The 72,089-nt window shown below is 45.9% G+C and overlaps 1 protein-coding gene across 2 annotated transcripts; it reads right to left on the reverse strand.

The window, feature by feature from the left end:
- Positions 1-30,690: 30,690 nt before the first annotated feature.
- Positions 30,691-40,650, reverse strand: TMEM114 (transmembrane protein 114; the record flags this gene model as incomplete). 2 transcript variants are annotated; one of them, XM_082358757.1, is made up of 4 exons in its annotated part: positions 30,691-30,923; positions 32,352-32,489; positions 40,026-40,106; positions 40,431-40,650. In XM_082358757.1, 4 exons carry the CDS (start codon positions 40,648-40,650, stop codon positions 30,691-30,693), a joined length of 672 nt encoding a protein of 223 aa, XP_082214883.1. The 2 variants fall into 2 exon arrangements, with proteins under 2 accessions (XP_082214883.1, XP_082214884.1); XM_082358758.1 differs by lacking the exon at positions 32,352-32,489.
- Between the last annotated feature and the right edge of the window lie 31,439 nt (positions 40,651-72,089).

Raw genomic sequence — 72,089 nt, forward strand, 5'->3', positions numbered from 1 at the left:
TGAATTTGGGAGGGCCAGGGGCAGAATGCTACAGACTAAACGTTTGTAGCCCGCTAAAAATCCACCCAATTCTTACTGACCTCTCAATGTATAAAAATATATCATTTTATATGACACAAATGAACATATCTACAAGACAGAAACAGACTCACAGACATAGTAAACAGACTTGTGGATGCCAAGGCAGAGGGTAGGGGGGTGGTTAATGGATTGGGAGTTTGGGATTAGCAGATACAAACTATTACATATAGGATGGGTAAACAACAAGGTCCTACTGTATAGCACAGGGAACTACATTCAATATCCTGTAATAAACCATAATGGAAAAGAAAAATAAATTAATTTTTAAACTTTTTTTCTATTTCTACCTATTCTCCATGTTAATCCTCATCAACTTCTACCATCTTCAAAAGAAGATGATCGTGTTGTTGACTATAATTATTCAAAATAAATATTTTAAAAGTAGCAAAATATATATATCATTTTAACATAATAGAGAAATTTGTGTTATATTTAAATTATATCATTTATACTGTATATATTTGACTTTAAAAAATATTTCATCACTGTATCCCCAGTTCCCAGCCAAGTACCTAGAATATAATGAAGGGCTCAATAAATATTTATCGAATAATTTAGTGCCTGAATAGATAAATATGTTGATTATTAAAACACCATATTTGTGAGTTGAGTTTTTTTTTTGTAGTTACTTCCATTCTCTTTCAATTTGGAGGTTTTTGTCACGATCTGGGTGTCACTATGTGAACAAATATATGGGAGTGAACAAAAGTTTGAGACTCCCTGAGCCAATTTTGCTCAGGATCCTTCTGGCTGATATGATCCAGAATTCCGAGATAGGATCTGGAACACACGAGAATCAGGAATCGGTTTCCTCTGGGAAGGGAATCAAGGAGTGGGCGGCTGGGAGAAGAGGATGGGGTGAGGTTGGTGTGGGGCAGCTCTGCCCAGTGCCCGAGCCTCCCGAAGTCTGTGAGATGGAGAGCGAAGAAGCCCTTACAGGGATGAAGCATCCACAGGGGGCCTTGGGCAGATGTTCTGGGTAAATACATCTCATGTTGGAACTCTGCTTCCAGATTCTCCGTCTCGCTAGGAGGAAGAGAACATACTCAGTGGGAAGCGGGAGCCCTGGGGTCCAATCACCTCTGCAGAGATCCCAGTCTCATCACACGCCTGCTGGGTATTGTTACCTTAGTCTCAGTCTCCTGGTCGGTAAAATGGGGGTGATAATGAATGCATCGAACTCACCAGATTGCTATAAATCTTGAAGGAGATCGTGCAAGTCAAATGGGGCTTTTAAAAAATCTCAGCTATCGTTCCTGTTATAGTGACATCCATTTCATGCAACGTTAGGGGACCCTTAGGAGTAGCAGGAGTGGAAGAGCCAAGAGCAGTGAGATTCAATTCATTCATTCACTCAATTTTGTTTTTAATTGAAGTATAGTTGATTTACAGTGTTGTGTTACTTTCAGGTGTACAGCAAAGTGATTGGGTTATATATATATATATGTTTTTTAAGATTCTTTTCCCATATAGTTTATTACAAAATATTGAGTATAGTTCCCTGTGCTATACAGTAGGACCTTGTCGGTTATCTGTTTTATATATAATAGTGTGTATCTGTTAATCCCAAACTCTTCATTTATCCCTCCCCCCACCTTTCCCCTTTGGTAACCGTAAGTTTGTTTTCTATGTCTGTGGGTCTATTTCTGTTTTGTATATAAATTCATTTGTGTCCTTTTTTTAGATTCCACATATAAGTGATATCATATGGTATTTGTCTTTCTTTCTGGATTACTTCACTTGGTATGATAATCTCTAGGTCCATCCATGTTGCTGCAAATGGCGTTGTTTCATTCCTTTTTATGGCTGAGTAATATTCCATTGTATAATATTCACCCAGTTCTTACTGACCATTCACAATGCCTCAGCATTGCACTAGGTACTGGGAACAAGTGACAAGCGAAGGTGGACAGAGTTCCCGCCCCCTTGGTGCTTACAGTCTGGCGAGAGAGATGGGCATGAACCAAAGGATAAGCAAAATCAATGGAAAAGTGCTACAGTGACAAGTGCTACAGGAGAGAGGTGTACGATGCCACAGGAGCTGATATTGGGAGATTTGATCTTGCAGGAGGAGTCAGGGAAGGCTTCCCTGCGAGTGATGTTTAAACCAAGATCTGAAGGATGACTAAGGATTATTTAAGTGGAAAAGGGGAGCAGCAGGTGCAAGGTCCCTGTGGCTGGAGGATGCACGAGGAACTGAAAGAAGTCCAAAGTTGCTGGAGAGAAGATACAAAGAGGATTGTTGGGGGAGGTGAGGCCAGGAGCTAAGTATGGGCCAGGCCATTGCAGAGTCTAATGACCTCAAATATGATGGCAGCAATCATATATTAATCACTTGCTGTATGCCAAGCACCATGCCAGTCATGTCACATTATCTCATCTAAACTCATAATAATAACATAAAAGTGATGTTGCTATTATCTCCTCTCTACCAACGAGGAAACAGGCTAAAGAAAGGTGCTGTGGGGGACTTCCCTGGTGGCACAGTGGTTAAGAATCTGCCTGCCAGTGCAGGGGACATGGGTTCTGGGCCGGGAAGTTCCCACATGCTGCGGAGCAACTAAGCCCGTGTGCCACAGCTACTGAGCCTGTGCTCTAGAGCCCACGAGCCACAACTACTGAGCCTGTGCGCCTAGAGACTGTGCTCCGCAACAAGAGAAGCCACCACAATAAGCGTGCGCACTGCAACGAAGAGAAGCCCCCGCTCACAGCAACTAGAGAAAGCCGGAGCGCAGCAATGAAGACGCAGGGCAGCCAATAAATAAATAAATGTTTTTTTTTTTTTCAAAAAAAGGCTTTAAAAAAAAAAGGTGCTGTGGTTACCAAGAACTTGAACCAGTTATGTCTAGTGCCAAAGCCCTTGCAGCCTTGGACTCAGAAGGCCATACAATTTGTCACCCAAACAAGAACAGCGATCATTATCAATAATGCCAAGAATGCAGGCATAAACCAGGACTGTCCCAGGCCGTACTAGATAACAACTCAAGATAAAGAACGTGAAAGGACTTTGTAAACAATGACGTCCATTAAAAGACCAGAGACCATTAAGCTGAGCGTGGGCTTCAGGGAGGGAAAAGTTCTCAGTGTAACCAGAAGATGGCTTTCTTTTTTTTTTTTTTTTATTTATTTATGGCTGTGTTGGGTCTTCATTTCTGTGTGAGGGCTTTCCCCAGCTGCAGCAAGTGGGTGCCACTCTTCATCGCGGTGCGCGGGCCTCTCACCATCGCGGCCTCTCTCGCTGCGGAGCACAGGCTCCAGACGCGCAGGCTCAGCAACTGTGGCTCACGGGCCCAGTTGCTCCGCGGCATGTGGGATCTTCCCAGACCAGGGCTCGAACCCGTGTCCCCTGCATCGGCAGGCGGACTCTCAACCACTGCGCCACCAGGGAAGCCCAAGATGGCTTTCTTGAACCAATTCTTCCCTCTGCTACAACAGGAAACCCCGTTCTACCCCAGTCCCACATCTGAAATATATTTGACATTTCAAAAAATAATTGTCACTTTTATTAATGTTTTAACATATAAATTTTAAACGTGACAGGTGAGTGAGAAGCAGCAGTCTGTTTCAATGAAAAGTTCATACTCTCCAGCAATAAATCGTAGACCAAAGAGAATCCGACATGGGTCACAGTATTTCTTGCCTGTCTGTGTAGGGGTTACTGGAGTTTGCCAACGTTAACTTAGCAGAAGGATTCCACTTGGGAACTGAGAATCCCTTGTCCGAGGAGGATGGGAAGTCGGCCCCCTCTCACCCCCTCCACCGGGGTGCCCCTGCTCCAGACTCTGTTCCAACTTTAGGGCCCATTCCCAAACTTTTCATCCAGAATCTCTACTGATATTTTGTTTTCTCTCTTGTGAAGTCTTGCAAGACAGGCTTTATCCTATCCTTGATTGACCACAAACCAATTCCATCTATTCTATATTTTTTAAGAAACCCGGAGAAGGAGCTGCTAGGGTCTCCCCTGGTCATCCAAGCTAGCTTTTAATCCCAAGGTCGGTTCCTTCCTTCAACACCATCTTAGGAAACCTTCAAATCTGGTTTGCGGTTTACAAAGAATTGAGTCAATTCACTGTAATCTGGATTCGTTCTTGGAAAACTTTAAGTATACAAGAATAATTTGGAGGTAGTGGGGTGGTTGAAAATGCAGATTCCTGGGCCAGGATCTTATAAATGCTGATCCCACGGGTTGGGGGAGCGGGGACCAGGAGTGTGCTTTGGACACAAGCATCCCAGGTGAATCTAACAAAGGCAGTTTGAAGACCACGCTTTCAGAAGCACCAGGCTGAACAAGCCTTGGTGGGAGCATGAAGCACGAAGCCTGGGGTGGGTGGGTGCTTCGGGGAAACGGGGATATTTCCAGCCAGAACCACCTCGGTGTCAGCCCTCCGGTCCTCCTGGCTCTTGCCCACATCCTCCTTCTACACTGGAGTTTAGCAAACCTCGTCTTCTGAGGCCAGATTGAAATGCCAGAATGTATGGAGATTAATCACAGAATAATACAAACTGCAGCTTATCATCTCCCATATATTTGACATAATTACCCTACAAGCAACATGAAAATGTTATACTGTAATAACTCCCAGCCAGAAGAAAAAGCAGTGTTGCTGATAACATGAAAATAGAGAAGACAGAATAGAGCCCTTCGAAAACTTTTAATTAATTTTTCCCCCTTTCAGCATAATTGATGTCAATTCGGGCTTCAGTGTTTTCAAAGCGCCTGGCCTCAGAGCAAAGGAATTTAGGGCTGGTGCGGGTTGACTGCAGAGCAAAGCTGGGCCCTCCTGCATTTCTGCATCTTTTTTTTTTAATGTTTTTGAAGTACAGTTGATTTACAATGTTGTGTTAATTTCTGCTGTACAGCAAAGTAATTCAGTTATGTATATATATATATATATATATATATATATATATATATATATATATATATATACATACATACATATTCTTTTTCATGTTCTTTTCCATTCTGGTTTAACACAGGATATTGAATATACTGCCCTGTGCTGTACAGTAGGACCTTGTTTTTTATCCATCCTTTATATAATAGTTTGCATCTGCTAATCCCAAACTCCCAATCCATCCCTCCCCTACTCCCTCCCCCTTGGCAACCACAAGTCTGTTCTCTCTATGTGAGACTGTTTCTGTTTCGTAGATAAGTTCATTTGTGTCCTATTTTAGATTCCACATATAAGTGATACCATATGGTATTTGTCTTTCTCTGTCTGACTTACTTCACTTAGTATGATAATCTCTAGGTCCATCCATGTTGCTGCAAATAGCATTATTTCATTCTTTTTTATGGCTGAGCGATACGCCGTTGTATATATATGTACCACATCTTCTCTATCCATTCATCTGTCAATGGACATTTAGGTTGTTTCCACATCTTGGCTACTGTAAATAATGTTACTGTGAACATAGGGGTCTACATCTTTTGAACATGTAACAGACTGCATCACTTCCCTGTTTAAAATGCTTTCACAGCTCCCATTTCCTGCCCGACAGAACACAAAGACCCAGGTTCTTTGGAGTCCTTCAGGAGCCTTCATGGTCAGGCACTTGCTTGCTACCTTGCCAGTTTCACCTCTTGCCCCTCCCCCACATGCCCCAGTCTTCCCAAATCACTTGCAATTTATTTCTCCAATGTACCGTTCTTAGTCCATTTGAGCCGCTATAACAAAGTACAATAGAATAGGTGGCTTATAAACAACAGAAATTTATTTCTCACCGTTCTGGAGGCTGGATGTACAAGACCAGGGCACCAACCTGGTTGGGTTCTCGTGAGAGTTCCCTTCTGGGCTGCAGATGGCTGTCTTCTCGTTGTGTGCTCACATGGCAGAAGGAGTGTAAGAGAGCTTCCTGGGGTGTCCTTATAAAGGCACTAATCCCATTCATAAAGGCTCCACCTCCATGATCTAATTACCCCCAAAGCCCCACCTCCTCATACCGCCACATTGGGGTCAGGATTTCAACATATGAATTTGAGGGGAGGGGGGGACACTGCACCTTCATTCCTCCAAACATTTGCACTGGACATCCATCCCCACACCCTCCCCACCCACTTCTTCATCTGGCCAACCCAACTCATCCTTCAAAGCTCAGATAGCATCTCCTTCCGAAAGCCTTCCCTCCTCACCGGCAGCTGAGATTTCCGCCTTGGGTTCCCAAAGCCTCCAGTTGTCTCCTCTAACCCAGAGCTTATCACACTCGCACTGTTCTATGAATCACTTTCTCTCTCTCCTCAACTGGAAAGTGAATGTATCTTATTCAACTCTGTAACCCAGCATCTACAGTGCCTAGGATAGAAGATGCCTCAGAGAATATTGGAAGAATGAATGAATAAATTATTTATGACTACTAATCTCACACACTGTTGATGCCCATTGTATAGGAAACTATACAGTAAATTCCTGGCAAGAAACCACTCATGTCTCATGATGAACTACTTTGAAGCATTGCTCAAACCAACTTATAGCGCTCACTTCAGCAGCACATATACTAAAATTGGAACGATACAGAGAAGATTAGCATGGGAAATGAAATTGAGTTATTTGTAGTGAGGTGGATGGACCTAGAGTCTGTCATACAGAGTGAAGTAAGTCAGAAAGAGAAAAACAAATACCATATGCTAACACATATATATGAAATCTAAAAAAAAAAAAAGAAAAATTGGTTCTGAAGAACCTAGGGGCAGGACAGGAATAAAGACACAGACATAGAGAATGGACTTGAGGACACGGGGAGGGGGAAGGGTAAGCTGGGACGAAGTGAGAGAGTGGCATGGACATATATACACTACCAAATGTAAAATAGATAGCTAGTGGGAAGCAGCCGCATAGCACCCAGAGATCAGCTCGGTGCTTTGTGACCACCTAGAGGGGTGAGATAGGGAGGGTGGGAGGGAGAGGCAAGAGGGAAGAGATATGGGGATATATGTATATGTATAGCTAATTCACTTTGCTATAAAGCAGAAACTAACACACCATTGTAAAGCAATCATACTCCAATAAAGATGTTAAAAAAAAAAAGCCAACACAAATAAAAGCCAAAGTCTTAACAGTGGAAAAAAAAACCAACTTATATAACCCATTATTTCCCTTTTTTATTGAAGTATAGTTGATTTACAATATTGCGTTAGTTTCAGGTGTACAGCAAAGTGATTCAGTTATAAATAAATTTTTTTTCAGATTCTTTTCCACCATAGGTCATTACAAGATATTGAACAGAGTTCCCTGTGTTACACAGTAAATCCTTGTTGTTTATCTATTTTATATACAGTGGTGTGTATCTGTTAATCCCATACTCCTAATTTATCCCTCCCCCCCATTATTTCCCTTTTTGCCTAGACTGCCAGGAAGCTCAAAGTTAAATGCCATACTTAATCATCACAATGGTGCTAGTCTAGATTTTGCTGATTAATTTTCTCTTTTCCTCTCTGTGATTTTATTATTGTTACTCTTTTCTACTTCCAATATCCTAGCCCTATTTTCTCATTTTATTCATCATTGGTATTGCAAACATCTTCATATAGTTGGGCTGCAAAGAATAAGTAAAGGAAATACCCTCTGATGCATGCTTTATGTCTGACTTAACAGATAAGCACACCTTTTAGATAAATAACAAGCATAATTTGTCTAAGCAGTAACCAAATAGCAAATGTCTGTTAAGCATTAACTGTTGCACAGGCAGTAAGCTAAGCCCTATGCATCCAAAGAAGAAAAACACATGGTCCCCTCACTGAAGGAGTTCATTGTCTACTGGGAAGCAGATGTGATTACAGCCCAGTAAGGGTACCTGCCATGATGGAAGTTTGTCCTGGGTGCCATAGGAGTAGGGAAAGCAAAGCATGAGGCTTCCTGGGGAAGTTGGGGAGAGGTTTTCTAGAGAAAGTAATGTTGAGTAGGGTCTTAACAGATACATAGGAGTACATCAGTTTGCTTCAAGAAAGTGAAGTGATATTGTTGGAGGACCACATATGGAATGGTGGTGGGAGGTCAGTAGGTGACCAGCCTGTTAAGACAAGGAAGGCTAGATCATGAAACACACAGAGGCAGACCTTGCTGCCAAGTTTAGATTTTATCCTACAGGCCACTGGCCTATAATAACTGTTTTGCATATGGGGACCCCATTTCAGTGTTCAGAAATTTCATGGCAGTAGTTTCAGTGCAAATTATTGTCTGAGAAAACACATCACAGCAAAAGTTATGGTAAGTTCAGTGATGCATTTAAATTAATTTGTACTTTGTTCAGCCCAATCAAATCTATAGACGTTTGAAAAATAGCTGCACCCAGCAAAACATAAGCTGTTCTCCTCGTAGCTATAAATAAACTGTGACTGTGTCTATTGCACGTGGTTACCCTTCTCCCCAGCACCTTACGTTGTGATGCTCAGCACTGAAGTACTATAGTCTCTGCATTATGTCTTTCCACTGTGGTACCAACTCATGGGCTGTTTTTATCAGATGCTTCTCTCTTTTATTTAATTAGGCCCGTTCTGCACCTTTTCTCTTCTCTATAATTGTTTTTCACTTTCTTCAATATTCTTTAGTGATAATCTGTTGTTGTCAAGTTACACTCTGATGCGTTCGTCTAAATTGGTGGCCCTCAAACTTTCATGCTCATCAGCATCACCCAGAGGTTAAAACACAGATTGCTGGGCCCCACCCCAGAGTTGCTAATTCAGTGGACTGGGGCCTGAGGATGGCATTCTAACAAATTCCCAGGTGATACTGATGCGGCTGGTCCAGGGACCGTTGATTTACATTATCTCTCTTCTACTTTATTAGCAGTCTGTCTATGGTTTCATGGATTTCTTACATATTTTTACCTTCTTAAAATTTTCAAACCTTTGATTTCATAAACCAGTGGTCCACAACCTTTTTGGCACCAGGGACCGGTTTCGTGGAAGACAATTTTTCCACCGACGGGGGGTGGGGGGAATGGTTCAGGCAGTAATGCGAGTGATGGGGAGCGATGGGGAGGGGCAGGTGAAGCTTCACTCACTTGCCTGCCCCTCACCTCCTGTTGCTCAGCCCTGGTCCTAACAGGCCACAGACCGGTAGGTCCGCGGCCCAGGTGTGGGGACCCCTGTCATAAACAAATGCTCAAAAAATATGAAATAATTAGCTTAAGAAATAAATGTCAGGCAATGCGTACAATCCCTATAACAGTTTTACATCTGCTTGATGTCTACGATGGATGGTACACATTCCTAAAAATTATAGGAATTCGTAACTCATTTCAAACTAAGTAAATAAATGCCTCTAATTTGCATTACCTCTGTCACCTGTCAGTATATGTAAACACTTATCAATTAAGAGCCAAACCTTTTGTGTGATCACTCTGTGTTTATATATTCATTATGAGAAACTGAATACACAAACAGACAATGGCCAGAGCATATTAAAATAGATTTCTAACCCACAATCTGCAGCAACCAGCCCAGGAAGGCTGGTGATCTACACTAACCAGGCCAGGAAGCCAGCCTGCTCTCTATAGCTACATATATTCCATAGGTCAGACTGTAGGAAGTTAGACCATTATCTCTTAACAACCAGTCCAGGAAGCCAAAATTGGCCCCAAATGGTCAGGACTTGATTAATAACTGACAGCTTCCCTAATTGTTGTCCATTCTGCCAGCATGGGACTAACCAGAGAATGTCTCATATATACCCCTAACCAACCACATGAGATGCCCCACTTCTAAGTAGCTCATCCCCAACTCCCCACGCCAGCAGCCTCCAATCCGGGCACATCTGAAGACTCCCCCTTTTTCTCCTGCAAAGCTTTTCCTCTCCTCTGCCTGCCTTTGAGCCTCTGCCGAAACACAAGGGAGTCAGCCACCATCACTCGCGTCTCGGCCAGCTCTGAATAAATAGCCTTTGCTTGTGCTCGTTTGGTCGGTCTTTGTTTATTTCATCAGTTAGCTGGAGGAGCCAGAGGAAAGCCTCAGCCAACTGAACCTTGGGGAGGGGTCTCTAAGCATTTCATAAAAAGATTTACACATGTAAGACCCATTAGGATATTATATACAATGGTTGCTGTGCGTATGTGCTCTCGGGCCCTTCTCCGTAATTATGTTGAAGGACTATGTGACCCTGGTGATGGCAGCCATGGCTGTAGGCAAGTGGGAGCCCTCTAGGAATTTCTGAGCTGAGACATGTATGATCTGTGCATTAAAATCATCATCCCAGCAGCAGTGCAGAGGATGAGGAATAAGGAAGGGCAGGAAGAGTCAATCAGGGTTTCTTTAAGGAGATTGAACAAGAACTCTAGACCAGATCCTGTCTCCATGCACCTTTCCTGGTCCTGAAGTGAATTCCCATTGCCCTTGGAGAGCCAAGGTTCCGTTCCTGATCACAGAGGATGGTGTCATTGTCTTCCCAGGCAGGGCCTTGTGTGGCCTCCGTGTGAAGCTGCGTGCAGTCCCAGGCCACAGTCATGGTTTGTTTATTTTTTCTCCTGGCCGCAATGCGTGACGTGCAGGATCTTAGTTCCCACACCAGGGATTGAACCCAGGCCCTGGAAGTGATGGCACTGAGTCCTAACCATTGGACCGCAGGGGAATTCCCAAGGTCATGGTTATTTAATTAGCACAGTAGATTTTCATCAGGAAGCCAGGAGGCACATTCGCTGCTGAGAATCCCCTCTTAATTGCTGGGTGTGGGAGGCCCATCATTCCTTTGATGGGCCCGTGGCTTGCTCTTTTGCCCTCCAACATCTGGCCTTGCTGGGGCTATGGAAATGATTCCAGGCTAGGTGATAGGCATCCCAGGAATGAGACTCTGGACAGAATATTTGGCCAAACTTCTTAAATTTCATGAGGATGGGAAATGCACATTCCACACTCTCGGAGCTGCTGCAAGCAAGAACCCCAGAAAACCCTGATCTTCCAATAAATTAAGTCGGACGCCCCGAGTTTGATCCAAGCCTCGGTGCTTAGCAACGGTGGGCAACTGACGGCACAAGTGCCTTACCCTCTCCATCCCTCCACTTCCCTGTTTGTAAAACGGGTGCAATGTGAACATCTGCCTCTCAGAGCAAAACGGTGCAAGTGAAGGGCTTGGTGGCCTGACCCACAACAAACACCAACAATTATGACACATGCATCTCGAGCTCCAGGTGGCACTTTACAGCGTCCCGCGGTGGAGGTCAGCAATTTCCACATGCAAGCCCCTTGGGCCCATGCAGATCTATAGCAGCACCTCATGACCTTTTATTCATCACCACCTCCCCAAAGAGTCTTTTAGACTTTTTTTTCTTAATTGCCACCCCACCCACGAAATTTTAATAGCACAGATTCACTGTATATCCATTTATGGACTATGGTCCTTTGGAGAGCCAAAAAAACTTGAATTATTTTCATCTCCAAGAGCCAATTTTCTCAACAGGGGTGAAATCTTATATGCATCTTTTATTCTCTTCCCTGCCCAGAGGGAAGTGACCTAAGATTCACTGTGTATATACGTGTACAAAGCATATACACACATATATTGATGATGGTAGCTTTACATTAATTGATTGGTATGACAATGTGAAATATTTACATTTTACATACAGGAGGAACTAGTGTTAAAAGAAATAAAGCACCTCCTAATTTTTTTTAAAAAAGAGCCAATTTTCACTCACGTTAAGAATGCATGATCTCAGGGCTTCCCTGGTGGCGCAGTGGTTAAGAATCCACCTGCCAATGCAGGGAACACGGGTTCGAGCCCTGGTCCGGGAAGATCCCACATGCCACAGAGCAACTAAGCCCATGTGCCACAACTACTGAGCCCGTGTGCCACAACTACTGAAGCCCTCGCGCCTAGAGCCCGTGCACCGCAACGAAGAGTAGCCCCCGCTCACCGCAGCTAGAGAAAGCCCACAATGCAGCCACGAAGACCCAACACAGCCAAAAATAAATAAATAAGTAAGTAAATTTATGAAACAAACAAACAAAATGCATGATCTCAAAGAGAGTGAACTGAGAAAAGTAAGACACTCCACACCTATTCAGTTTAAAGTACAACCTCTGATTCCAAAATATTTCCCTTCCAGTGCATGCATTGCATACATGCACGCGCGCGTGTGTGTGTGTGTGTGTGTGTGTGTGTGTGTGTGTGTGTGTTAGTGAGGGAGACATGGTCGTGACGGGAAATGGTAGTGATTGTCTTTTTGTATGTGGTTTTGTGTGTGTGTGTGTGTTTGGGGGGTTGTTTAATTGATGGGCTGACTTGGCAAGATAAAAAATGGGTAGGAAACAACCTTAGTCCTCCAAATTTTTTTCCTATTCAGTGAGATCTGAAGTCTGGGCCCCTCTCGTCACTCTACCTGTCAGGGCTCTGAAGGCTCACCTTCCTCCTATCCTCCACAGTCACACGTGCTCAGGGCCTGTTCATCGCCCTGTAGTCCTGGCTGGATCCACGGGAGAGAGCGCTCCCTGCACCCCGGGGAGGGAACCACAGGAGAAGAAGCCGGACTCAGCATCCCTGGGCTCAGCTGTTCTCCATCCTACCTTGTGCTTGGCATAGGGAGGTACAAAGATGGACAGTTCACGGCTCTGACACTCAAGGTGGCCACAGTTGAGCAAAGGTACTGATCTCTCCCACCTTCCTGCTCCCTCACTCTTTTGTTGGCCCCCAAGCTCATCTTCCCGGTGGCCAAAGCAAAGAGAGAAACTCCATAAGTGACAAGATTCCCAGTTTCCTTGGATAAAAACCTACTAACGGTTGAAGAAAAACCTTGCCTTTTTGTCTCTGAGGCATGAGAGAAATTCTTCTTGCAGAAGTTGTAAAGGATAGCCCAGCTGACATTACGGGGGCATTTAAATCAACACCCTTAAGTCATATTTAACATCCTTAGGCTATATCCTGTGATAAACCATAATGGAAAAGAATATGAAAAAGAATATATATATATATATATATGTATAACTGAGTCACTTTGCTGTACAGAAGAAATTAACACAACATTGTAAATCAACTCTACTTCAATAAATTTTTTTTAAAAAAGCATCTTTAGGGATGCTTTGGAGAGGAGCCTCCCCATTCAAGCCCATGTGCCATTCAGTGAAAACAATGGTCCCAATTGCCAAAAGCTGGAAAGCCCTCTCATGTCCTTCAGTGATTGACTGGATCAGTGAACTGTACCACATCAATGCTGTGGAAAACTACTCAGGGACAGAAAGGACGGAGCTATGGACGCAGGCCACACCCTGGGTGCATCTCATAGGCACTATGCTGAGAGAAGATGGGCCAATCTCAAGAAGTTACATACTGGAGAATTCCCTGGTGGCACAATGGTTAAGAATCTGCCTGCCAGTGCAGGGGACACGGGTTCAAGCCCTGGTCCAGGAAGATCCCACATGCCGCGGAGCAACTAAGCCCATGCGCCACAACTACTGAGCCTGTGCTCTAGAGCCCGTGAGCCACAACTACTGAGCTCATGTGCCACAACTACTGGAGCCCACGTGCCTAAAGCCCATGCTCCGCAACAATAGAAGCCACTGCAATGAGAAGCCCACGCACCGCAACAAAGGGTAGCCCCTGCTCGCCACAACTAGGGAAAGCCCACGCACAGCAGCAAAGACCCAACACAGCCCAGAATAAATAAATACATTTATTAAAAAAAGAAAAAGAATAACAACTCTGAACTACTCAACAGCAATGCTAGAATCCAGAATACAAGAGAAAAAAAAAGAAGAAGAAGTTATGTACTTTATGATTCCACTCACGTCATAGTCCCTAAATGACAAAACTCTGGCGATGGAAAACGGGATCCGACACGGGGTGGAAGGGGTGGGGAGTGCAATTCTAAGCAGGTAGCACGAGGGTCCTGTTTAGGGTGATGGTAAAGTTCTGCATCTTAATTATAGTGGTGGAAACAGGAATCTGTATGTAGGAGGAAACTGCATAGAACTACACGCACGCACACACACACACACACACACACACACACACAGACACACACACACACACACACACACAGACACACACACACACACACACACAGACACACACACACACACACACACACACACACACAGACACACACACACACAGACACACACACACACACAGACACACACACACACACACACAGACACACAGACACACACACACACACACACACAGACACACACACACACAGACACACACACACACACACAGACACACACACACACACACACACACACACAGACACACACACACACACACACACACAGACACACACACACACACACACACACACAGACACACACACACACACACAGACACACACACACACACAGACACACACACACACACACACAGACACACAGACACACACACACACACACACACACAGACACACACACACACACACACACAGACACACACACACACACACACACACAGACACACACACACACACACACACACACAGACACACACACACACACACAGACACACACACACACACACACACACACACACACACACACACACACACACACACACACACACAGACATGAGGTCTGTCCTCACCTTAGCATTGCACCAATTTCCTGATATTAACATTGTACTACAGTTACATAGGGTGTCACCACTGGGGTTCACGGGACTCTGTGTACTAGTTTTGCAATTTCCTGTGAGTCTATAATTATGTCAAAATACCAAGTAAAAACAACAACAACTAAAGACGATGGCCGTTATCTAGGCGTTCTCCCGAGTTCTCCAACCCCGAGACTTCTGCCTCCAACTTAAAGGTGAATCCTCATTGGGTCAGCACAACCCCCCTGCCATTCCTGCAGCCCCCCAAGTCAAGGCTGACGCAACTCTCAGCTCTCAGGCGGCTGTGCTGTGATTCCAATGCGTCTTTGATCCCTCACTTTTGGCCTCTTACCACTTAAGCTGCCTGTGTTTCATGCTCCCTGAGTGATCTCCATCCTTTCATCCAGGCCCTTTGATGACTCAGTTCTGGTCAGTCACTAATCCGGCCGAGCTTCCTGCTTCCCACCAGGTTTTCTTCCGCCTTCTCATCATTTCCTTTGTTGCAGGCCCTTTGCTGGGCTGAGAGGCCACGATGAAAATGCCAGGGGAGTGCAGGACCTCCGACCACCGCTGTTGCATCCCTCTGGTCTAAGAAACACTAAGCTGACCCCAGGGCTTTGGCTCAGCGATCCTGCTTTCCAAACCATGACCTGTGATTTAATCCGTATCATTTCATACTTTGAAATTGGAGTCCTAGAAAAATCTGGCAAGAGGTAGTCCCTACTGCAGGTACCTGCGGCCAGAGAACTCATTCAGGAGAATGAAAAAGTCCACGGAGTTTAAAGAATCAGGAGGTGGGGATTCAAGTAGCTGCATCACCATTTGCCAACAAGGATTTACCTCTCCTGGAGACAGAAATGACTGTACTGTAGCTACAGTTGTGCTCCAAGCATCTGATGAGATAAAGGCAGGAAAGGGATCGGCAAACAGGACAGCACTTTGCAAATAAAATTTAAAAGTTACTACCTTAGTTTCATCTTCTTCCTCTCCCAAGAACACTTTTTTGCTGTTGCCTCATTGGCCATTCCAGTGATGTCATCTGTCGTTAGACAAACTGAAGATTGTCCCACCTGAAGGCAAGGGAGCTGGAGTATCTACAGGCTCCACCCACTGTAGGTTAAGAGATGCTCCCAGGCCTCCTAGCAACTAAGCTACTAAGCAACTGAGCCCGTGCGCCACAACTACTGAGCCTGCGCTCTAGAGCCCATGAGCCACAACTGCTGAAGCCTGTGCACCTGGAGCCCGTGCTCCACAACGGGAGAAGCCACTGCAATGAGAGGCCCGCGCACCGCAACGAAGAGAACCCCCGCTCCTCGCAACTAGAGAAAACCCACGCGCAGCAACAAAGACCCAAGTCAGCCAAAAATAAATAAATAAAATAAATAAATTTATTAAATAAATAAAAAGTAGACTGTACCTGTCCAGCTGTCCAGGGAATGGAGCAGAAAAATCCCCCTGAACTTGGATCTGACCCTAGTTCCCATACTTGGTAGTTTGGTTTGTGAACCTAAACAAGCTATTTCCTTTCTCTGGACCTCAGTTTCTTTATCTGTGAATGGGTGACCAACACCTGCAGCCTGGGTGTTTTCTGGGGCATTCAAAGGCTCGAAAGAGATCCCAGAAGTGAACAAGCTTTGGAAGCTCTAAGATGTTCTGCACATAGGAAGGACATTTTCAACCCAAATACCCCCAAGATAAAGGGTGGGTCCAGCAGGAGGCCCACGTGTATCAGAACCAGGGTAAGGCCCTGGGTGCAAAATGTAGGGCGGCCCCAAATGACTCACTCATCCGGATAGATAACACTGCAGTGCACTGCTTTTTTTAAAATCAAAAGTAATCCTCCAAATACCCATGATGAACAGAATATCAACATCTTTAAATGAAGACGGTATCTGACCCTGCAGCTCTGCCAAGCCTCGCTCTCCTCACCCTGGTCTTGACCCCGAGACCTGGACTCCAGTGCGGGAGTGATTGAAAGGTTAACGTCCAGGAGGGGAATTCCCTGAGCGCAAGGTCATCCTATGGGTTTGGAGGTCGAGCCTGGACCAGGGTCCGAATCTCCTAGCCTCTAACCAGGAGTTCTTTCTATCCCACTGGGTGGCATCTGCCCTGCCAGGAAGATGCTTCAGGGAGGGTGTGTGCATGTGTGTCCCCTGCCCCCACCATCAATATTAAAGTCAACCCGTACGAGCAGGTGGTTTTCTCCAGAAAAGCCAGGAAGCATAAGAAACATCTTTAACACTGCCCCTGATTTTCTACGTTGTTATCCACATTTTGAGTCCTTGGTGTTTCCATCCAAAGCTGAACTTGAAGGGACTGAACCCCCTTTCAGTAGAAATAGCAGGTCCTAAGACTGCTTCCCAGGAATCCTTCCTCCAGGATGATAAGAGATGCACTGGAGAGGGTTTCCACTCCTGAATCTTTCCCTTGGTGGAGCGTTGGGGCCACGCAAACAGATGAGGTGGTGTTTTCTGCAGAGCTGCTCCAGAGCTGGGCAGAGAGGGTGCCTGCATCTTGGCTTTTCGTAGTTTCATGCCCTTCCTCACATGTCTCTGTTGGTAATTACGTGTGTGACACCTGATTAATATCTGCCTCCCTCGCCCCTCCCCAAACCAGGCTTTGTGTGGGGCGGGGTCTGCCTCCACCCTGCTCACTGCTCCACCCCCAGGGGTAGCGCAGAGTACGTATCCCATACAGATTTGTTGAAAGTATGAACCATGGAGTTAATTAAATCCATGGAGTGAGGCAAGGTCCGAGGTCTGGAAATGAGCAGAATACTGAGAAGAGCAACCCTGGTTTACACTTAACAAATGAGAAGCCCCATTCTAAGCTCTGTGCAGCGTGGACGCGTGTAATCTCCGAGACTATCCCGCAGGCAGGTACCGCTAGGAGCCCTGTCTTAATGGCTGAGGAAGTGAAGGCACGGGAAGCTTCAGCCATTTGCCCATCACGCTCTGCAGGCCCTCCCTCGACACAAAGTCCAAGCAGAAACATGATGCTCGTGGTGGGTGCACGGAGGGAGGTGCAGGCAGCAGGTGTCACCACCATCTGCCCGTTTCTGGGACTCTCCGTCCTTCCTCCCCGCTGGTCCCTCCTTCTTAGTAAGCCTTGTGGTCTCCACTGGTTTTGCCCCATTGGGGCCTGTGTTCATCACAGACACATAGAGGCCTCTCCTCTCTCACACCACACTGACCCTCTGAGCATCTCAAGGATCCCAAAGGCTTACACTGCCATCTAGATACAGACTCTCCAAAGCATTAGCCCGAGTGGTTCTCAACTGGGGCCAGCTTCCCCAGCCACCCCCCCCCCCGCCAGGGGACATCTGGCAATGTCTGGAGACATTTGTGATAGTCATGCCTGGGAAGGGGGTGGACTTGGCATCTACTGGGTAGCGGTCAGAGATTGGGCACCCATCCACTGCACAGGGTGACCCCTACAACGCAGAGTGACCTGGCCTCAGACGTCACGAGGGCTGAGGTTGGGAAGTCCCAGTTGATCCCACTCTCTGTGCCAAGAAGTATTCCCAGCTGCCTCCTGGGCGTGTCCACTTGGCTGTCCCCCAGGGTCTCAAACTCAATATCCTCCAGAAGGAACTCATTGTCTGCACCCCTCCCCCAATACTTCCATTCGGCTTGCCTTCCAGCATTTTCCACCTCTGGAAATCTGGTTCCACTCACATTACTATTCCAGCTGCAACCGGCATCATCTGTGCACATCACACACCCACCAAATTCAGCAACCCCACCGCCTAAATGCCAGCTGAGAATTCTTCTTGCCCTCCCATCACCTCCGCCCTGCTTGGGCCACCACGTTCTCTCCTCTACACTAGTAACAGCCTCTTTGCTGGCCTTTATCCCTGAAGATGCACCAGCCACCCCCTCCAACCCATCACCCAAGCAATGGGCAGAGAGATCCTTCTAGAGCAAGAAAGTGTCACCTCCTCCAGAAAAAATCCCCATTTAGTACTGAATTTGGTGGTGGTGCTTGCATAACATTGTGAAGGTGCTAAATGCCACTGGATTGTGCATTTAAAAATGTTTAAATTTCACTCTGTATATATTTTACCACAATTTCTTAAAAACCTCCCCATTGGCCTCTGGGCTCCTCTCTGCGGCTTCCACCATCTGGCCCCTGCCTATCCCCCCCAGGCTTCTTTCTTGCTAAGGACTCGATCATTGGACTTTGCTGGGGACCGGAGCAGGGGGCAGGGGGGTGGGGGCAGGTGGCTGAGACCTTGCAGGTGGGAACAGTGAGGCAGTGAGATTAAGAAAGCAGGTTACTCTTGTAGAGGGTGGCAGGTGGTGTTTTCTGAAGATGCCGCCAATGCTACCTCCAACACCCCAGGCTCTTCTTAGCACGTGACTCTGATACTCTTCCCAGGGAGGCTGCGGTCTGTGTTCCCTCCCCGTGAATCAGGACAGGCTGGTGATGGTGGCAGAGGGGATATGGCTTCTGAGGCTAAGTTACAAAAGGCAGTGCAGCTGGCACCTTGCTCCTTGGAGCACCTGCACTGGATCCCGAGCCTCTGACTGCCCTGCTGCCGCCATGTTGTCAGGAAGCCCAATCTAGCCCACGTGGAGAGATTGTTACCAACCCAGGTTCTTGGCCTCCTTAATCAACAGACATTGATCAGAGGCCAGACAAGAAATTCAGGCAAGGCTTTACTGGGGCCCCTGCTGCAGCAAGGGTGGGGAGTGAGAACAAGTAAGAGGTTCCCTTGCTCACTCGCTCCCCGGCGTGGGGGGCAAGCTAGTTCTTCATATGGGGTGAGGGTAGGGGTGGGTCCAGGGGTGAGGTCAGAGGGGCGGCTTAGGTAGTTTGCCCACCCCTTTGGTGGTGTTGAGTGCAGGGGGCATGCACAGTAGCCTGCTTTTGCTCCCAACACCCTGTTTTTGCTCCTGGCTTTTCAGAAGTGGCAGTTAGGCTTTTTGGTCTTTTTGTATCTTGTTGTCCATAATTTGCCCCAACTGCGCATGCATGCAGTTATTTTTAGTGCCTTACAGTTTCTTTGTATTTTCTTGCTCAAGGAGACCTTTGTGCAGGTGCAAGCACTGCAGCAAAGGGTCCCAGGTCCCAGGTCCCAGCCTGTCTCAGGATGTATGGAAAGGCTTTGAGGAGACACAGAGGAGTGCTCAGCCTGCTCGGCTGTACCCCCTGTTGCTCCAATTCCAGCCCCTGCATGAGAGAGACCAAACCAGAACCAGCGGCTGAGCGCTTTCTGAATTCTTGACCCTCAAAGACCACAAAGGATAAAAAATGATCGTTGCTGGTTTTAGCCACTGCTTTTCTGGTGACTTGTTATGAAGCAACAAAGGAGACAGGCAGGGATGGTGCTCAAGAGCACAGATGCCGATCAACCAGCCTCCACCCATTACCCCCCACCTCTTACCAGGGGTGCAGCTTGGGCAATTATCTCCCCTCCCTAAGCCTCAGTCTCCTCGTTGTGGAAGAGATAATAACAGCACCTGCCTCACAGGTATCTTAAGACTGAAGATGATAAAGTGTACTCAGCAGGTGGTAAGCACTTGATAGTGTAGCTGTGGTTATTATTCTGATGTTTAAAACAATCCTGTTACAGTGCCTGTATTAATCTCCCAGGACCACCATGACAAAGTACCCCAAACTGGGCAGCTAAAAACAACAGAAATTTATTCTCTCAAAGTTCTGGAGGCCAGAAGTCCAAGGTCAAGATGTCGGGAGGGCCATGCTCCCTCTGAAGACTCCAGGGTAGGATCCTTCCAGCCTCTTCTCATTTCTGGGGGCTCCGGATGTTCCTTGGCTTAGGGCAGCGTCACTCCATTCTATGCCTGCCTTCCCCTGGCCTCCTCGCTGTGTGTCTGTGTCTCCCAGTGGCCTCCGTGTAAAGACACCTGTCACTGGGTTTAGAGTCCCCCCTAACCCAGTGTGATCGCATCTTAATTTAACTAATTACATCTGCAAAGACCCTCTTTCTTTTTTTTTTTAATATTTATTTATTTAGCTGCACCGGGTCTTAGTTGCGGCAGGCATGTGGGATCAAGTTCCCCGACCAGGGATCGAACCCAGGCCCCCCGCATTGGGAGCACAGAGTCTCAGCCACTGGACCACCAGGGAGGTCCAAAGATCCTCTTTCCAATTAAGGTCACAGGTACTGGAATCACGACTCCAATATATCTTTTGGAGTATACCCTTGAACCCACAGCAGGCCCATTTTTAGGTAGGCAAGTACAGCGCCCTTAGCACACACCTCACCTCAAACGGCCTCATGGGTAAAAGGTGAAGATCAGATGCGGATATCAGACCATCCAGGTCTGACACCAGCTGGTTCCGTGGTGCAGATTCAGGACCAAGTCCCAGGCAAAGAGAAAAACAAACAGCTGGTTCCGGGAATTACAGGTGAGGCCTCAGCTCACCTCTCGGGCTCTCCGAGGCTGCTGCTTCCAGGCAAGGACTCAACAACCCAGAGAGGTGCAGGAGGGAGCAAACCCCACAAGGAAGCAAGGAGGCAGGGGAGATGGGGGAGTCAGCCCTCCCAGCGCATAAATATTTTATTAGTCATCACAGCCTTGTTCCTCCTCTGGGGCTCCGAGTATTCCGTTAAATTAAGCATTTCTAACTGCGGAAATAGAAATGAACATGGAACAAATGCCGATGTTCTGAGAGCACCCCCATGTCCTCCCAACAGGGAGAGGTCCCCCCGCCCTGCGGTTGCTGATGAAAGGGCAGGAATCCTCAGGTGCAGCAGCGCCAGCACCATGACCACGAGAGGTGCCACCAGGAGGTCCTCAGACCCCAAGGACGGTGGATGAGGAGGCAGAAGCACACAGCTCGGCTCAGTGATCAGAACCCCGGGTTTGGGTCTTGGTCCTGGCCCATGACCTTGGACGCATCCTTGGCCTCACTGAGCCTCTGCAGGAGCGTCCGTCGGTGGGAACCATGGTGGACGCCCCCTCCCTGCAGGACAGCAGCAAGGGTCAGATAGGAGCCAGGAGCTTGGGAAACTCTAAAGTGCTCCCAGGTGTAAGAAAGGCATGTGTGCCGGGTGGCCCACCCTAAATGGTGTTCCCAGGAGGCTTCCAGAAGAGGCCAAAGCAGATCACTCGTGGCTGAGCACAGGGGAGACGCCTCCTGGGGACAATCGGGGACATCTGAGCAGCGGTGAGGTGATGTCCTCCCTCTCCATCTGTCAGTCCTACCGTGACAAGCTCACACCTGCAGGTAGGTGAGAAACTGGGGCTCAAGCAGGAGAAGGAACTTTCCCAAGGCACACGTCTGGGAAGCAGAAGAGCGAGTGCCCTGGAGCACGGCTGCCTGAGCCCACCCACCTACCTCTCCCTGAACCACACTTCCTGCGCTGCCAGCCTCAGCCCCACTTACAGAGTCTCTTGTCCCCTGGGCTGGGCCCCTGCATTTGAGAGAGGGTGGTGGGATAGCTGTGCCACCAGAGAGCCTGCAGGACAGGGGATACCATTCCCCTAAGAGGGACTTCCTAGACCCAAAAATCACATCCACATCTGATATTTCATGGGACCTGGTGACAATCACTTTTGCTCACTGGTGCGTCCCCGGTACCTGGCAGAGGACTTGGCACAGAAAGGCTCTCAGGAGACATGTGTGGGATTTAATTGGATGAAACGGGCTTGGGGAGGACCATCCGTGGGCCCATTTTACAGACAAGAAGACTGAGGCCCAGAGGGAGACAGGAACGTCCCCAAAGCCACAACACTGAGCAGGAAGAGGTGCATCCGTCTGTTCCCCGCCTTCCTCAGACTCTCCGCCTCGATTTTGCACCACTCCCCAGTCTCAGCTGGGCCAAGGTGTGATCCTGGGGGTCTCGGAGCCCCTGCTGGAGAAGGGTCTCCTATCCTCCAGGGCAGAGGTTTGGGCAGCTGTGATGGTGAGAGACTGGGACGAGCATCTTCCCTTCCCAGACACCTTGGAGAAACACCTTCCTCCTGGGGCCTGACCCTGCCCGGCTCCTCCTGCAGGCGGGCCGAGCGGAAGGAGAGGGCAAAGTGCTTGCAAAGCCGGGTTCTGTCTGCAGCCTCTGAAAAGACCCACGGCACCCACGGCTGATTGTAACAAGATGCAGAATAAAATGTACGCCCCCACCCAAGAGAATCATAGAAGAGATCAGATCAGGTGGCAACGCACAGTGCAAAGATCAGAATTTCGGCATGGCTGACACTGGCTTTGAACCCTGACTCTGTGCGGAGGACTGCGCAGCCGCGGGTGTTCCCAGCCTCGGCCCAGGGCCCGTGGCGCTGGCCTCCTAGGGATGCTGTAAGAATCCAACCCCATGGCACGGGTGAGGAGCGCCTGGTGTGTAGTAGGTGCATCATAAATGCTGTTTGCTTCTCTGCGCCGTCTCATCTCGGTCTTTCTCCTTCTTCCGTCACTTTTTCTTCCTCTTCCCCCTCCCCCATACTGTAGTCCCTGCATCCCAAGAGGCCCTCAAATCCCAGATGGGGAACCTCCCGAGAGCCAGGTGACCGTCCCCCTCCCCCCGGGGTCAGGGAGGAAGCAGGGGCTCCAGGGTCGTAGGTGGAAGGAGGGCTGGGAGTCTGCAGTGCCCTGGGGGCTGCCCAACACGCCCCCCCCCGGACCCCCGTTGCCTGCCAGCCCGGAACAAGCCCACAGTCCCCTTTGTGTCACCCACCCCCTGGATCTGAGGGTCTCTCCTGCACCCTGATTCCTTTGCATTCTGGTTTTTCTTTTTTTTTTTCTTGTGTTTTTTTTTTATTGGCGTATAGTTGCTTTACAATGTTGTGTTACTTTCTGCTGTACAGCAAAGTGAGTTAGTCATTCATATACATATATCCCCACTTTTTTGGATTTCCTTCCCATTTAGGTCACCACAGAGCACTGAGTAGAGTTCCCTGTGCTATACAGTAGGTTCTCACTGGTTATCTATTTTATGCATAGTAGTGTATATATGTCAATCCATTCTCCCAATTCATCCCACCCCCCTCCTTCCTTGGTATCCATACGTTTGTTCTCTACATCTGTGTCTCTATTTCTGCTTTGCAAATAAGTTTGTCTGTACCGTTTTTCTCAATTCCACATATAAGTGATATTATACGATATTTGTTTTTCTCTTTCTGACTTACTTCACTCTGGTCCATCCACGTCTCTGCAAATGGCACAATTGTTCCTTTTTATGGCTGAGTAGTATTCCATGGAATAAATGTACCACATCTTCTTTACCCATTCCTCTGTTGATGGACATTTCAGTTGCTTCCATGACCTGGCTATTGTGAATAGTGCTGCTAGGAGCATTGGGGTGCATGTGTCTTTCTGAACTATGGTTTTCTCCAGGTATATGCGTCTCTGGTTTTTCGTTGTCCGTTTCACTCTCTGTTCCTCTCTCAGATTCTCTGCCCTTCTTTCCGCCTTTTTCTGAACCTCCCTGGGTCTCTTCCTGTTTCTCTTCTTTCTCTGGACGCAGCTCCTTCCTCTCTGCCTTCCTCTGACTTCAGTCCACTCCTCTCTGTCTGCACCTCTGTCTTTATCTCGTTTACTGTTGTTGATATGTTTCTCTGGGCCTCTCGTGTGTGTGTGTGTGTGTGGGTGTGTGTGTGTGTGTGTGTGTGTGTGGGTGTGGGTGTGGGTCCATCTGTTATTCTGTCCTTCTCTCTTGCTCTGTCTCTCTCCCTTCCCCCATCCTCCAGATGCTCCAGCGGGGACCCAACTGTAAATATTTGGGAAAGCTCAGGCAGCTGTTGGAACTGGCAGAGGTTGTGCGTCTTCCTCAGTGTTCACAGAGGCCTCTTATCAGCGTCCCTGCCCTTGGGTATCATGTGCTGGGAAATGACAAACGGAAATTCACTGACGGGATAAGCAAAGGCCATGGGTTGCTCCCTTTTTGGCTATAAAGGAAATCCAGGCCGCTGACTCTCAAGGGAGCAGCCCAGGATGTCAGAGGATGGGAAACAAGTGACCACGCTGAAGCCCTGAAGCCCTGAAGCACTGAAGCCAGGGTCTGGGTCCTGGTTGTCTCACCTGCAGCATCAAGCCCCCATTTTGCAGATGAGGCGCCTGGGGGCCTCAGGCTCCTCATCTGCAAAATGGGGCAACAGTGCCTGCTCTGTGAGCTCCTGTCTCCCCCAGTCTCCTCCCCTCACCGCAGGCAGGATCCTATCAGCCCTGAGGCTCATCTCCAGGAAAAGGCACCGAGGTCAGCTTGGGGAGACCGAGGCCAGGTCTTCACTCAACCCATGTGTCCAGCCTCCAGGGAGACTCCCCTTCCAGACCCTACAAGAGGGGCTCAGAAAACACTCATGAATTGATTAATCAATTACTGGTTCTTCAATCCTGCTCAGCAGAGGACCAGCTCCATGGGACATTGTGGTCACTGCCAAGGTCACACTCCCCACACACCCATCCCTGCCCCTCCTCCACTTCTTTATAGAACCTCTTCCCAGGTGACTTACCTTATGTTTTACCCATAATGTTTATTGTCTGTATGTCACTCACACACACACACACACACACACACAAATGTCAGCTCCATGATGACAGGGGTTTTTGTCGCTTTTGTTCATGGCTAAATTCCCAGTGCTCCAAACAGCACCTGGCACATCAGACATCCAGTAAGTAATAGTTGTTAAATGAATGAGTGAATGGAGTGATAAATGCATAAATGAGTGAAGGCATGAATGAATGAATGAGTGATGGATGGGTGATGGATGGATGGATGAGCGAATGAATCCATTAATGGACAAATGTATGAAGTAGTGAATGAATGAATGACAAATGAATGAATTAGTGTATAAGTGAGTGAAGAAATGAAGAGATGAGTGAATGGGTACATGAATATATAAATGATGAACAAATCCGCGGATGGATGGATGGAGGGTGGACGAGTGTGTGAGTAAATGAGGGGAATGAATAGACGAGTGAATGAATGAACCTTCATTGCCAGGCAGGGTCCTCTCCGAGGGGGGAGTGGGACAGTTCCATGGGCCGTCCAGCTAGGTCTGGACTTGAGGACATAGGTCTGGGCTGAGCTTCCACTGCAAAGGGGAGGCACATACTTACCCTTCTTCTTGATCTATTTACCTTTTTATGAGCAAAAGTTGCCTCCCCTGAACCCCCAAAGCCCACCCTGAATCCAAGCCACGCCTCCCCCAGTCCAAGCTCTTTCATCTCACCTGGGTGATGGGAGAAGCCCCTCCCTGCCATCTGCTCTCCACTCACCAGACCAAAGGAGCTTCAGCAGTTGTTCTCACCCCACCCCTGCACAGCACAGTCACCTGGGGAACTTTTTAAAAATACCAGTGCCTGGGCCCACTTTTGAGGTTTTGATTCCTTTAGGTTCAGTTGTTAGAAGTTTGATTTTATTTTAAAGCCCCTGAATGATGCCTGGGTTGAGAACCGCTGTTTTAAAGCCGATGCATCTCTGCACCACCTCTGGAGCTGTCCCATTGCTCCCAAAGCAGGAATGGAATAGGATGGGATGGGATGGGATAGGATGGGATAGGATGGGATGGGATGGGATGGGATGGGATGGAAAGGAATGGAATAGAATAGAAGAATAGAATAGAATAGTATAGAATACAATCCTAAACCCAGCTTAATCATCAGCACCTCCTTACCACGGACCATGGGCACTCTCCAGCCCACCTCCTCTGCTTCCTCATCACCCCTCTAACTTCTCCTATCACTCTCCCTCAATGCTCCTTCCTTCTTTCCCTCAAACACATAAGCTTGTTTCCCACCTCAGGTACTTTGCACTTGCTGCCACCTGCCTGGTCCGCTGTTTCCTCACCTGGCAGGTTCCTCACTTGAGTCTCAGCACAATGCCACCTCTCCCAAGAAGCCCTCCCTGACTCTCCTTCCTAGAGTAGCGCCTCCCAGCCACCCTCCATCTCATGGCCCTGTTTTCTTCACTATGTGAATTTCTCATGGGTACTATTGGTTCATGCGTGTACCATCTGTTTCCATGTAACGGCAGGGATTTTGTCAGTCATCCCCATTGACGTGTCCTCAGACCCCCAGAACGGTTCTTGACACATAACAGGTGTTTGGTAAATATTTATTTAATGAATGAGATTCTTTTCAGCCGCGTTGTCAATTCCTTTAGAACACCCGTGCTTTCTCTTGTTATTATTCCCTTCGTTCCCCTGGCAGGGTTTTTCACCTTCGGCACTTTGACACGTGGGACTAGACGATTCTTTGTGGTGGGAGCATCCTGTGCACTGTGGAAGTTGAGCAGCGCCCCTGGCCTCCTCCAACTAGATGCCAGTAGCACTCGTCCCCAGTTATGACAACCAAAAATGTCTCCAGACATTCCCAAAAGCCCCAGGTGGAGAGGGAGCGGCGAATCTCCCCAGTTGAGAAACCCCGCCCTGCAGTATTTAACCCACTGCTGGGCACTCAGGAGGCTGAAAACAAATGTCCCTGGACTGATCGGAATATCAAGTCCAGCCTCAGTTCCACCATGTGACCAGCAGGTGGCAGCAAAGACCGCTCTCTCACTAGCACGGTTGCTCTCACTTTGTGAAAATTTTTTTCTTTCCTCAGCCTAGAAACTGGTTTTGCAACCACGTTCACGCGGTGCCATGGGGCTTTGTGAGCCATCCACTCAGTCTGCGCTTCTCCGGACTAGAGAGAAAGAGAAGCAGCAGCAACATCCTGAACCCAAGAGCAGACAGGGTCGGCAGAAGTGGAAAGGAAGTCATCTTGGAATCAGGCAGATCTGAATTTCAGTCCTAGCTGTACCCTTTCTCTCCTTTAGTCTGCCTGTGCCTCAGTTCCCTGACCTTTACCCTGCCTCGCTTATCTCCAGTCATCACCAACAACCATACGTTTCACCTGCCTGTCTCTCCTCAACCGTGTGGCCGCTCAGAGAGCAAGGGCTTGCTCTGGTGGGTCACTGCCCCTAGTTCCTGGCATGAAATGGCCTGTCCTCGGGGGTTTGTTGAACGACTGATTGATTGATGAGCTCGTTGAGCAATGCAGCTAAGGGATGACTCAGTGGGTTTCAGCTGTGATGATGTCATGCCATGCTGAGGATGATGACATCATGGCGATGGTCATGTTATGATGAGGAGGAGGATGTCATAGTTAAGGTAATGATGTCATGGTCAGGAGGCTGATGTCATGGTGAGAGTAAGGGTGTCATGGTGGGGTGAGGTCACGGTGAGGATGATGACATCATGCGGTTGATAATGGTGTTCTCATGGTCCACACCAGTGGTCCCCAAACCTCTTGAACCATCAGCCCTGCCCGGGCAGTTTCTTTTCTTTTCTTTTTTTTTTGAATTTATTTTATTTATTTATTTATTTATTTTTTGGCTGCGTCAAGTCTTAGCTGTGGTACACGGGATCTTTCGTTGCAGCTCGCAGGCTTCTCTCTAGTTGTGACGTGCTGGTTTTCTCTCTCTAGTTTTGGTGTGTGGGTTCCAGAGCACATGGGCTCTATCATTTGCGGCACGCAGGCTCTCTAGTTGAGGCGCGTGAGCTCAGTAGTTGTGGCGTGTGGGATTAGTTGCCCCACGGCACGTGGAAACTTAGTTCCCCGACCAGGGATCGAACCCGCGTCCCTGCATTGGAAGGCAGATTCTTTACCACTGGACCACCAGGGAAGCCCCTCGGGCAGTTTCTTAAACCTGAGGCTCCCCAGTCCCTCCCCACATCTCATGACTCAGCATCTTACGGGAACAGGTTCTAAACCTTAGCTGATGTTGGAATCATCTGAAGAGGGCTTAAAAATTATCGGTGCCTGGACTCCCTCCCTAGAGATGATCAGAGCAGGGATTCGGCCCCAGCATCAGGGGTTTTAAGATGCCCTCGTGATTCTAATATGCAGGAAGGTGACAACCAGCCCTGCCACTTAACAAACTCCCAGGTCAGTGTGATACAAAGGGTGATCCCAGACCAGGAGCGTCTCCGTCACCTGGGAACTGGTTAGAACTGTGAATTGTGGGACCCCACCCAGACCCACTGACTCAGAGACTCTGGCCAGATGGGTTTGGACATGCAGCCAGTTTGGGGCCCCCATCCCCATGGGCCGAAATATCAGGATAAAAGAGGGATGGAATTTTCTGCGGGAGGGACGAAGTGTTACGATTAGTCCCCAAAGATCACCCTATGAATTGACCAACTCCGTGGGAAACTTTCAACTCCATATTCTAGACCAAACCTCCACCCCACACGATAAAATCCCTGTGTCAAAACTGGAGTGATTTTCACCCCAAAGGAGCCAAGCCTTCTCTGAAGAGGGCTCAATACCAACAGGGCTGAGGAGATAGACGCACCCCTCACCCAGACCCGCTGTAGCCACGCCAAGAAAACATCTTCCTCTGGCCACACAACTGCTATGGGGTGTCATTATTTCACAGAAGAAGGGCTGCAATATGTCACCAGGACCCAGCCTGTGACAGTACAGACCTCCCATGCTAGTGCAGAAGTGAGTCACAATCCCTGCTGCTTTCAAGGAGACCGTGTGTGTTTACGCTGTGTAAATCCTCCCAATGAAAGCTGGTTAGAGATGCAGGATCGCCAGCCCCGCACCCAACCTACTGAATCAGAGGCTGCGTTTTCATAAGATCTCCAGGAATTTGAGATGCGCTAGTATGAACCAAACGCCAGGCCACTCTCCTTCTTAAGGTTTTTGTTGTTGTTGTTGTTCCCCCAAATGCAGCCTCTTATGGAGCTGAGACCATCACCACAGGAAATCCCACCTGTGTTTTATAAAGTTACACACAGGCATCTGTCCGAGTTCTAAGCCAGCCTGGTGCTTACCTCAACCCAGGCTGTACTTTGGGAAAAACCGGAGCAGTTTTGGAAGCTAATGGTGCTTGGGCCCCCAACCCCAGAGACTGTGATTTCATGGCCTGAGGTGACACCTGGGCATTTTTTAAATTCCCCGGGTGACTGCAATGGGGTGTTAGGGTTGAGATCTGCTGGTCCCCATGCATAGGCCTTATTCAGGGGATGTCGGAGGACTTAGCAGATGCCACTGGTTATGTGTTTCCCAGCGTGTTTAAATCTCACTGGCCTTGGATGTTGCACCTGAGAACTGGGCTCCATCAACACTTTGATGTGGAAACTATTTCTATCAGAGGCTTGGGGTGTCCTGAGCTCACATTTAGCGTTTGGAGTGAAGGCAAAATGCAAAGCCGATGGTCCAGGAGGTGCTCGTTGTGTTTGGAGGATCACTGTTTCCCACTAACTGTGAGTGCGGGTAATTCTCTGCTCCACGGTGAGCTTGCCGATGAGTGCTTCTTGGGCATCACAGGTTTGCTTCTTGCCCTTCCTGCTGACTGTGGGCTTGCTGATCCTTCCTCTCCTCCCGTGAGGACCTCCTGGCATCTGTGCAGTGGCACATGAATGGGACCACTGACCACCGGAACGTCCAAGAGGGGCTTTCATCTCTGGGATGACTCTGTGTTACGTTTCAAAAGCGACGCGCTGACCACGGAGAATCATTGCATTAACGGAGCCTTTTCTGCTTGAGGCTCAGGACTCTAGACCAGGTGAGCACGAGCCCGGCTGGGGTCAGGGAGGACACGCCCACCTCCTGGTTGCTGCGAAGCCCAGATCTCTGCTGTCTTCCTTCCGATTTCCCACGGTGCCTCCTGCCTGGTTCCAGGTCACGGGGAGCGTGAAGCCCGGTGTCTGAGACGCAGCATCCCCCACACACAGGACCCACGTCACAGCCAGCCGGCATGAACCTGCTCAGAAAAGCTGTGATAAAGGAGAACATGCCTCTAGCTTGCTGTGTGTTTTTGCAACACTTACCTAACCTCTCTGGTCCTCCATTTCCTTAACAAAGAAGAGAAACCCATCCAAAGGGCAGGAGTGAGGGTGAAGTGAAGCCAGAGGAGACTCACGGAGGTTGCAATCAGTAAGTTCTGTACATGATGAAGGGGGTGCTTTTGTTTTTTCATGGGCTTGGCACTCAGCCTCCTCCAGCCCACACGAGACACATGTGCCTGGACAGAGCACACACCGTGCCAGGCAGCACTGAGATGACAGCCAGGGCTGGATCCCAGTCCACAGCGGCTCCCAGGTGGTGGCCTTTGAGGAAGAGGAAGCCGCAGCCCACCGAGATGGGTCCATGAGGCCCCCAGGCCAAGCCCCTCCCTCCCACCACGACCAGGCATCGGGGCTCAGATGGCCTGGTCCTGCCTCCGTCTCAGGCTGAGCACGCGGGCTGCTGCCAGGAAGGCCGCCCCGGTGAGCAGCTCGGCGATGAAGCTGATCCAGCCCAGGGCCAGGGACCAGCCGAAGCGGATGTCCACCTGGTCCAGCAGGGCCTTCTCCTCCAGGAGACACAGTGCCTCCCGGAAGGCGGCGGCTGAATATGCGATGTAGACGCTAATGCCCGCGAGGGTCACCAAGGCTGAAGGGGTTGCAAAGGAGAGCAGATCAGACCCCCATCCCTGGGCACTGCCCCTCCTTCCCACTGCTGGTCCCTCTGCCCCGTGCTCCCTCCTCCCTTCCCCTCCCTTCCTGCCACTGGTAACTCCTGCCTATCCCCGCATCTCAGCTCCTGGCAATTCTTGGACCTCCCCCCGAGCCAGTCAAACCCACCGTGGGGTTGCACAACATCACATGGCCCTCCATCACTGCCCAGGTCAGAATTTGTTTGTGAAACGACTTAACTAATGCCTGTCTGCCCCAATGTGAGCTCCAGAGGGTCCATCCTGAATGCCCAGCACCCAGAACAGCACCCTGCACACGGCAGTGCTCCATCCATACGTTATGAGAATGCACTGTCCAGTCCCATAGCCACTGGCCCCACATGGCTCTTTAAACTTATATTAATTTAAATGAACATCTCAGCTCCACATTGGCACCTGCCACATGCCAAGTGCTCATTGCCTGTTTCGTGGCAAATTAGAGAATTTCTCCAACAGGAGAGTTCTCCTAGAAGGTGCTGTTTGATTAGTCACTGGACAAACTATTCATGCCAATATTAATAATAATAGCAGGTGGGGGGGGGGGATCGGAGCCTCACCGTATTCTCACCTCCAGGCATTACTTTTCTTTATTTCCCTCCATGGATTCTGAGTGTGTGTGTCATTACTGTTCTTGTTCTTTTTTTTTTTTTTTTTAATTTATTTTATTTTATTTTTTGGCTGTGTCGGGTGTTTGTTGCTGTGTGCAGGCTTTCTCTAGTTGGGGCGAGCGGGGGCTACTCTTAGTTGCTGTGTGCAGGCTTCTCATTGCGGTGGCTTCTCTTGCGGAGCACAGGCTCCAGACGCGCAGGCTCAGTAGTTGTGGCTCATGGGCTTAGTTGCTCCACGGCATGTGGGATCTTCCAGGACCAGCGCTTGAACCCGTGTCCCCTGCATTGGCAGGCGGATTCTTAACCACTGTGCCACGAGGGAAGACCCTGTTCTTGTTCTTTTTTAAGGTCCATTTCAAATGCACCAGAAGCAGGGAGGCCATAAAACAACCAGCTGTGATTTTGGTTTTAATCAATCAAAGCAACGCCTGTCAGGATGGCAAGTGCACATGAAAGACTGAGGGTGGCCAGAGTGAGGGTCTCCCTCCAGCCCATGGCCCTAACGCTGACGCTCTCACAACATGCTTCTTTTGTGAAGTAATGAAAGCAATTCTCAGAATCTGCTCTCACCCCTATGGTTCTCTCTTGGGAACACAGACCCAGGGACCCTGGGTGGGAAACTACTGATCCCTTCCAGCTAGGAGATCACAGGAGGGGGAACCAAGCCCCAGAAGCGATGGGACCTCCCAACCCTTCCCTTCTGGGGGATCGTGCACAGCCCCTCCTGGAACCTGGGCCCCGTGCAGGGTGGGCACCTACCTCCAAAGAGGAAGAGGGTCCCCGTGAGCAGGAGGAGGAGGGAGGCTTGCAGGAGGAAGCTCAGAAACCCTGTCATCCCCCCAAAAACCATCAGGATCAGGCTGAGAGGCAGCAGAATCACAAACGTCCCATGCATGGCTTAGGGGAGACAGGAGGACAGCAGGTTACTAACATCCTTCTGTTAATCAACAAACATTCACTGAGCACCTCCTGTGGGCCAGCACCCAAACGCTGGGGGAAAAAATCGACACCACTGCTGCTAATAATAATGATGATAATATTATTATTAATAGCAACAGTTATCGAGGCTCAGCTATGCCAGACTTTGTGCTGTATGAGTATCAGCTCAAGTAATTCTCACACACTCTGCGAGGCAAGTATCGTTCTTGTTCATTCGCTTATTCGCTCAGCACATGTGTACTGAGTGCATGCTTTGTGCCAGGCTCTGTCCCCAGCACAGCGGATTCAACGGCAAATCCACCAGGACTCTTGCCCTCGTCGGGCTGTATGGAGTCAAGCAAGTGAACAAATAAGTGACAAAGTTGAGAGGTGGTGACAAACTCCTGGGGAGGGGCGTGAATAAAGCAGAGGAGGGTCCGGAGCAGTGGCTCCACTGAAGAAATGACATTGGAGCAAAGACCTGAAGGAGGCGAGGGAGGCAGCTGTGCAAAAGGAAGGGCCAGAAGGGAGGGACCGCAGAGAGGAGCGGGGGCGGAGTCTTAGATGGGAGGGCGTGTGCCTGCTGGGGCTGAGGCTGGGGAAAGCCGGGGAGGGCAGCGGGGAGTTAGGGAGGAGAAGGGAGTGGAGGAGGAAGGCAGAGTTAACAGCAGCTCACGTGGGGCTCCTGGGCCATCGGGAAGATTTTGAACTTCTCTCTGAATGAGATGGAGGCCACCAGACAGTTTGGGGCGGAAGAAACATAGAATTTAACTTCAGTTCCTAAAGGTCGCTCTGGCCACTATATTGAGAGTGAACAGCAGAGGGCGTAGTGGGTTGAAAGGCGGCTCCCAAGTTCACATCCAGCAGGAACCTGTGAATGTGACCTCATTAGGGACAAGAGTCGTTGCCGATGTAACGAAGTCCAGGGTCTCCAGATGAGCTCATCCCGGGTGAGACCCAATGACTTTCTTTATTTATTTATTTATTTATTTATTTATTTATTTATTTATTTATTTTTAACATCTTTATTGGAGTATAATTGCTTTACAGTGGTGTGTTAGTTTCTACTTTATAACAAAGTGTATCGGCTATACGTATACATATATCCCCATATCTCATCCCTCTTGCGTCTCCCTCCCGCCCCTCCCTATCCCACTCCTCTAGGTGGACAAAAAGCACCGAGCTGATCTCCCTGTGCTATGCGGCTGCTTCCCACTAGCCATCCGTTTTACATCTGGTAGTATATATATGCCCATGCCACTCTCTCACTTCATCCCAGCTTACCCTTCCCCCTCCCCCCTGTCCTCAAGTCCATTCTCTATGTCTGTGTTTCCCGGAGCTGGTTTGGCCCAGCAGTCCCACGTGTGAGGTCCCCAGACAACGCTGCTGCTGAGTTCTCATACATGTTCAATTAAATGTCTGGGCAAGAACAGGACACCCCCTGGGAAACTTGTAAGATCTCCTGCTGAAATTTGGTTTAGTATATATTGGTTTTTTTTGGTATGTGCCTTGGTCTTTTTTATTTTCTGATTTTCAGGACTGCTGTCTGGGGACATAAATATTGATTCTGAGTTCTGTTCTACTTGGAAATGTCCCCACCTCCAGTCACATCTCACTCAGAAACAAGTGTCTGTGGGCCCCACAGAGCCTGGGGATGCTACAGGGAACAAGGTCTCTGCCCTCATGGGGATCACAGTGCAGTACAGGAGACAGCCTAGCAGGACATAAAGGGGAGAATTACAGACCGAGTGTCACAAAGGACATGAGTGTGATGATGCAGAAAAACGGGGTGGGCGGTGAGGGGGGTGCACCTCTATAGATGAGATAGTTGTTTTAATTTCCTAGAGCTGACATAACAAATTACTACAAACTAGGTGTCTTAATAGCAGGAGGCATTTATTCTCTCACGGTTCTGGAGGCCCTAAGTCCCAAATCAAGGTATCAGCAGGACCGCGCTCCCTTCAGAGACTCCAGGGGAGAATCCTTCCTTGCCTCTTCCAGCTTCTGGCAGTTGCCGGCAATCCTTGGCGTTCCTTGGCTCAGGACAGCATCCCTCTGTCCACCTCCATCTTCTTATGACCTTCTTTTCTCTCCTCTGTGATTCTCCTTTTTTTACGAGGACACTTGTCACAGGATTTAGGTTAATCCACAATGATCTCATCTCGAGAGCCTTAACTCAATTACACCTGCGAAGATACTTTTCCCAAATGAGGTCCCATTCACAGGTACTGAGGGTTAGGACGTGGACACATCTTTTGGGGGGTGATACCTTTCAGTCCACTACACTGTTTACAGTAGGAGCTCAAGATGTGAGAGCTAAGATTACCGTCTAGAGTTAATAATACTAATAATGTTGGAGATCAGGAAGATAACTAACATGCAGCCCCGTCCTCAAGGAAGCTATGTTCTAGTGACAATAGACTCGAAAATTTACAAAAATTTTAAAAATCCACTTCCTTACCAGGCATAATAGGACTGAATATCTCTGAGCATTTCTTGGAGTCTCCAAGTCATATTGACAAGGTTTGAAAATAGAGATAGTGACACTTTCCCCTTTGGGAAATGGTTCCTGAGACTTCCTTCTTTCTCCAGAGCTTCTGATGTTTCTGGAGAATAATACTTCTCTGCTCTCTTTAAGAGAAGGACTGTTACTTCGCTAACCACCCCGGGGCTTCCTGACCTCGCAAGCACTCTGGAAGGCTGCTTTTCCCATCGAGCTATTCTTTGAACAGTGCAATAATGGATCATTCACACAGTTAGCCTTGGCGTGAACGTCTTGGCATTTTTCTGGGTTTGCTTTTCCTTTGCAACAAAGCACTTCTGAGTCGAAAAGATCTCTTGCACCTGGGTACATATTTGCTCTTGATGGAAAAAATGACCTGTCAACATTATTAGTTTTATTAATTCTACATGGTAATCTTAGTTCTCACGTGTTGAGTTCCTACTGTAGGCAGTGGAGGATAGCAGAACTCTGAACCCAAGAAACAGGCTAGGAACTTTCCCCCTGGTCTGCCGTGGCCTCCGGTCTTGGCACACTCACGTTATACTGGAATTACCCTCGGTGTAGCATCATTCTAAAAGAATAGAAACTGCCTGGGTTCAAATCCCAGATCAACCAGTTACCGTGCAAACTTTGGTAACTTACCTAACCTCTCTGTGCCTCGGTTTCCTCATTTGAAAAGTGAGGAGTATAATAACAGTACCTGCCTCATGGGTCTGTTGTAAAGATTAAATGGGTTGAAACATGTAAAGACCTCAGGACAGGGTCTAGCACACAGCACCTGTTCTGTAAGCATTGACTGTTATTTTTATAGCCCTTCAACCACTCCACTGAAAGTGGTCCCCACCTCCTTTTATTACACGCCCCTGTTTTATTTCCTTTGTTACACCTACTACTATTTGAAGCCATTTTATGTTAATTTATTCACTGGTCCATGTGTTTATTATCTGTCTCCTGCACTAGACACTACACCTATATGGCAAGGACCCCACCTGTCTCATCATGTTTTATCCCCAGCACTAAGCAAGCAAGGACATTTGCAATGATTAGCTCCATTTTACAGATGAGAAGCCTGAGGTTCAGGGAGACAATATGACTTAGAGCAGAAGGAGGAGACAATAACTGACCTCCTGCTTTGGGTGATACCCTACGCTGGATGCTTTCCATCCGTGATCTCAAAACAGCCCATTTTTTTTTTAATTTATTATTTTATTGAAGTATAGTTGAATTACAATGTTGTGTTAATTACTGCTATACAGCAGAGTGACTCAGTTATACATACATATATATATATTTCATATTCTTTTCCATCTACAGGATATTGAATATAGTTCCCTGTGCTATACAGTAGGACCTTGCTGTTTATAAAACAGCCCATTTATGGAAGCAGGTGACTGGCCAGCAGTCACACAGCTGGGAAGAAGGAGGGCCCTTATCTATGATGTGGCTGACCCCACCCCCCCACATCCTGCTGGGAGAGGCACATGACTCAGCTCAGCCAATCAGCACATTCCTTCCCTTCGGCCACACTGACTGGCTCAGACCTGGGCACATGATGCAATTTAGTCCAATGAGAGACCTACCTGGTGGTTTTGCAGAATGACTGGGCAACAGTCTCCTTCTGCTTAGGTTGATGATTCTGGAGAGGATTTAGTTGAAAGCAGAACCCAAACAGAAGCAAAGCCCAGGGAGGAGAAGAAGACATTAAGTTTAGCTCTGGATCCCAGGGGGCTTGAGATTTTTAGTTTCGTGGACCAGGAATTCCTTTTCTGTTTCAACTAGTATGATTTGAGTTTCCGTCACTTACCATCAAAAGACTCCTGGCTGATACAGCTAGCCTGGTTGGTTCTAGACTGTGGCTGTTTTATGTAAACTGTGCTGAATTTGAAGACCCCCCCGCCACCAAAACCAATTCCAGTCCCTAGCCACGGAACCAAACCCATGACATCCCCAGAGCTAATCAGGAAGATAAAACATCCAAGCAAGGTGGATTTTTATTGGGTACTGAAGTAGGCTACCTGCTTGGATTTTCTTGGAGGAAAAACCAATGGTTCTTCCCATACACCCCCACGGGGACTTGTCCAGGAGGCTGACTCACAGAACACGCTGTTTGTCACCTGGCCTCTCTCCTCTATGGGCTCTGCATAAAGGGAATGAAACGTCTTCATATAATAAAAGAACTTGGGCAACATTCAAAACTCTTTCTGGGGATGAAGAGATTCTGTGAAAAAGCTCTCTCTGGGGGTGATTTGCAGTGAGCACGAGGTCTGAAGTGGCAGCCTCCTCTCTGTGTTGATACAATGGTAGTAAGAGCAGCTAACACTTACGGCAGACTTAAAGGAGCCAGACACTGCATGAGGCTCTTTAAATACACTCTCCCACTTCATCCTTGAAATAGCCTTATGAGGAGCCATGACAGTTATCTTCATTTTGCCCATGAGGGAACTGAGGCTCAGAGAGGTATAGGAATTTGCCCAAGGCCACGTGCCTAGTTGGTGGTGAAGCAGGGGGTTAGACCTAGGGCCAAGGGAACAGATGAACAGACTGTGGATGTGAGTTTTGCCTGTTTCTCAAAACCCTGGACAACACAGGGTTGGTTCATTATCAAGTTTCATGAAGAGGCCAGACCAGTGGTGACTGTGGTTAGCCATCCAATTTACTCACTGATGTGATAAGCAGGCTGAATGCCAGCACTCAGCCCAGCAAAGGGCCATAGATGTGATTGCATCTAAAAGAGGCTGGGGGGACTTCCCTGGTGGTGCAGTGGTTAAGAATCCGCCTGCCAATGCAGGGGACACGGGTTCGAGCCCTGGTCCAGGAAGATCCCACATGCCGCGGAGCAACTAAGTCTGTGTGCCACAACTACTGAGCCTGCACGCCGCACCTACTGAAGCCCTCATGCCTAGAGCCCATGCTCCACAACAAGAGAAGCCACCGCAATGAGAAGTCCACGCACCACAACGAAGAGTAGCCCCCGCTCGCTGCGACTAGAGAAAGCCCACGCTTAGCAACGAAGACCCGACACTGCCAAAAATAAATAAATAAAATAAAAATAATAAAAAATAAATAAAATAAGCTGCACAGGAACAATCTTAAAGTCCAAAGAGACACCAACTTTGTTTTAAGGCTGTAGTAGCTTGATACACCATCTCCTTGCTACCTTCTCCAGCCTTCTCTGTGGACCACAGCACTACATTCAGAAGCCTGTTAAGCCAACACAGGAGTTTTTGAACAGGAATTCTTGGTTATTCTTGAATTGCTCTGAGAACACCCAAAGTTCCTCCTACTGCAGCTTGGGGCTGAGGACAGAGTTCGTGAGACCACTTCCTTTCCTCCACCCCCCTCATATTCCAAGCATCTAGGGGATATCTCCTTCAATGGAACTTCATGCAGTGGTGTGCTGGAGCTGGATTATATCAGAGTCAGCTGTTAAGTTTTCAGGAGTATGAGGAGCCAGTTGACATCATGTTGACAGCCTGAAACTGACCACAGTGGGAATATTTACACCACAGAGATGGGCAAATGCCACAAATCAAGACTCTCCCCTCCCACAGACAGCCAATTGTTAAATATTTTCCAGCCCACCACTGGACTTTAGAGAAACAGTCTGGTTCATTCATATACTCATTCAGTCATTCAACGAATTTGGATTGAGTTCCACCTCTAAATAATAGAGTTTGCATTCACTCTCATGCCTGCTCAGCAAACCTTGGCTCATGGGCTACTCTATACCAGGCTCTGTGCTAAACACAGGGAATCCAGCAGTGGCAAGAAAGACGTGGTCCCTGCCCTCATGGAGCTCAGGGTCTTAAAAAATGTCACACAACCTGTAGCACGAGTAGGAGCTGACCAAGTCAGGCTGGAAGGATGGGAGCAGGGAGACTCCAATTGGAGGCAATGGCATGTGCAAAGTTCCTGTGGCAGGAGGAAACTTAGCACCCCTCCAGGAACTGGCCCAAGGCCAGCATAGCTGGAGAGGAAAGAGCAAAGGGGAGAGTGGAGTTGGAGAGGGACCCTGGCAGCCCTTGTGGGCCATGCTAGGGACTTGTCTTCATTCTAAGAGTCACATCCCCAAGCCTCACTCAGTAAGTCTATCAAAAGCTGCACATACTTTTCAAGGTCTATGGAACTCAGTCCTCATTTCCTCATCATGTCCTTTCTGTGGTACCTCTCTGGGCCTCAGTTTCCTCTTTGGAAAAATAAAGATTAAGACAGAGATGACAAACAACTTCATAGGGAGGCTGTGGAGATTAAATGAGGGCACAGCTGGAAAGCGTTCAGCTCCATGTCTGGCCAGCTGCGAGCCTCAGTGAATGGAACTATGACTGATTTCCCTCCTTCCTCCACTGTTTATTCAGCCCATTTGCTTTCTCAAATTCTATCCTCCCACCTTTCCAGAGTTCCAATCACCGTGCCAGGCACTGGGAAATCAGCCAGGAACAACAGACACATGGTCCCTGGAGAGAGGGAGCGGTCCTCTACCTCCTGGTTGCCTCTCTTGAATCATACAACAAATATTTACTGCATCCCTGCTACTGCCAAGCGCTTGTTCTCAACACCGAGGATGCAGAGAAGGCTGACAAGGGGGTGTGCCAGTCAGCTCCCCGGGCTGGCTTAGGTGTCTCTTCGGGCTCCCAGCCACCCTGCCTCGTGCTGCATGTCACTCTGAAATGTAACTGCGCACTTCCACCTCGGTCTCACCAGCTAGTCTGTGCGCCCCCTGAGCGCTTGGCCTGGGGCTTCGGCAGCAGCAGCACGGTGCCTGGCGCACAGAAAGCCTTCAGCCAACGTTTGTTGAATGAATCCTCAACCACACGTTACAGGTGGAGCGAGTGGACCCCGCCTCCTGCTCCTAACCGCGTTCCCCTCTCCCACCGGTGCCAGAGGCCGCCCCGACCGCCCTCTCCAACGCAGCGCCACCGCCCCCCACCCCACCCCGCCTGCTGTTTGGACAAAAGCTCCCAAACTGGTGTCCAGCCCCGGGTCCTCCCCCATCCCACCCTCCCCGGACTCACTGAGAAGTTGTCGGCTCGAGTCGCTGAAGGTCACGTTCTCCTGCCAGAAGGGGTTCATCAGCGGCGCGCACGGGCTCTGGACTGCATGGGGCAGAGGACTCGGTGGGCGGGGGCCCCGGGCTTCGGACCCCGGACCGAGGCTTCGCCCCGACGCCCGCTCTGGGTGCCCCACCCCGGAGGGCGGGCGCGGAGCCAGAGCAGCCGCAGGCTGGGCGGAGCGCCTCTCGGAACGGCGATGGCAGCCCCAGAAGCCCTGCCCACCTTCCCTCCGACCCCAGATACCGCGTTTCGCGCCCCGGGGCTTGGGGGGCGGATGCGCTCCAAGCAACAAGTCCCGGTCGAGCCCGGCGCCGCTCAGGGGCGGCGGTGGCGGCCACCGCCCCGGGTCGCCGGGTACATCCTTACCCCGGCAGGTCCGCCAGAGGCCGGAGTGCGAGCTCAGAGGTTCGAGCTGGCTGCGGTTGGCGGCCTCTGCCGGGTCCCGTGCCCCCGGGCCGCTCCGCTCCAGCCGCTCCGTGTCAATGATGTACCAGAAGTCCGTGCCGATGGCGGCCGCCAGGAGCACAAAGCTGAGCGCCCCGGTCAGCGCCGCCGCGCCGGCCAGCGCGCCCAGGTGCACCCGCATCGCCGACCCGGGACCCCACGCACCGCCCGCAGTCCCCCGCGCCGCCTCCCGCGTCCCTGAGTTCGGAGCCAGAAAGCCGGCCTCCGGACCTCGATCCCTCCCTCCGACCCTGGCTCCGCCCCTCAGCCCCTCACCTGCGCCCTGGGACCTGCCCCGGCTCCTCCCTCAGACCCCATCCCAGCCAAACGCCACCTCAGTCAACACTCCCAGCCCTAGCGCAGCCCCTCACTCCCACTCCTCACTTTTCCCCAGACCCTTCTCCCTCCTACCCGCTCCCGCGCTCTCCACGAACCCCCAGCCGTTCCCACTACGCCCTGCCTCTGCCTTTCCTCCCCAAGCCCAGCTCCTCTCCTCGCACCACCGACTCAACTTCCCACTTCCCGCCCGGTGCGCCAGGAGTCTTCCCTCCGCCGCCCTTCCCACCGCTGCCTCCTCTGCTCACAGCGCCCAGGTGCCCAGCACAGTGAGAAGGGCTGAGTGGGGTGGAGGAGGGAGGGCGGCCTTCCCGCAAACTGGGGGAGTAAGAAGGACGGGCAACGGCTGTCAGGTTTGCAGGTAATCTTCAATAGCCTCTCCCTCCAGCTTCAACCACCCTTCCTCCAAAATCCACCTTCAGTTGATTTTTCTAGGCTGGCTACAGAGGAAAAAGACAGATCAGGGGTTTTTTTAATAAAAGCTCTTTAACAGATTACCAACAAGGTCCTATTGTATAGCACAGGGAACTCTGCTCAGTATTCTGTAATAACCTAAATGGGGAAAGAATTTGAAAAAGAATAGACACATGTGTATGTATAATTGAATCACTTTGCTGTGCACCTGAAACTAACACAACATTGTAAATCAACTATTGTCCAATATAAATTTTTAAAAAAATTTTAAGTTCTTTAAAGCAATGGGCCACATCTTCTGAGTCCATCATCTCTACCACCAAAGTCTTCTTCACCATCACTGCCACCACCAGCACCAGCACCACCACCACCACCAACACCAACACCACCATCATCACCAGCACCATTCTTTTCTTTATCATCACCATCCTCTTTCTTTTTTTTTTTAAACATGTTTATTGAAGTATAATTGCCTTACAATGGTGTGTTAGCTTCTGCTTTATAACAAAGTGAATCAGTTATACATATACAATATGTTCCCATTTCTCTTCCCTCTTGCATCTCCCTCCCTCCCACCCTCCCCATCCCACCCCTCTAGGTGGTCACAAAGCACCGAGCTGATCTCCCTGTGCTATGCGGCTGCTTCCCACTAGCTATCTATTTTACATTTGGTAGTGTATATATGTCCATGACACTCTCTTACCCTGTCACATCTCACCCCACCCCCTCCCCATATCCTCAAGTCCATTCTCTAGTAGGTCTGTGTCTTTATTCCCGTCTTGCCACTAGGTTCTTCATGGCCTTTTTTTTTTCCCTTAGATTCCGTATATATGTGTTAGCATACTGTATTTGTTTTTCTCTTTCTGACTTACTTCACTCTGTATGACAGACTCTAACTCCATCCACCTCATTACAAATACCTCCATTTCATTTCTTTTTATGGCTGAGTAATATTCCATTGTATATATGTGCCACATCTTCTTTATCCATTCATCTGTCGATGGACATTTAGGTTGCTTCCATGTCCTGGCTATTGTAAATAGAGCTGCAATGAACATTGTGGTCCATGACACTTTTTGACCTATGGTTTTCTCAGGGTATATGCCCAGTAGTGGGATTGCTGGGTCGTATGGTAGTTCTATTTGTAGTTTTTTAAGGAACCTCCATACTGTTCTCCATAGTGGCTGTATCAATTTACATTCCCACCAACAGTGCAAGAGTGTTCCCTTTCCACCACACCCTCTCCAGCATTTATTGTTTCTAGATTTTTTGATGATGGCCATTCTGACTGGTGTGAGATGATATCTCATTGTACTTTTGATTTGCATTTCTCTAATGATTAATGATGTTGAGCATTCTTTCATGTGTCTGTAGGCCATCTGTATATCTTCTTTGGAGAAATGTCTATTTAGGTCTTCTGCCCATTTTTGGATTGGGTTGTTCGTTTTTTTGTTATTGAGCTGCATGAGCTACTTGTAAATCTTGGAGATTAATCCTTTGTCAGTTGCTTCATTTGCAAATATTTTCTCCCATTCTGATGGTTGTCTTTTGGTCTTGTTTATGGTTTCCTTTGCTGTGCAAAAGCTTTTAAGTTTCATTAGGTCCCATTTGTTTATTTGTGTTCTTATTTCCATTTCTCTGGGAGCTGGGTCAAAAAGAATCTTGCTGTGATGTATGTCATAGAGTGTTCTGCCTATGTTTTCCTCTAAGAGTTTGGTAGTGTCTGCCCTTACACTTAGGTCTTTAATCCATTTTGAGTTTATTTTTGTGCATGGTGTCAGGGAGTGTTCTAATTTCATACTTTTACATGTATCTGTCCAATTTTCCCAGCACCACTTATTGAAGAGGCTGTCTTTTCTCCACTGTATATGCTTGCCTCCTTTATCAAAGATAAGGTGACCATATGTGTGTGGGTTTATCTCTGGGCTTTCTTTCCTGTTCCATTGATCTATATTTCTGTTTTTGTGCCAGTACCAAACTGTCTTGATTACTGAAGCTTTGTAATATAGTCTGAAGTCAGGGAGCCTGATTCCCCCAGCTCCATTTTTCGTTCTCAAGATTGCTTTGGCTATTCGGGGTCTTTTGTGTTTCCATACAAATTGTGAAATTTTTTGTTCTAGTTCTGTGAAAAATGCCAGTGGTAGTTTGATAGGGATTGCATTGAATCTGTAGATTGCTTTGGGTAGTAGAGTCATTTTCACAATGTTGATTCTTCCAATCCAGGAACATGGTATATCTCTCCATCTATTTGTATCATCTTTAATTTCTTTCATCAGTGTCTTATAATTTTCTGCATACAGGTCTTTTGTTTCCTTAGGTAGGTTTATTCCTAGATATTTTATTCTTTTTGTCACAATGGTAAACGGGAGTGTTTTCTTAATTTCACTTTCAGATTTTTCGTCATTAGTGTATAGAAATGCAAGAGATTTCTGTGCATTAATTTTGTATCCTGCTACTTTACCAAATTCATTGATTAGCTCTAGGAGTTTTCTGGCAGCATCTTTAGGATTCTCTATGTATAGTATCATGTCATCTGCAAACAGTGACAGCTTTACTTCTTCTTTTCCGATTTGGATTCCTTTTATTTCTTTGTCTTCTCTGATTGCTGTGGCTAATACTTCCAAAACTATGTTGAATAATAGTGGTGAGAGTGGGCAACCTTGTCTTGTTCCTGATCTTAGTGGAAATGGTTTCAGTTTTTCACCATTGAGGACAATGTTGGCTGTGGGTTTGTCATATATGGCCTTTATTATGTTGAGGAAAGTTCCCTCTATGCCTACTTTCTGCAGGGCTTTTATCATAAATGGGTGTTGAATTTTGTCGAAAGCTTTCTCTGCATCTATTGAGATGATCATATGGTTTTTCTCCTTCAGTTTGTTAATATGGTGTATCACATTGATTGATTTGCGTAGATTGAAGAATCCTTGCATTCCTGGGATAAACCCCACTTGATAATGGTGTATGATCCTTTTAATGTGCTGTTGGATTCTGTTTGCTAGTATTTTGTTGAGGATTTTTGCATCTATGTTCATCAGTGATATTGGCCTGTAGTTTTCTTTCTTTGTGACATCTTTGTCTGGTTTTGGTATCAGGGTGATGGTGGCCTCGTAGAATGAGTTGGGGAGTGTTCCTCCCTCTGCAATATTTTGGAAGAGTTTGAGAAGGATAGGTGTTAGCTCTTCTCTAAATGTTTGATAGAATTCACCTGTGAAGCCATCTGGTCCTGGGCTTTTGTTTGTTGGAAGATTTTTAATCACAGTTTCAATTTCAGTGCTTGTGATTGGTCTGTTCATATTTTCTATTTCTTCCTGGTTCAGTCTCGGTAGGTTGTGCATTTCTAAGAATCTGTCCATTTCTTCCAGGTTGTCCATTTTATTGGCATAGAGTTGCTTGTAGTAATCTCTCATTATCTTTTGTATTTCTGCAGTGTCAGTGGTTACTTCTCCTTTTTCATTTCTAATTCTATTGATTTGAGTCTTCTCCCTTTTTCTCTTGATGAGTCTGGCTAATGGTTTATTAATTTTGTTTATCTTCTCAAAGAACCAGCTTTTAGTTTCATTGATTTTTGCTATTGATTCCTTCATTTCTTTTTCATTTATTTCTGACCTGATCTTTATAATTTCTTTCCTTCTGCTAGCTTTGGGGTTTTTTTGCTCTTCTTTCTCTAATTGCTTTAGGTGCAAGGTTAGGTTGTTTATTCGAGATGTTTCCTGTTTCTTGAGGTAGGCTTGTATTGCTATAAACTTCCCTCTTAGCACTGCTTTTGCTGCGTCCCATAGGTTTTGGGTCGTCATATCTCCATTGTCATTTGTTTCTAGGTATTTTTTGATTTCCCCTTTGATTTCTTCAGTGATCACTTCGTTATTAAGTAGTGTATTGTGTAGCCTCCATGTGTGTGTATTTTTTACAGATCTTTTCCTGTAATTGATATCTAGTCTCATAGCGTTGTGGTCGGAAAAGATACTTGATACTATTTCAATTTTCTTAAATTTACCAAGGCTTGATTTGTGACCCAAGATATGATCTATCCTGGAGAATGTTCCATGAGCACTTGAGAAAAATGTGTATTCTGTTGTTTTTGGGTGGAATGTCCTATAAATATCAATTAAGTCCATCTTGTTTAATGTATCATTTAAAGCTTGTGTTTCCTTATTTATTTTCATTTTGGATGATCTGTCCATTGGTGAAAGTGGGGTGTTAAAGTCCCCTACTATGATTGTGTTGCTGTCGATTTCCCCTTTTATGGCTGTTAGTATTTGCCTTATGTATTGAGGTGCTCCTATGTTGGGTGCATAAATATTTACAATTGTTATACCTTCCTCTTGGATCGATCCCTTGATCATTATATAGTGGCCTTCTTTGTCTCTTGTAATAGTCTTTATTTTAAAGTCTATTTTGTCTGATATGAGAATTGCTACTCCAGCTTTCTTTTGATTTCCATTTGCATGGAATATCTTTTTCCATCCCCTCACTTTCAGTCTGTATGTGTCTCTAGGTCTGAAGTGGGTCTCTTGTAGACAGCATATATATGGGTCTTGTTTTTGTATCCATTCAGCCAGCCTGTGTCTTTTGGTGGGAGCATTTAATCCATTTACATTCAAGGTAATTATCGATATGTATGTTCCTATTCCCATTTTCGTAAATGTTTTGTGTTTGTTATTGTAAGTGTTTTCCTTCTCTTGTGTTTCTTGCCTAGAGAAGTTCCTTTAGCATTTGTTGTAAAGCTGGTTTGGTGGTGCTGAACTCTCTCAGCTTTTGCTTGTCTGTAAAGGTTTTAATTTCTCCATCACATCTGAATGAGATCCTTGCTGGGTAGAGTAACCTTGGCTGTAGGTTTTTCTCCTTCATGACTTTAAGTATATCCTGCCACTCCCTTCTAGCTTGCAGAGTTTCTGCTGAAAGATCAGCTGTTAACCTTATGGGGATTTCCTTGTGTGTTATTTGTTTTTTTTCCCTTGCTGCCTTTAATATGGTTTCCTTATATTTAATTTTTGACAGTTTGATTAATATGTGTCTTGGCGTGTTTCTCCTTGGGTTTATCCTGTATGGGACTCTCTGTGCTTCCAGGACTTGATTAACTATTTCCTTTCCCATATTAGGGAAGTTTTCAACTATAATCTCTTCAAATATTTTCTCAGTCCCTTTCTTTTTCTCTTCTTCTTCTGGGACCCCTATAATTCGAATGTTGGTGCGTTTAATGTTGTCCCAGAGGTCTCTGAGACTGTCCTCAGTTCTTTTCATTCTTTTTTCTTTATCCTGCTCTGCAGTAGTTATTTCCACCATTTTATCTTCCAGGTCACTTATCCTTTCTTCTGCCTCAGTTATTCTGCTATTGATCCCATCTAGAGTATTTTTAATTTCATTTATTGTGTTTTTCATCATTGCTTGGTTCCTCTTTAGTTCTTCTACGTCCTTGTTAAATGTTTCTTGCATTTTGTCTATTCTATTTCCAAGATTTTGGATCATCCTTACTATCATTATTCTGAATTCTTTTTCAGGTAGACTACCTATTTCCTCTTCATTTGTTAAGTCTAGTGTGTTTTGACCCTGCTCCTTCATCTGCTGTGTGTTTTTCTGTCTTCTCATTTTGCTTATCTTACTGTGTTTGGGGTCTCCTTATCACAGGTTGCAGGTTCGTAGTTCCCGTTGTTTTTGGTATCTGTCCCCAGTGGCTAAGGTTGGTTCAGTGGGTTGTGTAGGTTTCCTGGTGGAGGGAACTAGTGCCTGAGCTCTGGTGGATGAGGCTGGATCTTGTCTTTCTGGTGGGCACGTCCACGTCTGGTGGTGTATTTTGGGGTGTCTGTGGCCTTATTATGATTTTAGGCAGCCTCTCTGCTAATGGATGTGGCTGTGTTCCTGTCTTGCTAGTTGTTTGGCATAGGGTGTCCAGCACTGTAGCTTGCTGGTCATTGAGTGATGCTGGGTCTTGATGTTGAGATGGAGATCTCTGAGAGATTTTTGCCGTTTGGTATTACGTGGAGCTGGGAGGTCTCTTGTGGACCAGTGTCCTGAAGTTGGCTCTCCCACCTCCGAGGTACGGCCCTGATGCCTGGCTGAAGCACCAAGAGCCTTTCATCCACACGGCTCAGAATAAAAGGGAGAAAAAAATGAAAGAAAGAAAGAAAGAAAGAGGATAAAATAAAATAAAATAAAGCTATTATAATAAAAAATAAGAAAAAAAATTATTAAGAATAAATGTATTCAGAAAAATTTTTTTTAATTTTTAAAAATAGATTTATTAATTTTTTATAGTAAAAAATAAGAAAAAAATTATTAAGAAAAAAATTTATTAAGAAAAAAATATTTTTAATTTTTTGAAATAAAAAATATGAAAAAACTTATTAAAATTTTTTTTAATTTCTAAAAATAGAAAATAAGGAAAAAATTATTAAGAAAACATTTATTAGGAAAAAAAAATTTTTAAGTTAAAAAAAAAAAAAAAACACGGACGGACCTAACCCTAGGACTAATGGTGAAATCAAAGCTATACAGACAAAATCTCACCCAGAAGCATACACCTATACACTCACAAAAAAAGGAAAAGGGGAAAAATTAATATATCCTGCTCCCAAAGTCCACCTCTTGAATTTGGGATGATTTGTTGTCTATTCAGGTATTCAACAGATGCAGGCACATCAAGTTGTTTGTGGAGCTTTAATCCGCTGCTTCTGAGGCTGCTGGGAGAGAGTTCCCTTTCTCTTCTTTGTTTGCACAGCTCCTGGCGTTCAGCTTTGGATTTGGACCCGCCTCTGCATGTAAGTCGCCTGAGGGCGTCTGTTCCCCGCCCAGACAGAACGGGGTTAAAGGAGCAGCTGCTTCGGGGGCTCTGGCTCACCCAGGCCGCGGGGAGGGAGGGGTACAGAGGAGGCGGGGCACGCCTGCGGCGTCAGAGGCCGGCGTGACGTTGCAGCAGCCTGAGGTGCGCAGTGCGTTCTCCCGGGGACGTTGTCCCTGGATCATGGGACCCTGGCAGTGGCGGGCTGCACCGGGTCCTGGGAGGGGCGGTGTGGAGAGTGACCTGTGCTCGCACACAGGCTTTTTGGAGGCGGCAGCAGCAGCCCCAGCATCTCACGCCCGTCTCTGGGGTCCGCGCTGATAGCCGCGGCTCGCGCCAGTCTCTGGAGTTCGTTTAGGCGGCGCTCTGAATCCCCTCTCCTTGCGCGCCGCGAAACAAAGAGGCAAGAAAAAGTCTCTTGCCTCTTCGGCAGCTGCAGACTTTTTCCCGGACTCCCTCCGGCTAGCTGTGGCACACTAACCCCTTCAGGCTGTGTTCACGCCGCCAACCCCAGTCCTCTCCCTGGGATCCAACCGAAGCCAAGCCGGAGCCTCCGCTCCCAGCCCCGCCCGCCCCGGCGGCTGAGCAGACAAGCCTCTCGGGCTGGTGAGTGCTGGTCAGCGCCGAGCCTCCGTGCGGGAAGTGCGGGAATCTCTCCGCTTTGCCCTCCACACCCCTGTGGCTGCGCTCTCCTCCGTGGCTCCGAAGCTTCCCCCCTCTGCCACCCGCAGTCTCTGCCCGCGAAGGGGCTTCCTAGTGCGTGGAAATCTTTCCTCCTTCACAGCTCCCTCCCACTGGTGCAGGTGCTGTCCCTATTCTTTTGTCTCTGTTATTTCTTTTTTCTTTTGCCCTACCCAAGTACGGGGGGAGTTTCTTGCCTTTTGGGAGGTCTGACGTTTTCTGCCAGCGTTCAGTGGGTGTTCTGTAGGAGCAGTTCCACGTGTAGATGTATTTCTACTGTATCTGTGGGAAGGAAGGTGATCTCCGCGTCTTACTCTTCCGCCATCTTCTCTCCTCTCTCACCATCCTCTTCTTTATCATCACCATCACCCTTATCAATTCCACCACCTTTTTCACCACCATAAAACCTTTCATTATTTCAAGAAAGACTTCTTGAGTGCCTATGATGTGCCAGACACTATAGTTTATATTAAAAATATAGCCATAAACAATCCAAACACAGCCCCTACCCTTAAGAAGTGTGTGGTGTAGGCTTCCCAGCTTTTCAAAGCCAGGAATGCAGAGGAAAAAAATCATACTTGTATGGCACACCGGGATAAATAGAAGAAGCTTCTAGAAGCTGGGGATGACCAGCCTCAGGGGCTGCAGCTACCAAAGGCCCCTGGAGGCTGCCCTTTATGGCTGAGAGACAAAAATCTTGGCGCTCCTGTGACACGTTCTTAAGGAAATATTGTGCCAACTCCCAAAAGTTGATGAATTGGGGAGAGAATCCTTCAACAAAGCTTGCTTTGAACAGGGTACTCTGAGAGAAAGTAAAAGAGGGGAGGTCTCATTGGGATTCGGAATCCAGGCAGTGACACGGATGATTAGACACAAAGAATGTAAAGGCATTTCACGCCTAGGGGATGGCTTATACAAAGGGTTTGGTACATTTTAGAAAAACTCCAGGAGTAATCAGGCTGGAACATAGTGAGAGAGGAGTAAGTAGAGGGAAATGAGACTGGGGGAATAGGTTGGGGCCAGGTCATGCATGTCCTGGGGTCACAATAAAGAGTTTGGTTTCTAGTCTAGGCTTCTGACCAGTTTTGAGAAGAGTAGTGAAATGCTGTAATTTACATTTTTAAAATGTACCGGTACCGGTACTCTCCGTACCGGTTTTAGTGTGGAACAGAGACTGTAAGGAGACAGGAAAGGAAGCAAGGCAGCCGGTTAGGAGCAACATAGAATTAGAAGCAGCAAGAGATGCTTGGATGTGGTGGTGGCAGCAGTGAGGAGGGAGGGAAGTAAATAGATTTTTTTTTTAATTGAGAGGGGTAGAATTGATAGGACTTGGTAATAGACTAAGGCTGAGAACCATTCTTTTCCTTGTTACTTTATTCTCTCTTACCAGCACCATCTTAATCTTCATCATTGGCATCCTCATCTCCATTATCAGCAGCATCAGCACACTGAACAGAGCCATGATCAGCAAGAACACATCCTCCCCTTGATTTTACACACCATTCTACTCCATCACCCCTTCATCCACTATCTTGATTAAGATTGATCTCTCCCATTACCATCCCCACTGATGGTTTTGCCTTCGACTCGATCACGTTATTACTGTTATCTTCCATTGCATCATCATCCAACCAGGCCTCCACTGTTCCATCTACATTCGGGAGCCTACATGAAGGTAAAATTCAATGAGGCTGGTCCCAGGACCCCTAATAATGTCTTTAAGGTTTAATCTCTTCTCTCTCCCTTTCTCTCCATCTCTCAAGTGTTCTTCCTCTCTTGGCTTCATTCTTATTCAGACTTTCAGTTGTTGGACCCCAGGAGCTACCTTTCACCGCTTAGCAACCCCAACAAAAAGAACAAATCTCTTTCTCAGTGGTGCAAGCCAGATTTCCAGAATCGAAGCCCATATCCCTGTCTCTGAACCAATCTCTATGAGTGATAGGGATAGAAGGCTCTGATTGGCCAAGCCTGGATCGCCTGCCTGCTCCTGGAACCAAGGCAGGGTGACTTGGTCCCATACTAACCATTTGAGTTTAAGCAGTGTCATGACTGCCACATGTACCAAATAAAAGCACAGTGTGCCTGGTTAAATTTGAATTTCAAATAAATAATAAAATCTTAGTATAAATATGTTCCATGCAATATTTGGGATACACTTATACTTTTTAAATTGTTATTGTTGTTGTTTAATCTGAAGTTCAATTTTAACTGAGTGTCCTGTCTTTTATCTGGCAAACATAGCTGGCTCCCCAAAGGAAAACCAAGGTGCTATGACCAGAACAAAGAGAAGGGATGATGGCAGGGCGGATGGTGCCCTTCCACCCAGCACAGGCATTTTCCTTCACTAGGTCCCACGTCTCTCTTCTACATAAGGAGAACTTCTTCCTGGCCCCTTTGCAAAGACAACCTTGTAAGCTTTGATCATTCTATTTTTCCTGAGGATTTTGATGTAATGTACCTGAATCATGCTCGGTCACTCTAAAAAGCACAGAGAGTAATGTTTTACAACGAATCTGGGGAGGGGTGGAGCACATCAAACATCGGATGCTATCATTACTCAGTCATTCAACTGAAGAGGCAGGATAAAACCTGAAGGTTCCTGAGGCAGAATCCAAACAGCACAGCATTTAGGATTCAAGCCACACCAGGCGCCATGCTGGGTACCAGACTGGTGGAGAAAGGGCATTGAACAGGGATTCCAGAGGCTGGTTTTGAGTCTTAAATCAGCTTCTTACAGGCTGTGTGAGCCCAGAGAAATAGCCTCTCTTCTCTGAGCCTCAGTTTTCTCGGCTGTAAAGTGGGGGCACTCATACGTACCAATCTCAGAAGGGCACCATGAGGGTGTAATGATGGTGGGTATAAAAGTACTTTGTGACCTATGCAGAGTCATACCAACATAATTATTAGAATATGTGGAAAACGCTTTGAGAAGAGGGGAGGAGTGCATTTCAAACATGCCAAGAAGAAATATTTAAAAGAAAGAGGAGGGCATCAGCACCTGCGCTGCCTCATACTGAGAAGCAGGAATTTGCTTTTCAGCACCACGGACAGCAATCTGCTGGCAGCCGGGAGGCAGAGGGAGCCAGAATTTTGGGCATCCATGGAGCCAAACAAATATTGACTGAGCACATCCTGGGGGTCTATGATCAGCACACAGCTCTGGAGGCAGGCTACCCAGGATCAAACCACACCTGCAGCCCTTCCTAGCCTGGGACCACGAGGTCCCAGGCCTCCCTAAGCCTCAGTTTCTCCATCTGTAGAGAAGACATAAGATGATCCTGACCTTGGGATTACAAGGACACGACCTGGAATCAAACATGTGAAGCTCTGAGCAGAGTCCCCGGTAACCCCTAAAAAACAGCCAGTGTAAATGTTAACTCTGGCTACTAGCGTGGGTCCCTGTTGTACAAAACATGACACAGTCATTCAGAGTTTGACCCAGCAAGGTCAGATATCTAATAAGGCACAGACTTGGCTTTCAAATCCAGGCCAGACTCCCAACTCTGGGCTGTTGCCACTACCTGGGTATGAATCTGAACAATTAGGTCTGACATCTTCACCTACCCCAGTGCTGCAGACAGCAGCCAGCCTGACCCAGCCCTCCCCCTGAAAGCATTTGCAGCTCCCAAGGAGACAGCATCTCTCCAGATTGTTAGTGCCAGAATTGCCACATCAGTGCCCAGCGCCAGCCTCCAGCCAGCTCCCTGCAGCCCTCCCAGGCTGGGGTAAGCAAAGGTCAGACTAGAAATTTGCTAATAGAGATTCTGGACATCACAAGAGGTGGGTCTGGAACCAGCCAGATCTCCGAGGTCATGTTCTCTTGAAATTGTCTGCTGCTGGGGCCACTGCCAATACTTTCCCCAGCCAGGACCTGCAACCATGAGAGACAGATTTGGTCCTTCTCAATACAGTGGCTCAGCGGGGTCTGGGGGAGAGGCAGAGGCACTAGAACCATAGAGCTGGAAGAAACCACAGTATCAGCCCAATCATCTTACAGAGGAGGAAAGCGGGACCCAGAAAGGAAAGAGCACAGTTCTGCAAGCCCTCATGGAAGATGAGAAGAGGGGCATCTCTGTTCAGCTTTGAAAGCTCTCGTTTATTGAGCAGCTACTGTGTGCCAGGCACAAAGGATACAATAGGAATAAGACAAGGTCCCCTTCCTCCTCTGAGGACCTCACAGTGTCCCAGGAGACACAGAACAGGAAAGGAATACACTCAACACGACGTAGTACATGCAGTCACAGAAGAAGGTCGAAACCATACTGTTTGAGGACAACTACCACGTGTGAAGGTCTGACTTAAAAGCCCTTCCCATAGCAGGATATTCAGACAGCCCCCCACTCCCTCCTCCAGCCAATCACTCTCCTCCATACCTTGTCGCGTTCCTGAGATTTCATCTACACTGCAACCCTGCATGAGTTTCCTGTGGCCGCTATTCCAAATTATCACAAATTGAGTGGCTTAAGACAATACAAGTTTATTCTCTTTCAGTTCTGGGGGTCAGAAGTCTGAAATTAGTTTCCTCGGGCTAAAGTCAAGGTGTGGGCAGGGCTGTACTGAATCTACAGGCCGCTTGCATTCCTTGCCTTGTAGCCCCTCCCTCCATCTTCAAAGCCAGCAGCATAGCATCTTCCCTCCTCTCGGAGCTCTGCTCCCTCTGCTTTTGCCCTTATACCTTCTCTCTCTGACCTTCTTGGCTCTCTCTTATAAGGACACTGTGATCCCATTGAGCACACGCAGGCAATACATGAAAATCTCCCCATCTTGAGATCCTTAATTTAATCACATCTGCAAAGTCCCCTTTGCCATGGAGAGTAACACAGTCACAGGTTTCAGAGATTAGGACTCGGACACCTTTGGGGGGCGATGATTCTGCCTAGCACAAACCCCAAAAGGTAGGGACTCACTATCACCCCCACATTAGAGATCAGGAAACCAGGGCTTAGAGAGGTGGAGTAACTTACCCAAAGTCACAAAAGGGAAAGAGATTTGAAGTCGGTTTACCTGATTCCTAAGAGCATGGTCTGGTCTCTACTCTGCTACAAAAGACAGAAGGTTGAGGTCTAGAGCCAGTGAAAGAAGACTTCCCAAGAGAGGTTCCCAAGCCAAACTGCCTTTGCAATTGGGGCATAAATAGGGCATTTGGGGCATTCTGGGGTTGAACTGCAGGACACCTGGCTACACTTTCCACCCTGCTCCCCAGACCAACATCAACACAAGCAACGTGGGGGAAAGAAACCAGGTAGCTGATGTCTCCAAACAATCCAGGCCACTTGCCCCTGTAGTTCCATATCATCGAGACAGAAATGGTAGCTTGGCTGGAAGCTTCAACAATTCAGTCGTTTACCTCTAGTCCCCAACTCGTCTGAATCTCTGAAACCTCTATAAGCATCTTTCTCCCATCTGAAAAATGGGCATAATTGATGCCTATTAAAGTAAGCATATTCAGGGGAATTCCCTAGTGGTCCAGTGGTTAGGACTCCGTGCTTCCACTGCCGAGGGCACAGGTTCGATCCCTGGTCAGGGAGCTAAGATCCCACAAGCCGTGCAGCATGGCCAATAAATAAATAAATTAAGTAAGTAAGTAAGTAAGCACATTCACTACCCTCCCTACCTCCTTCCATTCTTCTCCCTGGCTCTGGAATTTTGTTCAGAAACATCTTTCCAATGTTAAGAAGTCTCTCTTTTCTACAACAGCTGAGGAAAATAAGGCATCTAGACACAAGACAGACAAGCCTGACCTTATCCAACCTCGGCCATTACTTAAAAGTCTGAATAGAATTCCGCAGAGAATGTGCAATCAGAGACTCTAAGGATGGGATGGGCCAGGAAGGAGTGGAAATGTTCAGTATAAAAATACTATGTAACTTTTTTTTATTCTTAGCAAAAAGGAAAAAAATTAAAGTTGTTTATTATCCAGAGAAACCTCTGTTAACCTGTCATGTGCATTTCTTTCTAATCTTTTTTCTATGAATAAAATCATGATAGTAGCATTTCTTTCTTTCTCTGGGTGTGGGACCCTGCTCTGAGTGTTTTACTTGCATCGCCCCAGTCCTCATGGCAATTCTACAAGGTTATAGAATTACAATTCTACAAGGTTATAACTGTGGCTATATCATCCACAGTTAACAGGTAGGAATATCAAGGCAAAGAGAACTGAAGCAATAAAAAGATTAAAAAAAAAAAAGAGCCAGGATGGTAGGCAAAAGTACAGGCTTTGAAGGCAGACCACCAGGAGTTCTTTTCTTTTTCTCTAAGTTTATGTATTCCTTGTGCAGGTAATATTGACATAAGTTGTGAAATACACAGTTTTAAAATTCAAAAGGTACAGAATGCCATACCCTAAAAAGTCTCCCTCCCTCTCCTCATCCCAGTCACCAGGTTCCCTTCCCCAGAGGGAACCACATTTAGCAGTTTCTTTCTACCTTTCCAGAGATATGTTATGTAAGCAAATATGTGCATGTGTGTGTGTCTGTGCATCCATTTTTTTTTTGGCGCAAATGGCAGTATACTCTATACCTTGCTTTGTTAATTTAACAAAATATCTTATAGATCATGTGTCAGTCAAGAGTGAGTTCTAACTTATCATATGCATAGCTCTGAGAAGACATATAACTAGTTCTTCGTTCATTCAGTCGTCGTGAGAAGCAAATGAAATAATGCAGGTAAAACACTTAGCTAGAGGCTTATACATAGTAAGCATTCACAATATATAAGATCTAATTATTAGAATTTTAATCATGCTACATGTAGAGTTTTCTCTTCAACTATAATTACATCATTCAATTGGACATCATTTGCAAAAGTAAAAATAAACCTCGATCCACACCTTGCACTAAATATAAAAATTAATTCTAAGTGGATTGCAGGCCTAAGTGCAAAAACTAAAGCTACAAAACTAGAGGAGAACTAGGAGGAAATCCTTGTGACTTCAGGTTAAGCGAGATTTCCTAGGCAAAACACAAAGAGCACAATTCATAAAAGAAAGAAGTGATGGTCCCCTATGATCCCACCTCCTGGTAGTCACACCCTTGTGTAATCCCCCTCTTTGTGACTGTGGATGGCACACGGGACTTTCTTCTAACCAGTAGAATGCAGCAAAGGTGGTGGGTGACATTTCTGTGACTACATTATGTGAGATTGTAATTTCCATCTTTCTGGCAGAATTTCTCTATTTGCCTTCTCAGCCTGCACACTTCATGTTGGAAAGGTCAGCATGGCCAGCAGCTATACGTGGCCCTCTAGCTGACACCAGTGAGGAACTGAGGTCCTCAGTAGCCAGCTGTGGAGAAATTGAATTCTGCCAACAACCTGAGTAAGCTTGGACTCAGAGCCTGCTCCAGTTGAGCTTTCAAATGAGACCCCAGCCTCAGACGACAACTTGATAGCAGGCTTATGAAAGACTGAAGCAGAGGACCCAACCAAGCCATGCCCGGGGTTCCTGACCCACAGAAATGGCGAGATAATAGACGTATGCTCTTTTAAGCCACTAAATGTGTGGTGATTTATTACACAGCAACAGGTAACTAATACGATTGGCATGTTTCTGGAGAGCAGTCTGGGGCTGCGTGTTGAGGACCTTAAGAAGGGCATACCCATTGATTTTGCCATTCCACTTTGAGAAATAGAGAGGCAATTGCTCCAAAAAGTACATTCAAAGATATTCATCACAGAGTTCCCTAGCCTGAGAAAAGTATCTAACATTTCTTGAGGACCTACTATATGCCAGGTGCTTTGTCCCTGTCTCTCTCATTTTTTTTGCCACTCCACGTGGCATGCAGGATCTTAGTTCTCTGACCAGTGATCGAGCCCGTGCCCCCTGCACTGGGAGCACAGAGTCTTAACTACTGGACCACCAGGGAAGTCCCTATGACAGGTGCTTTGTATGTTTTACTTCACTTAAGTCTCCCAACAATCCTATTCTTATCATATTATACCCATTTTACACACCAGCAAATGAAGTCTCCAAGAGATGAAGTGACTCACCAGAAATGAATCAGACAATGCTCATAAAATTCTTACTACCATGTCTTGCATAAGGCCAGTGCTCAATAAATCTTATGGTGTTTGCACTCATTCAGTTTCAAGTTTCAGAAACCTAACTCAAAATAGTCTAAGCTAAAAAGAGCTCACAGAACTGGGGAGTTCTGGGTGGCTGGCTCCAGGCATGGCTGTATCCAGGAGCTGGAAGGATATCTATTGGCAGGACTCTGTCTTTACCAATCTATTAGCTCTGTTTGCTTCTGTTTTTCAGGCTCTATCCACATGACAGGCCTATTTCTTCCCGGCCTAGCAAGCCTGGGAGAATAGAAGCATCCCTCTCCCAAAATCCACAGGCTAACCTGAAGGAATATGATTGGCCCAGTTTGGGTCACATGCCCCTTGCTAGAATTACATCACCAGGAGGTTGGGGCTCTATGATTGGCCATCCTGGATCACATGACCAGCTTCGAGGGGCAGGAGTGTCATGATTGACAGCCCCACCCAGAACCCAGGTCAGTAGTGTGATTCGAGAAGGAGTGCTGCGAGCAGAATGGGCACAGCCACCCCCCTTTAGCAATTATGACTCCAGAATGGATATTGAGGGAAGGTGACGGCCAGAACACCACCGCCCCGCTCTGGAGCTCACGTCGTTTCCATTACACACGCCTCATCTCCCACGTCCACACTCTAACCTTTTCACACTTCACACTGTCAGCTGACCTGGAAAACAACCCCTCTGCCTAACAGTGTGTGGCAAAAAAGCAGCTCGTAAAGAGCGTTGGTGAAGGAAAGCTGGCTGGACGCAAAGGTCAGAGCCAGCGGGGTTGCGGTGCCCTGGTCCTTGCTCACAAGGGCTCCAGGTCTGGAGCATTGTCAGCGACACAGCGAGCCCAGGACAGGGTCTCTAGAAGGCTGAGGGGCTTCTCCGTGGCCCGCCCCACCCTGGCAACAAAAACGATCATAAATTGGCAAATGTTTGTTGAGTGCTTGCTGTGTGTCAGGCCCCGTTATAAATACTTTACCCATGTTAATTCCATCCTCGCAACAGCCTATGAAGGAATGTGTTATCATTACTCCCACTTTACAGATAAACTGAGGCACACAGAATGGTGATGTAACTTGCCCAGAGCCAACGTTGCTAACCCTCCAATTCCTGCTGCAAAGAGGAGCGCGGTGCTCAGAGCCCACTAGAAGGACAGCCATGTCCCCCGAAAGCCCCTTTTCAGATCAGGAATATTTTCATAGGCATTACCAATGATGATCCCTCCTGCCTCATTAGATGGGTTGGGGGTGGGCGTCTCCCTCTCCACCCCTGGACATCATGTCCTAACACATTATCATAGGTAAGGAAGATGCTGATTGGGCCCATCCCCAATTCTGCACTAACTCAAAGTCACCCCACTATCTGCTCACCAAGACCCTTCCTGGCAGAAGGGCTGCTGGGCCTGTGATGAGTGTTCCTTGGTGGAGTTCTGGACAGGAGAAGACGTTGGTCTCTGCCGATGTGCACAGCTGCTTCATCTTTCCAACCCATGCCCACCTTCGATGACTGCAAAGGTGACGGCTGGGGCAAGGGAGGTGAAAGAGCCAGGGTAAGGCAGGGTGGAAAGGCTTTAACATGCATTTATTGAGCATTTACTATGTGCCAGAAAGTGTACCATGCCCTGGGGAGCAAATGCGGAGCGAAACAGCCCCAGCTGCCCTTCATGAGCTTGCATATGGACCAGTTTCCCAAGGGGGGGCTGCATCTTCTGGAGGGGGGTGGGATGCATCCTCCAGGGGTGGGTGGGATTGGAGAGTGTTTTCAGATGGTGCATGTCAAGGATTGAGTAACATCTGATCACACAGAGAGACAGCTATTTCCTCTCCCATGCTCCTTCAGCCCTCTGATTGCTCCCAGGAGGAAGTCTCAATTTGTTGCTGGAACAAATGCCCTTATAGCTGACGCTTGTCCATTTCCCTTTTTACCAAGACAGCAAGCTCCAGGCTCAGACTTGGGCAGTTCCAGGAGAGAGTCCAGTAGGCTTGCCTCGTTTCCCATGATATTCACTTTCACAGCCACCTTCTCTGCCTGGTAAGAAATGGCACTTTTCCACTGCAGCAGTAGCACCCAGAGCTCTTTTAAAGATTATTTTAACAAGGTGATTCGATTTAAAGAAAAATATTAAGTAGGTAACAGGACATCTGGATTTTGGCAGAAGAAATGTGAAGGAGACGGTAGGTTTATAATTTTATAGATTATATGGATTAGAGCTAGGCCATCCAAAATGATAGCCACTACTCGCCATGTGGCGATTTAATTTTAAGAATTTTAAATGTAGCTCCTCAGTTACACTGGCCACATTTCAAGTGCTCAATAGTCATTTGGGGGACTTCCCTGGTGGTACAGTGGATAGGACTCCGTGCTCCCAATGCAGGGGGCCCGAGTTCGATCCCTGAGCAGGGAACTAGCTCCCACATGTATGCCGTAACTAAGGAGCCCACAGGGTGCAACTGAGGAGCCCTGGAGCCACAACTAAGAAGCCCACCTGCCGCAACTAAGACCCGGCGCAACCAAATAAATAAATAATTTTTTTAAGTGCAGATTATTTTTAACAAAAGAAAAAAATAGTCATTTGGAACAGTGATTATCATAGTAGATAGTGTTGCCATACGAGACCCTCTTACTTTCAAGACAGGTCTAGGCAAGGTGTATAAAAGACATTTCAGCTGTGGGAACACCCGCATTGTGGGTTCCAGGATTCCATACCCCCCTCCTTTTCATCACTTGGGTTCACTGGATTAGATAAAGCAACTAGAACAGTGCCAAGCCTGCAGAAAGGGCTAAGTAAGGGTTGGCTGCCATTATTATTATTATTATTGCTATTATTGTAATAGGGAAGAATAAATCTGACTCCATATTGGGTCTGTTTCTTTCTTTTTTTTTTTTTTTTTTTACATATAAGATTTTTAGAAATTTCATGTAATGTCTGAAACATTTATATTAACATATTTCCATGCAAATAACCCAATGAAAGTTTAGTATTAGTTGTTTTGTTTGTTTTTTTATACTGCAGGTTCTTATTAGGCATCAATTTTATACACATCAGTGTATACATGTCAATCCCAATCGCCCAATTCAGCACACCACCATCCCCACCCCACCGCAGTTTTCCCCCCTTGGTGTCCATATGTCCATTCTCTACATCTGTGTCTCAACTTCTGCCCTGCAAACTGGCTCATCTGTACCATTTTTCTAGGTTCCACATACATGCATTAATATACGATATTTGTTTTTCTCTTTCTGACTTACTTCACTCTGTATGACAGTCTCTAGATCCATCCACGTCTCAACAAATGACTCAATTTCGTTCCTTTTTATGGCTGAGTAATATTCCATTGTATATATGTACCACAACTTCTTTATCCATTCGTCTGTTGATGGGCATTTAGGTTGCTTCCATGACCTGGCTATTGTAAATAGTGCCGCAATGAACATTCGGGTGCATGTGTCTTTTTGAATTACGGTTTTCTCTGGGTATATGCCCAGTAGTGGGATTGCTGGGTCATATGGTAATTCTATTTTTAGTTTTTTAAGGAACCTCCATATTGTTCTCCATAGTGGCTGTATCAATTTACATTCCCACCAACAGTGCAAGAGGGTTCCCTTTTCTCCACACCCTCTCCAGCATTTGTTGTTTGTAGATTTTCTGATGATGCCCATTCTAACAGGAGTGAGATGATACCTCATTGTAGTTTTGATTTGCATTTCTCTAATAATTAGTGATGTTGAGCATCTTTTCATGTGCTTCGTGGCCGTCTGTATGTCTTCTTTGGAGAAATGTCTATTTAGGTCTTCTGCCCATTTTTGAATTGGGGTGTTTGTTTCTTTAATATTGAGCTGAATGAGCTGTTTATATATTTTGGAGATTAATCCTTTGTCCGTTGATTCATTTGCAAATATTTTCTCCCATTCTGAGGGTTGTCTTTTGGTCTTGTTTATGGTTTCCTTTGCTGTGCAAAAGCTTTGAAGTTTCATTAGGTCCCACTTGTTTATTTTTGTTTTTATTTCCATTACTCTAGGAGGTGGATCAAAAAAGATCTTGCTGTGATTTATGTCAAAGAGTGTTCTTCCTATGTTTTCCTCTAAGAGTTTTATAGTGTCCAGCCTTACATTTAGGTCTCTAATCCATTTTGAGTTTATTTTTGTGTATGGTGTTAGGGAGTATTCTAATTTCATTCTTTTACATGTAGCTGTCCAGTTTACCCAGCACCACTTATTGAAGAGACTGTCTTTTCTCCATTGTATATCTTTGCCTCCTTTGTCATAGATTAGTTGACCATAGGTGCGTGGGTTAATCTCTGGGCTTTCTATCTTGTTCCATTGATCTATATTTCTGTTTTTGTGCCAGTACCATATTGTCTTGATTACTGTAGCTTTGTAGTATAGTCTGAAGTCAGGGAGTCTGATTCCTCCGGCTCCATTTTTTTGCCTCAAGACTGCTTTGGCTATTCGGGGTCTTTTGTGTCTCCATACAAATTTTAAGATGATTTGTTCTAGCTCCGTAAAAAATGTCATTGGTAATTTGATAGGGATTGCATTGAATCTGTAGATTGCTTTGGGTAGTATACTCATTTTCACAATGTTGATTCTTCCAATCCAAGAACATGGTATATCTCTCCATCTGTTGGTATCATCTTTAATTTCTTTCATCAGTGTCTTATAGTTTTCTGCATACAGGTCTTTTGTCTCCCTAGGTAGGTTTATTCCTAGGTATTTTATTCTTTTTGTTGCAATGGTAAATGGGAGTGTTTCCATAATTTCTCTTTCAGGTTTTTCATCATTAGTGTATAGGAATGCAAGAGATTTCTGTGCATTAATTTTGTATCCTGAAACTTTACCATATTCATTAATTAGCTCTAGCAGTTTTCTGGTGGCAGTTTTAGGATTCTCTATGTATAGTATCATGTCATCCACAAACAGTGACAGTTTTACTTCTTCTTTTCCAATTTGTATTCCTTTTATTTCTTTTGCTTCTCTGATTGCCGTGGCTAGGACTTCCAGAACTATGTTGAATAATAGTGGTGAGAGTGGACATCCTTGTCTCATTCCTGATCTTAGAGGAAATGCTTTCAGTTTTTCACCATTGAGAATGATGTTTGCTGTGGGTTTGTCATATATGGCCTTTATTATGTTGAGGTAGTTTCCCTCTATGCCCACTTTCTGGAGAGTTTTTATCAGAAATGGGTGTTGAATTTTGTCAAAAGCTTTTTCTGCATCTATTGAGATGATCATATGGTTTTTATTCTTCAATTTGTTAATATGGTGTATCACATTGATTGTTTTGCGTATATTGAAGAATCCTTGCATCCCTGGGATAAATCCCACTTGATCGTGGTGTATGATCCTTTTAATGTGTTGTTGGATTCTGTTTGCTAGTATTTTGTTGAGGATTTTTGCATCTATATTCATTGGTGATATTGGTCTGTAATTTTCTTTTTTTGTAGTGTCTTTGTCTGGTTTTGGTATCAGGGTGATGGTGGCCTCATAGAATGAGCTTGGGAGTGTTCCTTCCTCTGCAATCTTTTGGAAGAGTTTGAGAAGGATGGGTGTTAGCTCTTCTCTAAATGTTTGATAGAATTCACCTGTGAAGCCATCTGGTCCTGGACTTTTGTTTGTTGGAAGATTTTTAATCACAGTTTCAATTTCATTACTTGTGATTGGTCTGTTCATATTTTCTGTTTCTTCCTGGTTCAGTCTTGGAAGGTTATACCTTTCTAAGATTTTGTCCATTTCTTCCAGGTTGTCCATTTTATTGGCATAAAGTTGCTTGTAGTAGTCTCTTAGGATGCTTTGTATTTCTGCAGTGTCTGTTGTAACTTCTCCTTTTTCATTTCTGATTTTATTGATTTGAGTCCTCTCCCTCTTCTTCTTGATGAGTCTGGCTAATGGCTTATCAATTTTGTTTATCTTCTCAAAGAACCAACTTTTAGTTTTATTGATCTTTGCTATTGTTTTCTTTGTTTCTATTTCATTTATTTCTGCTCTGATCTTTATGATTTCTTTCCTTCTGCTAACTTTGGGTTTTGTTTGTTCTTCTTTCTCTAGTTTCTTTAGGTGTAAGGTTAGATTGTTTACTTGAGATTTTTCTTGTTTCTTTAGGTAGGCTTGTATAGCTATAAACTTCCCTCTTAGAACTGCTTTTGCTGCATCCCATAGGTTTTGGGTCGTCGTGTTTTCATTGTCATTTGTCTCTAGGTATTTTTTGATTTCCTCTTTGATTTCTTCAGTGATCTCTTGGTTATTTAGTAACGTATTGTTTAGCCTCCATGTGTTTGTCTTTTTTACGTTTTTTTCCCTGTAATTCATTTCTAATCTCATAGCGTTGTGGTCAGAAAAGATGCTTGATATGATTTCAATTTTCTTAAATTTACTGAGGCTTGATTTGTGACCCAAGATGTGATCTATCCTGGAGAATGTTCCGTGCGCACTTGAGAAGAACGTGTAATCTGCTGTTTTTGGATGGAATGTCCTATATATATCAATTAAATCTATCTGGTCTATTGTGTCATTTAAAGCTTCTGTTTCCTTATTTTCATTTTGGATGATCTGTCCATTGGTGTAAGTGAGGTGTTAAAGTCCCCCACTATTATTGTGTTACTGTCGATTTCCTCTTTTACAGCTGTTAGCAGTTGCCTTATGTATTGAGGTGCTCCTATGTTGGGTGCATATATATTTATAATTGTTATATCTTCTTCTTGGATTGATCCCTGGATCATTATGTAGTGCCCTTCCTTGTCTCTTGTAACATTCTTTATTTTAAAGTCTATTTTATCTGATATGAGTATAGCTACTCTAGCTTTCTTTTGATTTCCATTTGCATGGAATATCTTTTTCCATCCCCTCACTTTCAGTCTGTATGTGTCCCTAGGTCTAAAGTGGGTCTCTTGTAGACAGCATATATATGGGTCTTGTTTTTGTATCCATTCAGCCAGTCTATGTCTTTTGGTTGGGGCATTTAATCCATTCACGTTTAAGGTAATTATCGATATGTATGTTCCTATGACCATTTTCTTAATTGTTTTGGGTTTGTTTTTGTAGGTCCTTTTCTTCTCTTGTGTTTCCCACTTAGAGAAGTTCCTTTAGCATTTGTTGTAGAGCTGATTTGGTGGTGCTGAATTCTCTTAGCTTTTGCTTGTCTGTAAAGCTTTTGATTTCTCCATCAAATCTAAATGAGATCCTTGCCGGGTAGAGTAATCTTGGTTGTAGGTTCTTCCCTTTCATCACTTTAAGTATATCATGCCACTCCCTTCTGGCTTGCAGAGTTTCTGCTGAGAAATCAGCTGTTAACCTTATGGGAGTTCCCTTGTATGTTATTTGTCGTTTTTCCCTTGCTGCTTTCAATAATTTTTCTTTGTCTTTAATTTTTGCCACTTTGATTACTATGTGTCTCGGCGTGTTTCTCCTTGGGTTTATTCTGTATGGGACTCTCTGTGCTTCCTGGACTTGGGTGGCTATTTCCTTTCCCATGTTAGGGAAGTTTTCAACTATAATCTCTTCAAATATTTTCTCTGGTCCTTTCTCTCTCTCTTCTCCTTCTGGGACCCCTATAATGCGAATGTTGTTGCGTTTAATGTTGTCCCAGAGGTCTCTTAGGCTGTCTTCATTTCTTTTCATTCTTTTTTCTTTAGTTTGTTCCACAGCAGTGAATTCCACCATTCTGTCTTCCAGGTCACTTATCCGTTCTTCTGCCTCAGTTATTCTGCTATTGATTCCTTCTAGTGTAGTTTTCATTTCAGTTATTGTATTGGTCATCTCTGTTTGTTTGTTCTTTAATTCTTCTAGGTCTTTGTTAATCATTTCTTGCATCTTCTCAATCTTTGCCTCCATTCTTATTCCGAGGTCCTGGATCATCTTCACTATCATTATTCTGAATTCTTTTTCTGGAAGGTTGCCTATCTCCCCTTCATTTACTTATTTTCCTGGGGTTTTATCTTGTTCCTTCATCTGGTACATAGCCCTCTGACTTTTCATCTTCTCTATCTTTCTGTAACTGTGGTTTTTGGTCCACAGGCTGCAGGATTGTAGTTTTTCTTGCTTCTGCTCTGGGTCTGTTTCTTTTACTTGAACCTTTGTATTCTATTGCTTTTGTTTCCAGTTAAGAATGTTGCCTATAGCCTGAAATAGACAGGACAGCCCATTCTCAAGGCTCTTTTCCATTCACATGGAGATAAAAAATTGCAGAACAGAGAATAACATTTGTCTTGTTGGAGGTTTACAGGAACATCGTGACCTGACCTACATGGACAGCTGCAAGAACAAAGGATTCCGGCACCAAGAAATTTGCAACAACTAAACACGCCCCTCCTTTATCTTGCCTTTAAAAATGCTTTGCTGAAACCCTTCGGGGAGTTTGGGGGTTTGGGGGCATGAGCCACCCGTCTCCTTGCATGTCCCTGCAATAAGCCTTTATCTGCTCCAAACTCCTGCGTTTGGGTTTGTTTGGCCTCACTGTGCATCAGGAACACGAACTACTTGCATTTGGTAACATTATTATTATGTCTCCCCTCTCTTGAGTGTGAACGCCAAACTCTGGGAGGAACAAAGACCAGGTCTCTGGATGCTCCCATTTTCTATCCAGCCCCAAGGGAGCTTTTCTCATTCCTCTTTCCCAGTGTTGATTCTTTGAATACAAAAACTTTTGTCTGTGCTCAAGGAGAGAGACAATCCATTCAGCCTTCCATTCTGCATGGCTTTTCCTGGCCACCTGATTCAGTATGGCCCCCACCTCTCTCTCCATCCTGCTGCCATGCCTTGCCTTTCATAAGGGCAATTATCACCCCCCAATATTGCAAGTTAATTGACACATTTTCTCTCCCTCCCACTAGAACAGAAGTTCTGTGAGGGCAGGACCGGGTGGGTGTCTCTTTTGTTCACTGCTTTATTCTCAGCTTACAGAAGACTGCCTGGCACATACCATGCACTTGATAAACACTTATTGAATGAATAAATTTCTCAGTGCCCTATCTCAATCAAACATGGAAAACAAACACACAACCAAGAAGACGTAGAGGAACTTGTGTTTCAAGAAAAATGGAAGATAGCTTATTCATCCACAAAAATGTTTACATTAGCAAACTGCATATTGGCATGACTGGTGAGACCCCTGGGATCATTTGAATTTGGGTTCCCTAGTCTACGGTGACAGAGTGACAGTCTAGAAAGAATGAGACTCTGTATATAAGATATATATCTTATATATACACAAAGGGTTACCAACTAACCCTGTATGGTACCAGGATAGTAAATAGTTAAGGCATTCCTGGCCATATGATCTCTGACACAACTATTCAGCTCTATCATTGTAGCATGAAAGAGGCCATAAACAATTGTAAATGAGTTGGCCTGGCTGTTTGCTAATAAACTTTACTCAGAATAGCCAGGCTGGATTTGGCCTGGGACCATGGTTCTATGAGAACTGCTCAGGAACTAAAGAGAAGCATGTGTGTTTATTGAGCAAATACTATAAACCAGGGACCAAGCTGGACTGTTCCCTTTAATCCCTAAAACAACTCTGTCAGGTGGGCACTATTATCCCCATTTTATACATGAAAGAAACTGAGGCTCTGAGACATTGATAACTTGCCCAAATTCACATAGCTCGTTAACAAAAGAGGACTTGAATCCAAGACTCCAAAGCCCAGGCCTTTGTGTGCACGTGGCACTGCCTCCTCTGGGGATGGCTGTTGGTTCCTGTATCCCATTCCAGGTCCCTCAGCCCTTGTGTGCCCCTCCCCCAGCATTCCAGCTTTATCCCAGAGAAAATGAAGCACCTCTTGTTTGTCTTCCTGCCAGCACACCTTCCCTGAACCACCCCCCTAAGCTATCTTGCTCCCTCCTTCTCCACAGAGCTCAGCGCTGCTCTGACAGCAACACATTTTCCCAACTGGGAGAGAAGAAATCGAAATTTTTGTTTTTTTGCACAAAAGCTGCCCTTTTCTCCTGCAGCTAAAATTCCCCCACAGAACAGGAAGAATATCCAAAGTCAGACCAAAAATCGCTATTTATTGAGCTGACACCAGGTCCAGAAGCTGGATAAGGGCTAGAGAGACGAGAAGGAGACCACAGCGCCACCACCTCTAGGAGCTGATAGAAGTAAGCCCAGGCCCCCCTGCGGGAACACAAAGATCCCTTGATTCAGCCTGGCAAGGGGATGGGGAAGACTCCAAAGGATGGAGAGCCTGAAAGATGTGTAGGAACTAATCAACGGCCAAGTCACAAGGGAGGGCATTCTGGGTGCAAAGACTCGGAGGGAGAGCATTGTCCTTGCAAAACCACCAGCAGCCTGGTACGGCTGGCACACCAGGAATCAGAAGGGACTCTGCGGTGGACACCTGGGGTTTGAGGCTCCCCAGCAACCCTTCTCCTTCTTCAGGCAATGGTACCCTAATTTTTCTTAGAGGAACCATCCCCTGCATTGCTCAGTCTTAGAGGGGCTGTCAATCAAGGTGCCCCACCCACTCAGGACAAGGTAGACCAATCAGATGCTCTTCTTTCCAGAATATGCCTCGTGAATAGAGACCGTGATGAAGGAAAGTGCTTGGGGCGTAGGGTTACCCCATTTCTTTTTTTTTTTTTTAACATCTTTATTGAAGTATAATTGCTTCACAATGGTGTGTTAGTTTCTGCTTTATAACAAAGTGAATCAGCTACACATATACACACGTTCCCATATCTCCTCCTTCCTGCATCTCCCTCCCTCCCACCCTCCCCATCCCACCTCACCAGGCGGTCACAAAGCACTGAGCTGATCTCCCCGTGCTATGAGGCTGCTTCCCACTAGCTATCTATTTTACATTTGGTAGTGTATATATGTCCATGACGCTCTCTCACCCTGTCACATCTCACCCCTCCCCCTCCCCATATCCTCAAGTCCATTCTTTAGTAGGTCTGTGTCTTTATTCCCATCTTGCCACTAGGTTCTTCATGACCTTTTTTTTTTTCCTTAGATTCCATATATATGTGTTAGCATACTGTATTTGTTTTTCTCTTTCTGACTTAACTTCACTCTGTATGACAGACTCTAACTCCATCCACCTCAATACAAATACCTCCATTTCATTTCTTTTTATGGCTGAGTAATATTCCATTGTATATATGTGCCACATCTTCTTTATCTATTCATCCGATGATGGACACTTAGGTTGCTTCCATGTCCTGGCTATTGTAAATAGAGCTGCAATGAACATTGTGGTACATGACTCTTTTTGAATTATGGTTTTCTCAGGGTATATGCCCAGTAGTGGGATTGCTGGGTCATATAGTAGTTCTATTTCTAGCTTTCTAAGGAACCTCCATACTGTTCTCCATAGTGGCTGTATCAATTTACATTCCCACCAACAGTGCAAGAGTGTTCCCTTTTCTCCACACCCTCTCCAGCATTTATTGTTTGTAGATTTTTTGATGATGGCCATTCTGACCGGTGTGAGATGATACCTCATTGTAGTTTTGATTTGCATTTCTCTAATGATTAATGATGTTGAGCATTCTTTCATGTGTCTGTTGGCCATCTGTATATCTTCTTTGGAGAAATGTCTATTTAGGTCTTCTGCCCATTTTTGGATTGGGTTGTTCGTTTTTTTGTTATTGAGCTGCATGAGCTGCTTGTAAATCTTGGAGATTAATCCTTTGTCAGTTGCTTCATTTGCAAATATTTTCTCCCATTCTGAGGGTTGTCTTTTGGTCTTGTTTATGGTTTCCTTTGCTGTGCAAAAGCTTTTAAGTTTCATTAGGTCCCATTTGTTTATTTGTGTTTTTATTTCCATTTCTCTAGGAGCTGGGTCAAAAAGGATCTTGCTGTGATTTATGTCATAGAGTGTTCTGCCTATGTTTTCCTCTAAGAGTTTGATAGTGTCTGGCTTTACACTTATATCTTTAATCCATTTTGAGTTTATTTTTGTGCATGGTGTCAGGGAGTGTTCTAATTTCATACTTTTACATGTACCTGTCCAATTTTCCCAGCACCACTTATTGAAGAGGCTGTCTTTTCTCCACTGTATATGCTTGCCTCCTTTATCAAAGATAAGGTGACCATATGTGTGTGGGTTTATCTCTGGGCTTTCTTTCCTGTTCCATTGATCTATATTTCTGTTTTTGTGCCAGTACCAAACTGTCTTGATTACTGTAGCTTTGTAATATACTCTGAAGTCAGGGAGCCTGATTCCCCCAGCTCCATTTTTCGTTCTCAAGATTGCTTTGGCTATTCGGGGTCTTTTGTGTCTCCATACAAATTGTGAAATTTTTTGTTCTAGTTCTGTGAAAAATGCCAGTGGTAGTTTGATAGGGATTGCATTGAATCTGTAGATTGCTTTGGGTAGTAGAGTCATTTTCACAATGTTGATTCTTCCAATCCAGGAACATGGTATATCTCTCCATCTATTTGTATCATCTTTAATTTCTTTCATCAGTGTCTTATAATTTTCTGCATACCGGCCTTTTGTCTCCTTAGGTAGGTTTATTCCTAGATATTTTATTCTTTTTGTCACAATGGTAAACGGGAGTGTTTTCTTAATTTCACTTTCAGATTTTTCATCATTAGTATATAGGAATGCAAGAGATTTCTGTGCGTTAATTTTGTATCCTGCTACTTTACCAAATTCATTGATTAGCTCTAGTAGTTTTCTGGTGGCAATTTTAGGATTCTCTATGTATAGTATCATGTCATCTGCAAACAGTGACAGCTTTACTTCTTCTTTTCCGATTTGGATTCCTTTTATTTCTTTGTCTTCTCTGATTGCTGTGGCTAACACTTCCAAAACTATGTTGAATAATAGTGGTGAGAGTGGGCAACCTTGTCTTGTTCCTGATCTTAGTGGAAATGGTTTCAGTTTTTCACCATTGAGGACAATGTTGGCTGTGGGTTTGTCATATATGGCCTTTATTATGTTGAGGAAAGTTCCCTCTATGCCTACTTTCTGCAGGGCTTTTATCATAAATGGGTGTTGAATTTTGTCGAAAGCTTTCTCTGCATCTATTGAGATGATCATATGGTTTTTCTCCTTCAGTTTGTTAATATGGTGTATCACATTGATTGATTTGCGTAGATTGAAGAATCCTTGCATTCCTGGGATAAACCCCACTTGATCATGGTGTATGATCCTTTTAATGTGCTGTTGGATTCTGTTTGCTAGTATTTTGTTGAGGATTTTTGCATCTATGTTCATCAGTGATATTGGCCTGTAGTTTTCTTTCTTTGTGACATCTTTGTCTGGTTTTGGTATCAGGGTGATGGTGGCCTCGTAGAATGAGCTGGGGAGTGTTCCTCCCTCTGCAATATTTTGGAAGAGTTTGAGAAGGATAGGTGTTAGCTCTTCTCTAAATGTTTGATAGAATTCGCCTGTGAAGCCATCTGGTCCTGGGCTTTTGTTTGTTGGAAGATTTTTAATCACAGTTTCAATTTCAGTGCTTGTGATTGGTCTGTTCATATTTTCTATTTCTTCCTGGTTCAGTCTCGGTAGGTTGTGCATTTCTAAGAATCTGTCCATTTCTTCCAGGTTGTCCATTTTATTGGCATAGAGTTGCTTGTAGTAATCTCTCATGATCGTTTGTATTTCTGCAGTGTCAGTGGTTACTTCTCCTTTTTCATTTCTAATTCTATTGATTTGAGTCTTCTCCCTTTTTCTCTTGATGAGTCTGGCTAATGGTTTATCAATTTTGTTTATCTTCTCAAAGAACCAGCTTTTAGTTTCATTGATTTTTTCTATTGTTTCCTTCATTTCTTTTTCATTTATTTCTGATCTGATCTTTATGATTTCTTTCCTTCTGCTAGCTTTGGGGTTTTTTTGCTCTTCTTTCTCTAATTGCTTTAGGTGCAAGGTTAGGTTGTTTATTCGAGATGTTTCCTGTTTCTTGATGTAGGCTTGTATTGCTATAAACTTCCCTCTTAGCACTGCTTTTGCTGCGTCCCATAGGTTTTGGGTCGTCGTGTCTCCATTGTCATTTGTTTCTAGGTATTTTTTGATTTCCCCTTTGGTTTCTTCAGTTATCACTTCGTTATTAAGTAGTGTATTGTGTAGCCTCCATGTGTGTGTATTTTTTACAGATCTTTTCCTGTAATTGATATCTAGTCTCATAGCATTGTGGTCGGAAAAGATACTTGATATGATTTCAATTTTCTTAAATTTACCAAGGCTTGATTTGTGACCCAAGATATGATCTATCCTGGAGAATGTTCCATGAGCACTTGAGAAAAATGTGTATTCTGTTGTTTTTGGGTGGAATGTCCTATAAATATCAATTAAGTCCATCTTGTTTAATGTATCATTTAAAGCTTGTGTTTCCTTATTAATTTTCATTTTGGATGATCTGTCCATTGGTGAAAGTGGGGTGTTAAAGTCCCCTACTATGATTGTGTTACTGTCGATTTCCCCTTTTATGGCTGTTAGTATTTGCCTTATGTATTGAGGTGCTCCTATGTTGGGTGCATAAATATTTACAATTGTTATACCTTCCTCTTGGATCGATCCATTGATCATTATATAGTGTCCTTCTTTGTCTCTTGTCATAGTCTTTATTTTAAAGACTATTTTGTCTGATATGAGAATTGCTACTCCAGCTTTCTTTTGATTTCCATTTGCATGGAATATCTTTTTCCATCCCCTCACTTTCAGTCTGTATGTGTCTCTAGGTCTGAAGTGGGTCTCTTGTAGACAGCATATATATGGATCTTGCTTTTGTATCCATTCAGCCAGCCTGTGTCTTTTGGTGGGAGCATTTAATCCATTTACATTCAAGGTAATTATCGATATGTATGTTCCTATTCCCATTTTCTTAAATGTTTTGTGTTTGTTATTGTAAGTGTTTTCCTTCTCTTGTGTTTCTTGCCTAGAGAAGTTCCTTTAGCATTTGTTGTAAAGCTGGTTTGGTGGTGCTGAACTCTCTCAGCTTTTGCTTGTCTGTAAAGGTTTTAATTTCTCCATCACATCTGAATGAGATCCTTGCTGGGTAGAGTAACCTTGGCTGTAGGTTTTTCTCCTTCATGACTTTAAGTATATCCTGCCACTCCCTTCTAGCTTGCAGAGTTTCTGCTGAAAGATCAGCTGTTAACCTTATCGGGATTCCCTTGTGTGTTATTTGTTGTTTTTCCCTTGCTGCTTTTAATATGTTTTCTTTATATTTAATTTTTGATAGTTTGATTAATATGTGTCTTGGCGTGTTTCTCTTTGGATTTATCCTGTATGGGACTCTCTGTGCTTCCAGGACTTGATTAACTATTTCCTTTCCCATATTAGGGAAGTTTTCAACTATAATCTCTTCAAATATTTTCTCAGTCCCTTTCTTTTTCTCTTCTTCTTCTGGGACCCCTATAATTCGAATGCTGGTGCGTTTAATGTTGTCCCAGAGGTCTCTGAGA

The sequence above is a fragment of the Balaenoptera borealis genome (assembly GCF_965194805.1).
Source record: "Balaenoptera borealis genome assembly, chromosome: 16".
Lineage (NCBI taxonomy): Eukaryota > Metazoa > Chordata > Mammalia > Artiodactyla > Balaenopteridae > Balaenoptera > Balaenoptera borealis.